The sequence below is a fragment of the Dreissena polymorpha genome, chromosome 4, assembly GCF_020536995.1.
Source record: "Dreissena polymorpha isolate Duluth1 chromosome 4, UMN_Dpol_1.0, whole genome shotgun sequence".
In the NCBI taxonomy this organism is placed as follows: domain Eukaryota; kingdom Metazoa; phylum Mollusca; class Bivalvia; order Myida; family Dreissenidae; genus Dreissena; species Dreissena polymorpha.
The window spans coordinates 80,332,014-80,392,961 of NC_068358.1; the positions used below are offsets into that span (position 1 = coordinate 80,332,014).

General features: G+C 33.1%; 4 protein-coding genes across 9 annotated transcripts; all 4 read right to left on the bottom strand.

The window, feature by feature from the left end:
- Positions 1 to 15,670: 15,670 nt before the first annotated feature.
- LOC127876991 (uncharacterized) lies at positions 15,671 to 22,893 on the bottom strand. Of its 2 annotated transcripts, none has more exons than XM_052422561.1 (8): positions 22,822 to 22,893; positions 19,749 to 19,833; positions 19,484 to 19,539; positions 19,215 to 19,352; positions 18,879 to 18,998; positions 18,547 to 18,695; positions 17,063 to 17,201; positions 15,671 to 16,781 (listed from the first exon to the last, which is right to left on the bottom strand). In XM_052422561.1, exons 1-8 carry the CDS (start codon positions 22,873 to 22,875, stop codon positions 16,710 to 16,712), a joined length of 813 nt encoding a protein of 270 aa, XP_052278521.1. In that variant the 5' UTR covers positions 22,876 to 22,893; the 3' UTR covers positions 15,671 to 16,709. The 2 variants fall into 2 exon arrangements, with proteins under 2 accessions (XP_052278521.1, XP_052278522.1); XM_052422562.1 differs by having other exon boundaries at positions 19,484 to 19,552; positions 22,822 to 22,841.
- A 317-nt stretch (positions 22,894 to 23,210) lies between these two features.
- Positions 23,211 to 28,074, bottom strand: LOC127878538 (tyrosine-protein phosphatase 11-like). Its single transcript, XM_052425070.1, has 4 exons — positions 27,988 to 28,074; positions 27,611 to 27,698; positions 23,595 to 23,720; positions 23,211 to 23,363 (listed from the first exon to the last, which is right to left on the bottom strand). The coding sequence occupies exons 1-4, from the start codon at positions 28,071 to 28,073 to the stop codon at positions 23,211 to 23,213; spliced, it is 453 nt and encodes a 150-aa protein (XP_052281030.1). The 5' UTR covers position 28,074.
- A 1,568-nt stretch (positions 28,075 to 29,642) lies between these two features.
- Positions 29,643 to 35,458, bottom strand: LOC127878539 (multiple epidermal growth factor-like domains protein 10). The gene is made up of 6 exons (XM_052425071.1): positions 35,280 to 35,458; positions 34,816 to 35,016; positions 33,511 to 33,642; positions 31,733 to 31,882; positions 30,000 to 30,149; positions 29,643 to 29,794 (listed from the first exon to the last, which is right to left on the bottom strand). Exons 2-6 carry the CDS (start codon positions 34,988 to 34,990, stop codon positions 29,643 to 29,645), a joined length of 759 nt encoding a protein of 252 aa, XP_052281031.1. The 5' UTR covers positions 34,991 to 35,016; positions 35,280 to 35,458.
- A 3,639-nt stretch (positions 35,459 to 39,097) lies between these two features.
- Positions 39,098 to 58,616, bottom strand: LOC127876989 (receptor-type tyrosine-protein phosphatase epsilon-like). Of its 5 annotated transcripts, XM_052422554.1 has the most exons (26): positions 58,484 to 58,616; positions 57,896 to 58,045; positions 56,958 to 57,107; positions 56,307 to 56,456; positions 55,372 to 55,521; positions 54,781 to 54,930; positions 54,075 to 54,224; positions 53,784 to 53,921; positions 52,278 to 52,410; positions 51,965 to 52,098; positions 51,511 to 51,632; positions 51,138 to 51,225; positions 50,754 to 50,827; positions 50,584 to 50,620; positions 50,300 to 50,397; positions 49,287 to 49,412; positions 48,906 to 49,054; positions 48,161 to 48,296; positions 47,697 to 47,846; positions 43,059 to 43,143; positions 42,783 to 42,838; positions 42,514 to 42,651; positions 42,173 to 42,292; positions 41,854 to 42,002; positions 41,245 to 41,383; positions 39,098 to 40,966 (listed from the first exon to the last, which is right to left on the bottom strand). In XM_052422554.1, the coding sequence occupies exons 1-26, from the start codon at positions 58,542 to 58,544 to the stop codon at positions 40,895 to 40,897; spliced, it is 3,105 nt and encodes a 1,034-aa protein (XP_052278514.1). In that variant the 5' UTR covers positions 58,545 to 58,616; the 3' UTR covers positions 39,098 to 40,894. The 5 variants fall into 5 exon arrangements, with proteins under 5 accessions (XP_052278514.1, XP_052278516.1, XP_052278518.1 ...); XM_052422556.1 differs by lacking the exons at positions 56,958 to 57,107; positions 57,896 to 58,045; XM_052422558.1 differs by lacking the exons at positions 55,372 to 55,521; positions 56,307 to 56,456.
- Positions 58,617 to 60,948: the final 2,332 nt, after the last annotated feature.

The window sequence follows — 60,948 nt, forward strand, 5'->3', positions numbered from 1 at the left end:
TTTACAATGGTTCCCGCCCTTACGCGAGGCATTGGCTCCTGGCTAAGACGAAAAATACTTTTTGTAACTCCAACCGCGTGTAGATTTCATGCAGACTTTCAAACTGTGTAAATGTCAACTTGTTACATTGCAAGATGTATAGATACGCGATGACTAATATAGACTTGTTTACATGTTCATGGTGTAATAGGCAATTCGTTAAAGTTACTGTTTGCAAATTTGTATACTTAAGCATTCACCGTTGTAAAGAAGCGTTAGAGTTGTGACAAAAAATTATATGCGTATTGTAGGCGATTTACAAATAGAAGTAAATGTATATTTTACATTTTGAACATATAAATTTTATTCATTGAACAGTTTTAATTGGACAATGCACAAGATGAACATTTGAGATGTTTCCACCTTAAAACTTAACAATTAAAATTGAAACATTAAATATCAAACATTGTTTCTTTGAACGGGTATATTATTTGACATGTATGTATAATCTATTATTGCAACATGGAACATATCAGCTGAATACTCAACACGTTCAACATGTCTGGTGATAAATAATATTTGCGGTCTTTCCCTTCCATATCGTTCAATACACACATCGATAGCATCACAAAAAAAAACAAATCAAACAGGTTTTCACATACGCAATCTCAAAGTACATTCACCAGAACTCAAATCCACCGCATACAAGACACTTGACAGACCCCAGCTGGAGTACAGCTCCTGCGTGTGGTCCCCGCATACCGCGACTCTTATTGAACAGCTTGAGTCAGTTCAGCGTAGGGCTGCCCGTTGGGCTAAGGCTGTTCAGATACACAGACATGCTTACTTCCTTAAACTGGCGACGCATTGACCTCCGCCGTATTAACCAGCGCCTGGTTATGTTTAACAACATCTTGCATAACCAGGTAGCCATTCCTATACCTGACTAGCTTAAACCAATCACTAGACCATCAAGAACCCCCCATACAAAAGCATTCCAGAACATCCAAACCACAACTGATTACCATAAGTTTTCCTTCTTTCCCAGAACAATCATCCACTGGAATGCTCTACCTCCTGACATTGTCACCCACCCTGAACCTGAGTTCAGCATGGCTGTTAGCCGGGTTGAACATACCTCCCTATAAGTATACCAGATCTGTTTTTAACCTGTTTTTTTTTAAATAATAACACACTTTTATTCCCTCTTTTATGGCTTTTCATATAAGTCTTACTAATTTTCTTGTCGGTTGACGCGCGACAAGTCTATGTCCCCAGAAGTGGTTCAAACTTACTGGAAGATAAATAGATAGATAGATAGATAGATAGCTAGATAGATAGATAAATAGATAGATAGATAGATAGATAGATAGATAGATAGATAGATAGATAGATAGATAGATAGATAGATAGATAGATAGATAGATAGATAGATAGATAGATAGATAGATAGATAGATAGATAGATAGATAGATAGATAGATAGATAGATAGATAGATAGATAGATAGATAGATAGATAGATAGATAGATAGATAGATAGATAGATAGATAGATAGATAGATAGATAGATAGATAGATAGATAGATAGATAGATAGATAGATAGATAGATTAGATAGATTAGATGGATGGATGGATGGATGGATGGATGGATGGATGGATGGATGTATAGATAGATTGATAGATAGATAGATAGATAGATAGATAGATAGATAGATAGATAGATAGATAGATAGATAGATAGATAGATAGATAGATAGATAGATAGATAGATAGATAGATAGATAGATAGATAGATAGATAGATAGATAGACAGACAGACAGACAGACAGACAGACAGACAGACAGACAGACAGACAGACAGACAGACAGACAGACAGACAGACAGACAGACAGACAGACAGACAGACAGACAGACAGACAGATCGATCGATCGATCGATCGATCGATCGGTAGGTAGGTAGGTAGGTAGGTAGGTAGGTAGGTAGGTAGGTAGGTAGGTAGGTAGGTAGGTAGGTAGGTAGGTAGGTAGGTAGGTAGGTAGGTAGGTAGGTAGGTAGGAAGGCAGGCAGGCAGGCAGGCAGGCAGGCAGGCAGGCAGGCAGGCAGGCAGGCAGGCAGGCAGGCAGGCAGGCAGGCAGGCAGGCAGGCAGGCAGGCAGGCAGGCAGGCAGGCAGGCAGGCAGGCAGGCAGACAGACAGATAGATAGATAGACAAAATAAACAAGTGTGTTTTATAGATAATTCTTTGCATCCTCAAGCTTAAGACGACAATTCGATAACATTTACCATATCATTTTCCTTTAAAGTTTTAAGTGTTGATTCCGTACTTTTGAAATGGAATGGCTTGTTGATCAAGATTTTATATTGCACTATTTAAATAATAGAGATCAAATGTAAATGTTTTATATCATTTATCTTATATTTTCAGGAGGTAGCAAACGGACCGTCTCCACATATTTTTTGTCATACCAATGGGGAAAACAGCCTCAGGTAAAAGCTTTATACGAGCGACTCCTTTCACTTGGGTACACAGTATGAATTGATAAACTTTAACATTGGCCATAACTTTTTCACTATTGAAGATAGCAACTTGATATTTGGAATGCATGTGTATCTCCTGGAGCTGAACATTTTGAGTGGTGAAAGGTGAAGGTCAAGGTCATCCTTCAAGGTCAAATGTCAAATATTCCGTCCGTCCGGAAATTTAAACATTGGCCATAACTTTTTTAATATTGAAAATAGCAACTTGATATTTTGGCATGCGTGTGTATCTCATGGTGCTGCACATTTTGAGTGGTGAAAGGTGAAGGTCAAGGTCATTCTTCAAGGTCAAATGTCAAATATATGGCGTCTGTCCGTCCGTCCGAACACTTTAACATTGGCCATCACTTTTTCAATATTGAAGATAACAACTTGATATTTGGCATGCATGTGTATCTAATGGAGCTGCAAATTCTGAAATGTGAAAGGTCAATGTCATCCTTCAAGGTCGAAGGTCAAATATATGGCATCTGTCCGTCCGTCCGAAAACTTTAACATTCGCCATAACTGTTTTATGCCCCCAAAGGGTGGCATATAGTTTTTAAACGTTCCGTCAGTCCGTCCGTTTGTCCGTTTGTCAGTCAGTATGTCCGTTCGTCAGTCCATCCGCCAGTCCGTCCGAAATTTTAACATTGCCCATAACTTTTGCAATATTGTAGATAGCAACTTGATATTTGGCGTGTATCTCATGGAGCTGCACATTTGAGTGGTGAAAGGTCAAGGTCATCCTTCAAGGTCAAAGATCAAGGTCAAAGGTCAAATTTTGCAATATTTAAGATAGCAACTTGATATAAGGCATGCATTTGTATCTCATGGAGCTGCACATTTTGGGTGGTGAAATGTCAAGGTCATCCGTCAAGGTCAAATGTCAAATTTTGCAATATTGAAGATAGCAACTCGATATTTGGCATGCATGCGTATCTAATTGAGCGGCACATTTTGAGTGGTAAAAGGTCATGGTCATCCTTCAAGGTCAAGTCAAATGTCAAATTTTGCAATATTGAAGATAGCAACTTGATATTTGGCATGCATGTGTATCTCATGGAGCTGCACATTTTTAATGGTGAAAGGTCAAGGTCATCCTTCAAGGTCAAGGTCAAATTGTGCGATATTGAAGATAGCAACTCGATATTTGGCATGCATGCGCATCTCATGGAGCTGCAAATTTTGAGTGGTAAAAAAGGTCAAGGTCATCCTTCAATGTCAAGGTCAAAGGTCAAATTTTGCAATATTGAAGATAGCAACTCCATATTTGGCATGCATGCGTATCTCATGGAGCTGCACATTTTGAGTGGTGAAAGGTCAAGGTCATCCTTCAAGGTCAAAGGTCAAATATATGGCTTCAAGGCGGCGCAGACGGGGGGGGACAATATGTTTCACGAACACAGTTCTTGTTGTACATGCGTTAATATATTCAATTATGATTATATAATTTAAAAAATAAGTCGAACAGTGGGCATTCTGTTAAAGCAGGGTTGAATATTTGAGATTATATGTGTGATTCTAAACTATACTTGTTGTTTCAGTTTTGTTGAATAATTTTTCATAGGCCGTAAAAAGAAAGTCTCTGTAATTACGCTGCAAACAGAAATGATCCCATTACATTTACGGGAAATGAGCTATGAATTAATCAAACGATATTTGTTTATGTTTTTGTACTTTTTCAATAGGGACATCAAATACATATATCATGGAATTATAGAACAGAAGTCAAAGTTTAAAAAAGCTAGTTTGTTTATTATTTGTCCTTGTGGCACATAATCTAAAGTTCTACAACATATTTTCCGGATTTTAAATCCAAATTAAATAACAAGTGCTGTCAGATGACAGTGCGCTCGACTATTCGAGTGCTTGACAGTATTACGTAAGCCATCTTTGGGAAATTGTTCATATTCAATAATGTCAAGGTAATATAGTCATATTCTAAGTTGAAGAGGACCATAACTGAAACATATTGATCGCTTATGTTTTAAAGAAGTTGTACTTTATACTTTTATAGACGATTCTGAGTTCATGTATATTTTCCACAATCTATTGAACATTTGTAAAGACATAAAACAAACTAATTAGGTTTTATTTCAAGTTTGATAGCAATAGCTTGGGGTGGGATGGTTGGACGGTCCCTCAAAAATAAAATTAATAAATATTTGGGTGTTTTTTTTACCATGTTTCAAAAAAAATTGGAGGGGGTAGGGGTTACGGTGGGGGTGGAAAGGAGAGTATATTGTGGGGATGTGGTCATTTATTAGATGAGCTTTGAAAAATAAGAACAAAAGGAAAAAACCTATTTAATTGTTTTTGTTTGGGGGGGGGGGGGGGGGGGGGGGGGGGGTAGGGGGTCTTGGGTGGGGCGTGGGTGATGGTTTGGGTAGAGTCGATTGTGGTATGTCAGGTAAGTGTTGTTTTGTCAAAGTATGAATCAAAACTGATCATAAATAAAGAAGTAGAAGTTATGGCAATTTAAGCAAAATTTATTAATTTGACATTGAGACTCAAGGTCATTTAAAGGTCAAGGTCAAATTCAACATGCCAGGTACAGTACCCTCATGATAGTTAGAAAGTATTTAAAGTCTGAAAGCAATAACCTTGATACTTTAGATGTAAAGTCGATCTAAACACACAATTTAACAAAATATTCAAAGTTACTAAGACAAAAAAGGGCCATAAATCCGTTAAAATGCCAATCAGAATTATGCAACTTGCCCTGTACAGTACCCTTAAGATAGTTAGCGAGTTTTCCATGTCTGAAAGCAATATCTATGATACTTTATGAGTAAACACAAAACTTAACCAAATGTTCAATTATCTAAGTATAAAAGGGGCCACACTTCTGTCAAAATGCCAGTCCGAGTTACATAACTTTGTCTGCACAGTCCTCTTATGATAGATAGAAAGTGTTGCAAGTATGAAAGCAATAGCTTTGATACTTTAGGTATAAAGTGAACCTAAACACAAAACCTAACCAAATTTTCAATTTTCTAAGTATAAAAAGGGACCCTCATTCTTACAAAATGCTTGATACAGTTTTCTGCTCTTGTTAATAGATTGGGGTTATATTGGTAAAGAAGTAAGCAAAATATAAAAGCAATATTGCAAGGTACATAAAAATATTTGAGGTGGTACGCAAACTTTAACATAAATTTATCAATAATATGCATATTCTAAGTGGAAAAAGGGCCATAATTCTTACAAAACATGCTTGTTACAGTTGTCTGCTCTTGTTTATAGATTGGGGTCATGTTGGTAAAGAAGTATGCAAAATATGAAAAACAATATGTCAAGGGACATAGCAAATAATTGAGGTGGTACGCAAACTTTAAAATAGATTTATCAATAATATGCATATTCTTAGTGAAAAAAGGGCCATACGTTTTACAAAATGCTTGATACAATAGTTGTCTGCTCTTCTTTATAGATTGGGGTCATGTTGGTAAAGGAGTATCCAAAAATTAAAAGCAATATGTCAAGGGACATAGAAAATATTTGAGGTGTATCGCGAACTTTAGATTTCCAACGCTCACGCTAACGCTAACGCTCACGCCGACGCCAGGGTGAGTAGGATAGCTCCACTATATATATTTCACATATAATAGGTCTTTTCCAGAAATAAGTCTACCGCAAAGAAGAACTTTTGACATTATATACAATCTATATATTATTTTCTAAAGATATGTCTCTATAGTAAATGTTAGATTTATTTTTGTTTTAACGAGTTTATGAACCATTAATATTTAAATGCAACTAACTTTTATTAGCAATTGTATTCGCCGTAATTTATTCAATTAAAAGTCATAAACTGTGATGAAGTTCTTTAAAATAATTAACTGAAATTTACTTCAGTTAAAATACCGCTGTGCAAGTGATAATAACTTCATCGTACAAAAAATTAAAATTCCTATAATTGCTTATGATCATTAGTCCCACGCAATTTCTAAGAAATATTGAATGTCTTAGACATATTACTGCGCTCAAGAGAACACGTGTTCCCATTAGTTCAGATTAACATCCGACGATTCTTTGTCTTTAATTGGTTTACTCTATTAATGTTTTTGACTGAAAGAGAATCATAAATATGTTATATTTTGTTACAATTAGTTTTAGTGAAATACTTTTTGCACCTCTGCATATGTGTATGAAATAAGTCGTGCCGAAAACGTATGTCACAATCAGTATTACATATTATGTTTAGACAATAAGTTGATGCTGCTTTGTAAAATATTGTTTTGAACTACTTCTGTACATGGTAGATATATGTGATATTTACTATTTTTCAATTAATAGCAAATTCTAGTAAACCTTGACGTGATTCAAATTGAGTCGAAATTGACATAAATCTGTTGTCACAATAATTTTAACACTATGCAAATGTATAATAATTTGCTTCCATTTCAGTAACGTTCATCATTTCCGCCAATAATAGAAGCAAATTGATTGTCAGAAAATGTCTTTTCAAAACGAAGAATTTTACTTAAGATAAATGGTAAATTTATGTAAAAGCCTTGGGACCGTTTCAATAAACATCATAGTGCTAAAGTCCATATCATATGATTATAAATTTTCAGTACTCAATTAATTACATTGGCATCTCGAGCGCCGTATATATTTGAAGAGCATGGAGAGCTTGTTCGTTTACTTATTAAGGTTACAAAATTATCTCGTCAGTTAAAATTGCCGTACGACCGTTAATGAAACGGCCCCCAGATTGCTAACTAATGAGTATAGCATATTTATACTCAAAGTTATTTAATTATTTTATTGAAACGCGATACCACTATAATTGATTTTATTACAGTAAAATTATCATGGCATGGAAAAATCAGTGTAATTATTTGATATCGCGATAAATTCTACATTATGTTTAATGATTAAATATAGTTTCGTTAAACATCATCAATATAATCGCAGTTAACATTTTAGAAATGTGTTCTAATTGGTTTGTCATCTATGCTTAAGCTTCGGTTTTCGATTTATATTAAATATACTAGATTAAAGGTATACCGAGGTCTATGATTTGTTGTCGGGGAAATCAAAACACTAAGCAATCTCCAGACATTTCAATGCCGTATTCGTAGTACATGTATACTAAAAGTTCAAGGCGTACAGAAAAGCGTTGCAGAGGCAAAAAGGTGGTCAGCAGAGACCTGAGCCACTAGGTCGAAGAAACTCTGCTGGAGTAGCTTAGAAAACACATGCAAATCAAAATTGGTATGCATTAAAATCGGCGAACCTCGCCGTATAAAAACTTTCTTCAAGTCGTCGAAGAAATTTAAGTACAATGATTATTATTTTTAAAGTGTTCATAGATTGTAAGGTAAACGAAAACAAAACACACACACAGATAATAAATAAAAGTTATTGTAAATTATTTAAATCTAATTGGCCCCGTTAACATATGTAATTATAAAATTGTATTTAAGCATAACCTAGCATAACCTCTACATTAAAAACCATTAAGTTATTATCCCCAGCCATAGGCGGAGGGATATTGTTTTGGCGTTGTCCGTCCGTCCTTCCATCCGTCCGTCCGTTCGGCACTTTTGTGTCCGTAGCTATATCTTAAAATGCTTTTGCGGATGTCATTGAAACTTGGTATGAGTATATATACGGATAAGAGGATGATGCATGCTAAATGGCATTGTACAACATCTGTTAATAACGGAGTTATGGCCCTTTGTATCTTGAAAAAAAATGCTGTTTAATATACAGCAGCGTTACCAATTGCGTTCCGCGTTTAATCGGTAAAAAATTGCTAAAAATAAGCGTTTGTAACCGATTTATGCGCTTAATAGATTATCAGCGGTTATTATGCGTTTAAAAGGATTTCATTGGTTTTTAAGCGTTTTCATCCGTTGAATTGCGCAACCACTTTTTTAAGCGACTTTACGCGATTAATCGCTACGCATGCGCATTTGTCCAAACCGCTGAAAGCGCTGAATGGGCGGAGCTTAACAGAGGTGTGTCCTAAAATATTTATATATAGATCTTTGCTTATCCCTGTGTTATCCATTTTCAGTTTGAACATTATTATTATTTTTTACTTTTATTGTGTATCCAAAAAAATATATGTTATTTAAGAAATATCATCTCTTATTGAAAATCCTAACAATGCTGAAAAAAATATCCGTAGAATACTGTTTGTGGGATAAACGTAATTCAATAATAGAAGAGATGGTCGACTGAAACAAGATCACAATTTTATTGTCAAACATTATTCCCGTGTTTGATAACGAAGAAATGTGTCGTAATTAATTGTCGATGGAAACATTATTTTACAAATAAATTATTTTAAAAACACCTAAACAGTGAGCGTGCAGATTGAGAGAAAAATCAAAAGTGTCATGTTTTTTTTATTATTCATTTAGAGCCGTAATGTTTGTTTATGCGGTATGTAAGTACACTATAATAACATGAGAATTCATTTAAATGTTAGTCAGTGATAATTCGTGGTTATATTGTAATGATACTAACATAAACGCTGAAATGAAATGTTCAAGGCCATGTGATTTTTCAGGTGAAGGTATGAAACATAATTTAAAATTGAAAAAGAATCTGATTGTCCAACATTTGTACAACATTAAGAACTTTAAAAGTTTTCCTATGTTTTCCACATTATTAACAATTAAAAGAAATGACACTTAAAGAATTTGTTATAATCGTGAATTCTTGGTAAAGTCTTCATGTTTTACTAGTAATTTATTGTCATCGAGGAAACTTTATTACGCCAAATTAGCTCTTGTCTGAAAGAATGTATTCCAAGGCAGCAGTAAATTCTCATTAGCTACCATCATCATATCCAGGGACTTCATTGAAACTATAGCAATAACTTTTTTTTAATTATTCATCTATTAGGACCCCTGTGTCTCAAATTACTAAATTGTTATTTATTCACTGTGAGAAATTTTAAAAAAAGACAATTAAGCGACTTTTACTTCCTTTTTAGAAAATACTTACGACTTATTTTTTGTTTCTTTCCTCTCTGCAAAAACGAAAACCTGGACAGCAAATGAGACAATAATGATGATTTCCACAATTGCATCATGACTCATTCACATAGTGTAGAATGTCTTTCACTTTCCGCTGGACCTAATATTTCTTTAAACGAACAAATTGCAGCTTCTCTTTCACTGCCGAGTTCTTCTCCTAATTTAGTTTGTCGCGAACGAAGAGCTCTAAATTGTCTGCGATGGTAATTTTTTTATGGAAACGGTTCCAACGTCAATGGCAAAATAATTTGGCCCTAGAAATGTAGATTGTGCTAAAATACAACTGTCACATATAATGGAGCTTCGCTCAAGAAAAACTTTGACTTAAGTCATGTGCATAAAGTGTCTTCCAAGATTAGCCTGTGAAGTCAGCACGGGGTTATCAAAGAAGACACATTCTGCCTTAATTTGATTATCTCTAAGAAGAGACTTGATTTAAACAAAACAAGAGCACCGCATATCGGGTGCCAACGCTCGGCTATGGATGCAGTTTTGAATACATTAAAGCTTGTCAGAAGCCTATGATAAAGTTTTATATTAGAGGTCACAGTGATTTTGACCTTTGACCTAGTAACCGACCCAAAAATGGGTTTTGCGTGTAGAACTCATTAAGATGCAGCTACATATGAAGTTTCAAAGTTGTTAGTGGAAGCACTTTGAATATAGACCCAATGGCGGCCGTGTTTTTCCACTGATCACGACCATTTTCAAACTCATTCGACATATCTATAAAACAAATGTTTTGACCAAGTTTCATGATGATTGGCCAGAAAATGTGACTTTTAGAGTGCTCACAAGCTTTTTTACTATATAAATATAAGGAAAGTGACCCCCCTGGTGGTCATGTTACTTGATGACATCTCAGTTCTGACTATAGAAAAATTGTAAATTGAGCGCCTGATTTGCAATTACAAAAAATCCGAAAAAAAACAGTTTGAAAATTAACCAACAAATAATCAATGTATGCACTTCAAAGATAAATGTTTACATTGACACAGATTGGTTTATTTCTTTTATAATCTGACATTAACAACTTAATCTAGTTTGGTCCAGATTTTAGCGCCTTTATTGTACATCACATTCACGCTTCTGTAGGGCGATAAACAATAACCATTGGCCCGTGTCACCTTTGACAACGTTTTCTATTGAATTGGCTTTTAACTAACATGAACCTTGCTAATCGTATGCAGCCTATCAGCACGCAGGCCACTGAATACACGTTGTTCCCACGTGCATAACACATCTTTGTTGTTGTTAATCACCAAACAAGCTTCATAATCATCATCATCATAATCTTCTTCAGCTAGGAAAAAACAGCAACAATGTTTTTATTTGAAATTTTACTTTATATCTTATAAAGATATCATGGGCAACTCGTTTGACCAAGTTTCATGATCATTTGGGCAAGAAATGTGACTTTTAGAGTGTTAACAATTTTTTACTATAGCCATATAATGAAAAATGCCCTGCCTCCTGGTGGCCATGTTTTTCAACCAACTGGAACCATTTTCAAACTTGTTCACGATATTATTGAGATAAATGTTCTGACCAAGTTTCATGAAGATCGGACAATAAATGTGGCCTCTAGAGTGACAACAATTAGGTTTTACTAAAGCCATATAGGGAAAAATGCCCCGCCGCCTGGCAGCCAAGTAATTCAACTAACGGGAACCATTTTCGAACTTGTCCAAGATATCATTAAAATAAGTGTTCTGACCAAGTTTCATGAGGATCGAACAATAAATGTGACCTCTAGAGTGATAACAAGGTTTTAATAAAGCCATATAAAAGGAAAAATGCCTCGCCCCCGGCGGCCATGTTTTACAAGCAAATTGAACCATTTTTGAACTCGTCCAATATATCATAGGGATGAATCGTCTGACTTAGTTGCATGATGATCGGACAATAAATGTTTCTTCTATAGGGTGTTAACAAGGTTTTACTATAGCCATATAAGGAAAAATGCCCACGGTGGCCATGTTTTTCAACCAATAGGAACCATTTTTAAACTTGCCCAAGATTGTATTGGCACAAATCTCCTGACCAAATGTCACGAAGTTCGGGCAATTAATGTGGCCTCCAGCGTGTTAACAAGGTAAATAATGACGCCATACGCCGCACGACGGACAAAAGGCGATCACAAAAGCTCACCATGAGCACATTATGCTTAGGTGAGCTAAAAAAAGACGCTGCCCCTGGCGGCCATGTTTTTCAAGCAACTGAAACTATTTTCGAACTTGTCCAAGATATTGTTGGGACAAATCGTCTGACCAAGTGATCGCACAATACCAGTGGCCTCTAAAGAGAGTTCACAAGGAGTACTATAGCCATATAAGAAAAAAGCCCTTACCCCTCGCAGCCATGTTGTTCAACAGACCAGAACCATTTTCAACTAATCCAAGATATCATTAGAACAAATGTTCTGACCAAGTTTCATGAAGAATGGGACATAAATGCGACTTTAAGAGTGTTAACAAGTTTTTAATCAAGAGGGTCTGAAAGGTCCAAAGTCGCTAACCTGAGATACAAAGGAACTGCCCTGCTCAGTGCAGCCCCAAGATATCATTAGAACAAATGTTCTCACCAAGTTTCATGCAGAGTGAACTATAAATGTAACTTTTAGAATGCTAACAAAATTTAACTAACTATTTCATCGTGAGTAAATCAATTATTCCCTAATATACATATTTTCAAAAAAAAAACAAAATCAAACAACACCACAACAAAAAGGTATAAGGGATGTTATTGGTTTCAACGGTGTTCCGTAATTTTCCATATCACCACTCTAATTAGTAATTAGAAGGGGTGAGTGATTGCATATGCATGCATTATGTGACATGCCACGTTGTTTTAAAGAAATAGGACGCGAGCTATGGATTAAGGGGAGAAAACTCAAAACTATTGTTTGAAAGTCTGCTCTAGATTTATTCGGATGGACCAACGGCTCCAAATAGTGCTTGGTTATCGGCCGTCTGTGACCAAACGGCTGGACAGATTTCTTTGAAGTAATTTTTTTTGAACGGTTGTCCGTCCAATTGCCCATAAGAGGTCCTAGGGATGATTTGGATTAAAGCTATTATTGACATTTTTGCGGCCCGCGAAGACAGGATAGGATAAATTTTAGTTAATGACTTTGTTATGATTCCAATATCAGAGGTGGGGATTTTTTTCATGGTTCTTTGTCAATTTTTCTCTCATTAAACATGACGGTATATATTAATTCAAATATATTTGGCTCCTGGGCCCATATACTATCCAGGGTACGTTACTTCCACCTGTGTGATACTATTGTTGATTTAATTCTAGTGATACTTTTGTTGATTTAATTTCTTCCCTTAAATTTATGCGCATGCATAGCATGTATTTTTAACAGTGCATCCTAGTTATAGTGTAACAAACATATTAAGAACTACATGTACTTATTTTTTTTTAATTATTGTGCATTCAGCCGTCGCTTGTTGTAAGCTCGAGGTTGTAATATGTTGTACTATAATCAATTAACTTTGATGTACAGGCACAATAACTCCTGTTTCTGTTAGAACCCTTGTTGCAATAATTCAACTCTCAGCTTTATAACCCAAGGGTTGTTGACCCTAACCCTACCCCTAATCCTCCCAGAGCCGCCATAGCAAATTTCATCGAAGACTCTGGGAGTAAGTTTATATGGACTAGTTAGAACCCTAGCTAGACTGTTACAAATTTCCAAATACTTGATGGTGATTTACAGTTTATGCTTAATATTTTAAATGATTGGTGTATTGTTAACTATATGGTTGTCAATCCATCTGAAAGTAACATCGTACATTTTAGACCAAACTCTGTAAACAGAACTTCATTTAGTTTCACAATGTGGTAATCATAATTTGCAAGTGACTGGTGGGTACACTTACCTTGGTCTATTGTTGGATTAATATTTGAATTTCAATGTAACCGCAAAGTCTGTCGCACAAAGTGCTGGAAGAGCTCTTGGCTTGATGATAGCAAAATGTAAAGCAATGGGTGGTGTTCCGTACAATGTGTTTACTAAGCTTTATGACAGCTCAGTTTGGCCGGTAATAGCTTATGGTTCATCAGTCGAGGGTACAGTCTAGCAGCCCCCGCATGATAAACAATGGAAGTCTGTGGCCAATCAGTGGCATCGGTTAAAATCTATGGATTGTCAAAGAATTAACAGTAAAATCTTTACTTTTTGTTGTGATAAAAGTAGTAGTCGATGTCAAAACTGGGCATATCTGTTTAAGAATCATATGCAAAGTATTAATATGCTACAAACATAAGAATTATGTAAAAGTATGTCACGTAAATCATTTTGTGATAAGGAATTACAATGCACCATGGGTTACTGTATCTTTGTTTGGCGTAATAGTATTTCAGAACATTAGCTATCCTGTTCGCACTGTTGGATATACTTTTCTATCTTATTACGACGTTTTTATTCACGAGTTAACCGATCACGTATTATGCGCTCGAAGTACGTACCATAGTTCCGAACCACTGCTGATCCACTGCTATTGATCAAGGTTTTCTTATTTCTAATTCTTGCTTAATAAACCAACTTTTCTTCATGGTCAGATGGGAAGAGGCCCGAGTCTTCAGATGTTTATCTAAAAAATATTAATACAGATTTTTTTAAACATCACAAATCTTCTCAAAATCCACAGGGGAAGGGGTTTTAATTCTTGGTGAGTAATATTATCAAGTTGTCGTCAACTAAAACTGTTTTAATTAATCCCTTGTGTTTTAACATTTCCACACCATAGAGGTCACATGATTAATATAGCATAATAAAAACAATCTTTTTCTTACAAAATGACAAGAGCCATAGGTTTGATATTTAACATATCACACTATCGTATTGTGGTTCTTTACTAAGTTTCTTTAATTCATAACCCTGTGGTAGAAATGTGTCTCTGATTAATTGTAAATGGTTTCCCTTATATGTATGCATGATTGAGAAAAAAAAACTTAAAATTATTCTCTGAAACTGCAAGGACAAAAGGTTTTGTGGTGTCATGTAATATTTCATAGTAGTCATTAACCAAGCGCCTTAAAATCATGTTCCATGGGTCAAAATTGGGTGGAAACTTGTTTCTGTTTGTTGTTGTTTTTGTATATACCGAAACTTTAAAAAATATTGCGCGTTTTCATAAATTGACAAAAGTAAAAACAAAATGTTTCAGATTCGCAAATTTTTGTTGAAGTTACGATATTTGTGAGGAAACAATAATACTGAACATTTACCATTCTCTTAAATACCCATTATGTGTATCTTTTGACGATTTAAAAACCTGAAAATTATAAATCTTTGTACCGCGAACCGATTGAATAATTTAGAGATTTCTGTTGTTGTCGTTATAAATGTGTGACACTACGAGGATTGCTGATATAAAGTATAAAACACTTCACTCATTGTATTAGGACGGATGGCCGAGTGGTCTAAGCGTTATACTTTTTCTCCAGGGGTCAGTGGTTCGAGCCAAGTTTAGGGTCACTTTTTTTTCTTTAATTTTATTCTTGTTTTCCTGGAGCTTTTTAGATCCAATGTTTACATTAATAATATAAACCATTAAATGAGAAACGTCAATATCTGCCAAAATATGTGGAAAGGTCCCTTTAAGAGTTTTGTAACTTGCTACTGATGTAATGAACACACGTGTATAGTATTTGATAGACGAGTAAAACGTATTCTAATATTTATCGCGTTATAACGTTTATTTCTTTCTTATAATGACACACTTTCGATTTTGACTAAATACATATTATTTTCACACAGCCATATCTGCAATAGCATTACACCTTATGATAAACGACTATCGGACAAAAGTTTATATGTATTCGTGTTTTAAACAAAAACGATTTAAAATAGATTAACTCCTCTGAATTTGTTACACATTACAGATCTATACACTATTTGTTTTCTTATTTTTAATAGGATATTGCCACCATTTTGAGTTTCATATGTGTTTGTATCTGTTGGTGAATAAAATACATTTACCGATCAGGTGGTTTCATGTTTCTTGCCAATAATGATATTAAACGGGTACAGTTTTATCAAACTTGTCTGATATAACCTTATTTTAGGTAAATATGCACTTATAACCAAAGTATACTAATATCAGTATAATTATGATCCAAACAAAACAGATAAATGAACATAAATACAAACCACGAAGCATAAACAAAACGTTATACACTACACGCAAATAATACGCTGTAATAAACATTCACATAACAAAAATAAACATTTTCCAAAACAAAGTGATCTATTAAAACGAAGGTATACATTTAATCAAGCAACCATAACACTTCTTAATGCGAAAACAATAACATATTGGTTTGTTTATATCAAATCCGCATTCCAAATATTTACGCTTTTGCTATTGCTATGCTATGCTGCAGTGGTAAGGCGTAATATTTCTTCTTAAGGTTCCGAATCCGAATCACAGGAAAGACGATCCTTTTGTTCTTGCTTTATTTATATTATAAGGAATTTTAATAATTTGATGCAACAAAGCCGTTGAATTATATATAATGACATATTATAATTAAGCGTTGATATCAATGAATAAAAACGTAAGGCAAAGAAATAAACAAGACACAATTCTTACATCGTCAAAACTTACGATTACACGTTATTAAATATGTTATGTAAACATCATTCTACAATGACTATATTTAATTATATAAAAACAGAATATATAATACTGTTCATGTATGTACTTAATAAAGATATGGTAACTTTATAATCCTTTGTTGGTACATTTAATTGTAATTTAACTTGAAACGATGGCAGAAAGCTGCTAAATGTACTTAATGGCATCAATGCGAATCCAAAGTGCCGGTTTTATTATGCTGTTTTTAGTTCAGCTTACTTTATTTTATATTTTTGAGTATACATTACATTACAAACTGATGGCCAGCTCTAATAGTAATCAAAACAATAAACAATATAATTTTCATAACATGGACCTTCATGGGGAATTATCAACATTACATGTGTCAATATTTTATCCGGTTGCATTAAATAAAACATACATTTATTATTTCATTATGAACAGTTTTGTTTTGAAAATAATATTGAACAATGAACTCAAATCCATGTAAAAGCTTAACACTACATGCACGTTATAGTCATCATAAACAGAAAACCATATCTAAGCGTTTTTATCAAAAAGTATGCAAAAACGTCGTGTTGTTTCCGTTCTTTTAGAAATTTTGATGGATTCCAGGTTTTTGAACGTAGGCCAAAATTGTGTCGTAGCAGATCCTTAGTTGAGCCTAAAAGCAAACAGACACACATTATTTACACGAAATGTTTTACATTCAAAACAAATCTTCAGAAAAAATTTCCGATTATGTAAATTAAGAAACATGTTTTGTTTAAAATACCACATTTTATCTATTAGACTGAAACAAAGAGACATTATGTAAAACGTGTATTCAAGCAATCTTGAAATATATTAATAATTGTTATTAAAAATGACTTTATTAGATGCGTAATTGCCAACAACAGTATTTGTATAACTATCATATACATCAAATAATATTAAATATCATACGGCGCTATGGATAATATGTTTCTCTTGGTGCTTCATCGATACAACTGTTTCAACAAGGTTTATTTGTCCTTCGTGCTTCACAATGCGACATATCTCGCTCAACAATACCACAACTAGGCCGCTTCTGTGAAAGTTCGAACTGAAATGGCCACAACATTAACAAATTTATTAGGTCAAAAGATAAAATCCTGATGAAAATGTTCTTTGTGAAATTAAATATGCAAACATATGTTAATGTTTGTATTACGCTAAAGATGTGGTAGTAAATGGGCAAAACAATGGGTTTTCCAAAAATTTGAAATCCATTTCAAAACGAAAAACATTCTAGCGCTGGACACATATATGAATTTTCTTGCAAAATATATATTAAGCAGCGCTCTGTAAAAAGGGTGTTTAATGCATGTGCGTAAAGTGTCGTCCCAGATTAGCCTGTTCAGTCCTCTGCAAGTTTCATTTCACATATTTCACAGTATGGCTTGATAAGGTGCTCATTTTGCTTTTAAGGTAGCGCCCCTGTAATGGGCACCTTTTCAAATATAATATAATGTATTATTTTCTTAATCAGCATCATTTCACTGAACTACATGCAAATTTAAAGGTAGGCTTTCCATGCTTAAAAACAATTACTGATTTTTTCAATACCACCCCCACGCTCGGCTTTTGTCCAGTTTATTTGCACCCCTGGGGTATATGAAAGTTCCATAATTCATCCAGTTTTCCAAAATATGATCATGCAGTTGGAATGTACAGATGCAGTAAAGGTGTTTAAAGTTTTAACAAGATGAAATAAACAGACATTTATTTTGTATGACTTGTTATCTATGGAAGAGCGCCATGAACTGTATGTGGTTTCAGCCAAGTAGAATTGGGTGTTCAAAACAAAGTGTCATAAAATTCAAAACAGTATCATTTAAGTAATTTTTTTAACTTGGTTTTTATAGATGCACTATATACAGCAAAAATACCAAGAAATAGACAGATTTACCGTTTACTTTTTGAAATAAAAATAAAAATGCAACATGCATGATTCGTATTTTCAGCAGTAAATCACCCAATTTAGCCAAAAAGTTGTTTTAATTTTAAAAATAGAAGAATGTGCATAAAAATTGCAAGATATTTAACAATAAACAAAGCTTATATGCTATATTAAATTAAATTACGTTAGAAAAGAAATAAAAACGCGTCGCAAAAAGTATGCGTTGTCGGCAGGATTCGAACCTGCGCGGGAATATCCCAAACGATTTCGTGCCTATCGCCTTAACCACTAGGCCACGAGAACTTCACATTAGTACCTGCTTAAATTAGATATCAATAAGTAAACAGGTAAAAAGGCTCTTCAATCTTAGAAAAATCGCGGGAAATCATTACAGGTTCGCTTAAGCACATGAAATTAACAAGCAACCATTTTCTTTAAATGTTATTAAATATACTTTCTGTATGATTGTGATTAAAAAATTCAAAATACTACCACTAACGCATAATACCCATCTTTAATCAAAATCGGTGTGTCGGTCGAGAGCTGATTTTGCCATGTCAATATCGCCTCTATCAGATCAAGAATGGACTGTCTGTCCGGATCATCATTCCTGCCAGGCACGTGGAACTGTTTAAAACCCTTTAGACTGCTACCTTTCTGTAGTTTAATATACATGTAAATTAACTAATTTGTTGCATACATCAGTTTCATAACAATAATTTAAGCAATATTTATTACATTGACGTATTATAAATTATTTTATAATCGTTATAGCATTTCCACAATAAACCTCAATCAAAAACATACAAACAACAATTCAAAAAGTTAGAATACTGTTACTGTGTCTTCTTTATAGGAATATTTTCTCTCCTCAAATCCGCGATTGTTTCTTTTCTCGGTTAAGGTTACGTAATATCTTCCGACACGCCCACCTTCTTTCTGACCAAGGTAAGTGTCCGCCTAACAAAAGCAATACGACTTGATCAAAATGTTTAATAAAATACATTTTCCAATGTTTACAGCGTCGATGCTTTACATATAAGTTTGTCGTATACAGTTGTTTTGAAAAAAAAACATACACAGAGACAACAACAACAACTTACTTTCGTATGACTTAAAATTGAAATTATTTCCAATGGTTAAAGGTATGGGTAGTCTGGATTAAGTGTATGTTACCTTATGCGATCCGTCCGAAGGCTTTGAAAACTCGATCATTGTTTTACATCCCTGCCTCCCAACAAAAGACCAGATATTTTCTGAGGTGTCATCATGTAAGGAAGTCAATACTATAAACGCTCTGCTCTCTCCAAGTGCCTTAAATCAAATTTATGGTCCATTTAGCACTTTGTTGAAGTATGTTATGAGAATGCGTATTATTAATTCGTACCAAAATGCATTTTGCAATATAACATAACTTTTGTATGTAATACACAAAGCCAACATACTGATAAGACAATATTCTGCGGCTTAGTCTCCGTCGCCTTGATATTCATTGCTTCGTCTGTAACATAATACTAAACAATCGAAAATATGGCATCATATGCATCAATATAGATAACGACTCATGAAGCATAGTCGTAAAATTTAACGAGTTTTTATGATTATATAATTTTTGTCCATGTCATGATACAATTTTGGCAGGTTTATTACAATGCAGTTTCTATCGATATAAATAGTTTTTTCAACATTATCGCATAAAAAGCTTCTTACTTTGAGTTCCGATATGATCGTATCCTAGTCCAGTTGCAATTGCTGCGTTCTGTCCCCTAGCGTAATCTGCACTTTTGGTTATCAACTGAAATAAAACAGAAAATAAAATTATTCGCGATTTAATTGGTGGTACAATTGTTAGGAGTGTAATGTGAGTATTGTTAAGTATATAAACTGAACGTTAAACGGGTCAAGAAAATGAAAGCTTTACCTTGGTAGACTCTTGTACCACAATCCCGCCCAACCATTATTTTATTTTAGTTATTTATAATGTTTATTTTTGTCTAACACACGTAATACGAAAAGCAACACAATTATGCAATAATATATGAATAATATGCATATGCAAAACATCTTAAGTTTTCTGTATAATAGAAGTCATTGACATACATAGCATTTTGGTTAGTTAAGTGGAGAAAGTTTTTACCTTTACTAAATAGATGTAAGAAAGAACCTAATATTATATACGGACTTTAAAGCTAATGCCTAATGTTTTGCCACATGTTTTTTTATTAAAATATTCTTCAAATTCATCAGCATGTAAAGTTTCATGTTTATAGTATACTCTTAGGGTAAAACTATCTTTTGTTAATATAAATTACAAACGATATAATATCTTTGTTAGATATAACGTACCATAAAAGTTCAGTGGAAAAGATGCTTCGTGTGAACAGACCTTGAAAGGGACCGTCAACCGCGATTGACGAAAATAGAAAAGTTCTTAAATACAGTTTATATTAATTAACCCATCACGACTGGCATATTATATTACTTGAAAAAGTTGTTAAGTTTTCTAATTTTCAGTATATTCGGAAGTAACTTTTGCATGCGTAGTGAATTGTACAAATATGTTTTGTATATAATATGATCAATCTACTTGCGTTATTTATAGTGTGAATATCGTTATGTCACATATTTTCGCGATGTACTTTCGATTTCACATCGCGAAATTGTATTACCGAATGTACTGAAAATATGAACTTTTGTCAAGTAATGTAATATACCAGTCGTGATTTTTTAATCAATATAAACTAATAATTGTTAAAAAATACGGTATTTTAGAACTTTTCTTTTTTCGTCAATCACGGTTGACGGTCCCTTTAAAGTTTACATACGTAGTGTAAATGAAAAGAAGCCTTCATTTTAGTATGTATAAATTGCAATTACATAATAAATCAATGTATGTGTTTGACAGAAGCGCAAATGTGTGCTTCCCCTTAGCGCAAAGGTAATTTTGGGGTTCAGATTTAGATTTATTTCTAATAAGAAGTGGTTTTGTGATTATTAATGTTAAGATTGGAATGACATTTAAAGGGACCTTTTCACAGATTTTGGCATGTATTGAAGTTTGTCATTAAATGCTATCTCATGATAAATGTAAACACTGCATCAAAAAGGTTCCAGAAAAAACAAGAAAAAATTAAAGTAAGGAAAACAAAGTAACCCCCAACTGGGTTCGAACCACTAACCCCTGGAGTAAAAGTAAATCACTCAGACCACTCGGCCATCCGTGCTCATACAATGAGTGGTGCATTTTATACTTTCTATAGCAATCCTCGTAGTATCACAAAATATAACGACAATACCATAACTCTCCAAATTATTCAATCGTTTCGCGTTTCAACGCTTTATAATTTTCAAGTTTTTTAATCGTAAAAAGATGCACATAATTTTATATATTTTAGAGCATTGAAAATGTTCAGCATTACTGTTTCCTCACAAATGGCATAACTACAACGAAAATTTACGAATCTGAAACATTTTTTTTAACCTCAACCAGTTGTTATAGACATAAACATATGTATATGTTTTCACCCTTTTCCATAATTGTTAACGCAATCGCTAAATTATAATAAAATGACCAAAACTGTTCGTTTTAAAAAAATTTCATGTGTTTTGTTGTTTGTTTTTTAATCATAGTTACAATTTCTGGGCGTTTCTTGTGCGCTTATCCCTATTTCCGTTGAATAGAAACACATGTTTTACTTTCTAATTCGTAAAACTATATCTCCTGTTTGTCATTACATTTTTTGTTTTTAAGGCTGCACATTCCAAAGATTTATTTTCTAAAGCTTTATAGGGCCCTATCCTAATCATTTCTAACATATTGTCAGTATATTTTTCCAAGTGTCCTGTAGTTAATTCGTTTTTATATTTGAATGTTTATAACGTTAGTTGAAAAGCATGTGATAGGTCACTTCACTTACTGTAAAATATAACATGACTTTTTAAATGTCTATAAAAATATGAAAATTACCTATGTTAGTTACAGAGTATTGTATATTTGTATATAGAAAAAGAACATTTAACATTGAAATATAATATAAAATAAATTCACAATAATAATAATTAAAAGTAAAAAAAAGAAAGCGAAAAATACGGTGTTTTGTTCACTATATGAAATACATGAAATCTAAAACAGTGTGTAGTTAAAGTTAATGGCAAATGATGTTGATTTATTTCTATTTCCTACGACTTCTATGCGAGGAAACACAGTTCAGTTAATGATATAAAAATATCGATATGCATGTTTACTGCGCGCAATTGTGAAAAACTTGTAATGACATAGTTTTATAACCATGTGTTCTTTTAAATCTAGTTTAATTACAAAGTTTGTTCTGATCTAAAAAGAATGATTCAGCTAGATTATTAACGCTCAATTCATCGTTTATGCTGTTCTTTAACTTTACTTGTGTCAACAAATATGTAACTTAAAGAACAACATAAACGATGAAATTCAGCGTTAATAAAACAGCTTAATCATTGTTTTAGATCGAAACAGAACCATACTTTGTTTGTACAACAAAATATTTTCGGACATTATCACACAATTCATAATGACGCCCAATTATGGGAACCAATGTCGATTAGCAGTTTCATATTTAAATTTTACATGCAAAAAGTAAACCGTATTGCTTTGGTATGTGTTTATTCTTACTTGATGCTGCAAAAGGGTGTTCATGCACGTCACAATCGTGAGTTAATGTCGCTTTACGACCGCACTGTGCAATATCTATGCGTATAACACATTCCGCCCAGAAATTGTAACGTGATAGTTAAATAAAAAACATACTTCGAACTGCTGCTCGATTCGTGTCTTCGACGACTCAGTGTCTTTTCCAATCATAAAGTTGTAGACACTTTCAAACTGAGAAAAACATATTTTTGTTCAGATTCTCTTAATGTTGTGGTTTTGATTTGAATGGCTTTAATATTGCTATTTTATTATTATCAGAAATATTATTTTGGAAATTGATGGAAGAACATAAACATTCTTAAAAGATATTGAGTTAAGAAATTTAAACTGCCTCAAAGTAATTACATTTAAATGAACTATTGAACACATTTTTGCACAAATTGAAATGTTGTTGACCTTAATCGTGATTGTCGATTTCAAGGTAACCAACGCATAGCATGCGATAAAAATGAATACTTAATAAACATTTCATTAATAAAAACAATTTACCTGCAATGTACAAGAATGGGGGATGTGCTGGTATCGTCGCACTTGGCAACAACTCTCCAAAAATCCACTAGACACCAGGTTGTATCTGGAACATTTTTATCAGGCCAGGACTTGAAATGGAATTGATTTAGGCGCCTGGTCTCACCATCCTGGTAATACAATGATGCGCATACAGTACATATTGACATACACATTTAAATGTAACATATGTAACAAAACAGTGTTTCTAATAGGCTTTGTGTCTGTTTATAAAACGCGCGCATTATAATTATTATTTCGTCTTATTATTCAGCTTGCATTCATGGTTCGTTAAACAGACTTTTAGTTCTTTGCTTCGTTTGTTGAACGACGTTTGGATTGAACAGTGTGCTTTAACGTACCTTGGTGATTGCAAGTGATCTGATATTGTAGTCGAATGTTTCCTTGATGCCCACATACTTAATAAGAACACCACCGTGTTTGAACACACCCTTTATATCTTCTGGCCAATACTGAAGACACTTCAGCTACAGAAAAAATGATGCAAACAGTATTTTGTTTGGTGCTTTGAAGAATTTCTCACTGTTGATGCTTTAACTTATTTAAAGTTAAAATACACACTATACGAAAATATAATATGTTAAATAATAAACAAGGATAATTCTTTGTTAAACATCTTTTTAAAACCTGCCATTAGGGAAATACATATGATTAAAGGCGTATAATACAAATCATATTTAAAACTGGTTTCAGTGGCCGTTCTGTGTGGTAAATGTTGCATTTATACACTTGTTAAAACAAACAACTGTTTCTTAATGTTAAGAAGATCATTTGTTCCAAACTTAACAAAACCAATATTTCTAAACGGTATGTGTAAAGACATATTTTGTTAATAAAAAACTTAACAGAAACTTTTCATAGTAAACTAACACTATTTTTTTTAATCATTTTGCTAATCGACTGTTGGAACATTCACAAATGAGCCCGGTAAATGGTGAAGCTATTTCAATTCTGTTTTGATTTAAATTCATATTCTAATAGATTTGTATTCAATTGTTTGCTTGTTTTTCATTCATTAATTTTAAACTGATATTTCACATATATACGTTTATACAAACACTAAAAGCATTCGTACAAAGAATAGTACATCCAAATTTTTATGAACATATTAAAATATGATACTGTACAGATAGACGCATGTGTCGTTTCAGCATTTCTTATGTTATTATAACGCTGAATTGTATAAAAACTAAGTAAGAGACCGGTCAGGGTTCCCATGTCTGCTTAAGAGACCACGAAACCGTGCGTGATTTTATAGCGGGCGTGGGGGCTCCTGACCAGACTGAGCGAAAATATGCTGGTCGATGATGGCATAACATGGTTCAAATGATAAAATGTTTCGACGTTTGAGAAAACAACATAAATCACAATCACATACCGTTCCAAATTCAAATAGATTTGTAAGCATGACTATTTTCTCAATCCTTTGTTGCCAAATCATACGCCAAAAATCTGAAATGATTTTCTGAGTTGGGCCTAGAAGAGTAAATTATTTACATAGTTTAGGTTATAATTCTGCAAAACGGGTATATTGCAAAACGGATTGTAACATAGGATTCATTACACTATAATTATAGATACATAGCTTTCAAATCGTTAGTGTTTCAATTTTATACAATGCATTTAATGCTTGCAGTATTTTTTGCTAATTTTTCAATGAACCGAATTACAAAATAAATAATTACCTTGACATGCGATAAATTTCTGCAATTTATCAAATCCCTGAAATAAACACATTTATGTATAAATCATTGCATTTTATATTAATATTTATGTTTATTGTTTATCATGAATGTGTTTTTTTAGAATATTTTGCAACTGTGTCATTAAAACTATAATAGACACTGTTCGTATTTACATGTATATAGTTGGCATTGATGTAGTCGGAATCATCTGGACACTCGTTTGTCAGGACAACTCTCGAATCGTCATCTGGAATGAACGGCTATCAGTTACAGAACTGCATATTGCTTTTCAATCAACTTTTTATATAAGTAAGTGTAACTCAATTTTATCTAAAACAGGACAAAACGAATGTTACAAATAAGCTGCAACTTAGATAATATAAGTTTTATTGTATTGTATTGGTTTCCATCGTTCTGTCCGTCCGATCGAACACTATCCCTTCCTTCACTATTAGCACTAGAACCTTGAAACTTACACACATGGTAGCTATGAGCATAAGTGCGACGGTGATGGCGGCGGAATTTTGATCTGACCCCTGGGTCAAAAGTTATTGGTAAATAAATGGGTAAAATGGGTAAAAAAAACTCATTTTTATTACAACATGCGACGCACATGATAATAACTTTTGGCTCAGGGGTCAGATCAAAATTCCAAATAGTGCACCGTCGCAAATATGCTCAAAGCTACCATTTGTGTAAGTTTCAAGGTTAGTAGAAAGTGGCCGACCACGCCCACCCAGAATTTTGTTTGTACATACCTTCTTCATCTATTCACCAATTGACTTCAAATTAATACTGAATATCTCTTATGACAACACGGTCTATCTTGACCATCCATGTCCACATTACCAACCCCAGGGCCATTGATAAAGGTAAAGGCAGCTTGCTTTCCGTCCTCTTTCAAATTTATCGAGAGGTCCATGGATACCCAAATTTTTTCGATCCCAATGTTTTTCATACCCAATTTGTTTCGTTCCCAATTTTTTTTCGTACCCAAATTTGTTTTCGTACCAAAAATTTGTTTTCGTACCCAAATTGTTCATCAAACCCAAAGGTTTTTTCGTACCCAAATTTTTTTTCGTACCCAATTTTTTTTTCGTTCCCAAATTTTTTATCGAACCCAAAGTTGTTTTCGTACCCAAATGTGTTCGTACCCAATTTTTTATCGTACTCAAATTTTTTTGTGTACCCACATTTTTTTTCGTACTCAAATTTGTCGTACCCAAATTTGTGTTCGTTCCCATTTTTTCCGTACTCAATTTTTTTTCGTACCCTAATTTTTTCGTACCAAATTTTTTTTTATCAACCCAGATTTTATTTTGTACCTAAATTATTCCGTGCCAAAATGTTTGTTCCGACCCAAAAAATTTTTTGCATCCAAATTTTTTTTCGTACCAAAAAATGTTTCGTATCCAATTTTTTTTTGTACCCAAATTGTTTTTCTTACCTCAAATTTTTTTTTTCATTCAGAAATTTGTGTTGAACCCATTTTTCCCGTCCCTAATTTTGTTTTCGTACCCAAATTTTTTCATACCCAAATTGTTTTTCGTACCCAATTTTTTCGTACCCAATTTTTTTGCGTACACAAATTGTTTCGAACCCAAATTTTTTTCGTACACAAATTTTGTTTCAACATAACTTCTTAATTTATTTACCATCTGACTTCAAATTAATACTGAACATCTCTTATGACAACACGGTCTATCTCGACCATCCATGTCCACATTACCCAACCCCGGGGCCCCACCAACATAGGCCTTGCTCACCCAAAATTGCCTTTTAATATAACATCTATGCGGCGTGTGTATATGCGTCGGCCTTTGCCGCGCCATTTCTAGTTTGTAATGTCATCCCACCACGATATTTAATATAAATGCGAAGATCGTTTTATATACGTTATTTGTCGCTTTGGTTTTGCCTAATGTGACTTTGTAAGAATCAATAAGTCTATAAAATTACTTTCAATACATATTTATTTTATGCTTTCCGGTGGTTTATAGAGAATTATCAGTGAATTAAAACTGATAATTTCACTGTAAAAACAGTGAAAATTATCAGTGAAAATTATCGATAATTTTCACTGTTTTACCGGCACTATTTTTTTACCCCATTGTGACCTCCACACAGTCTTCCACCAAGAGCGAGAACTCTTCGATGAATATTTATATCAACATACGGTGTACCTTCCCTTGAACATACATATACACTGTTACTGTTATTTACGCTATAAATAGACTCCGCATATTTATACGACAACATGACAAAAACAAATTGTGTCATCATATGATTATTTATTTTTTAAATGATGTTATCGGTGTTTTTCTTGATATGTGTTGCATTGTAAATACAAAAAAGTTATTGTTTAACGTTTGTTTTCTTGTTAACTATTTGCAACGCTTATTGTTAAAGCGGTGATGATATTTTTGGGCGCCCAAAGGGAAATTGGTTCGAACGGATTGGCAAACGTATAAAAATATTAATTTGTGAGCATAAAATAAAAAGAAAATTTTTTGGATTGGGTGGAATATCGATTTTTATTCACTCGTGATTATAAAAAAAATATATTTTCACTTGTGGCGCATATAATTTTCTATGATCACTCGTGAATTAAAATCGATATTCCACCCAATTCAACAAATATCCTCTATATATTTAATGTTGCCGGCACGTACATGCATACATGTCCTTGTAACGGTTTTTGTCTTTATTAGACTCAGCAGATGCGACGTCGTGCTTCCGAACCAAACCAGCAGGTAATTTCTAAATGAAAATACATTATACAATAATCATGCAAAAACATAAAATAGTATTATAATGCTACAATTTTTATTGTATGTGACGTTCTCAAACATATATGCATGAATAATAATACATTTTATAAAGCATGAAATAAAATACGGACTAGGCAAAACTAAACCTATTTTATATCATGCATATTTTAATAAAATATGCTTTCACCTCCATTTTGACATTATGCTCACACCATTATTTAGGCAACATATTTCAATAAAAGTTTTGTTTCTTTGGTTCCTTAAAAGAAAACTTTTACCTGAAACTCATCAATCTGGCTTTTGTCACGAATGTACGTCCATAGTTCGTGCAGTTGAATACCAGTAGCAAAGGCATTGAAACCATTGTAATCAGATTCAATATCTGAGAAAGGAAGATGCATTAAGCTTAGTTGCTATTTATTTACACGCGAATAACCGACAATGTGTTCGATCCTTGTAGCTGTATCGTTGCTTATTTTACACGATACTGATTTAATCAGAGCATTAATTAATCAAATACGTATCTGTAAATATTAGCACTAAGTAGACAACAAAATCAGGACAGTACACATTCGAATAAATTAAATAAATTATGCCTCGTAATAGTTGTTAACAAGATAAAATTACACATGTACTCAATACATGTTAGTTGTAACATGATACAATTATATTTGATTTAAGAATAAATACAAACCTTTAGCATTGGCGTATATATTATCACGTAAGTCAGTTTCCAGATTCGGCTGTTGATCTGACTTAACAGTAGATTGTGGTGGTGTCGTTGAGCGCAAAGCGATATCATTGAAAAACTCACGATTATTTCCATTGCTTAAACATTATATATATTTCCACAACATAAATGTTGAAGATAAAATAAGTTGTAAACATATAACAACCTACCCACTTCATACACAAAGGTGCGAAGTATTTATGTATAATACGTCTTTGATAGCCTAAGTGTACATATCGTCTTACTTGTTCATACGTCTCCGTTTATAGCAAACGACAGCAACAATGATCACAATTGTGACGGTAACAGCAGTTGCAACTCCACCTCCAATCGCACCAGCAGGAGATGAGGATGGTTTCGATGAAGCTTCAATATACTCTGTAAATGATAGTGAACATTAATACAGCAAGCAATGAAGCTCCACATTGTTTAAGAATACCATATACAAACATAAAACGGTTTTAACTAGGACCAACGCATTGGAACGGTCCATACAACAATTTTGCAGTTTCGCAATTGTTGGTGTACAGAGCACAAGATCCATTGACATTGTGGCATCGTTCGCAGTGGCAGTAATTGGAACAATTGGGACAAAAGCGTCTTCGTTCACAAGCTATCATGCAAAAATGTATGAAGCAAATATGTACTATAATGTGTCATCAACCGAACTTCACATGGATTTCAACAGCTAAACACTAAAGTCACACCGATATCATCCATTTATTTGCTTTATAAAAAAACAAAGTGTCAATACCAAGGTTTGGTATCAAACAATGCCATCATTATACAAACAATTAAGATCCAAAAAAGGGAAACTATCATTTTGTGTGTATGGTTTTGCTGCTATCCTCTATATATGCTGATTGTTGTTCTGTAAGTAAAGATGTCACAAAATAAAAAAGAAGTGTGTTTCATTGAGCGTATTGGTGCAATAAAAGTAAATGATCAATTAACGCACGTTCCGTCGTTGGTTTAGTGTGCCCCATACCGAAACAAATCAAGAAAAACATTGTATTTATGTTGTTTTTTTAACAACTTGACGTTAACATATAGATGTGGAAATTTGTTTTAGTAAAAATATTATATTATAATACATAATTAGCAAATAACATTTCTAAAAACAATATTTAATCTAAGAATTTTTTATACCATTGATATATGTATTTATGAGCTACAAACATATAACTTGCAAGATGATATATTTTAATACAACATACGTTGACAGATATCTTTGTCAATCTTGAACCCAGTGTCGCATAGCTGCTCAAAAATGGCACAAGAACCGTTGATATGGTGGCATTTATCACAGTTGCAGTCCATTGAACAGTTTTTACCAAATGTCCTGTTTTTGCAAGCTGGAAGCGTTATAACACATGCCTTGATTGATATTCGTTGATATTATTAAAATGTGTACTGTATCTGTATCGAATAGGATAAACGTGAGTGTTAGATGGGTCGGAAATTCCATACACTAGGCATTCGAGAAAAAAATACTCAGCGCAAATATATGTTGTTGTTTTTTCATGATTATAAATGTTGACTTGTTGTTACTTAACTTACTTGTATTGCAGGTTTTGTCAAGGTTGAAATCATATCCATCTCCACAACCGTTAGGACATGTCCCATTTATGTGATGACATGTCTGCTTATTGTGACAATATTCGCTGCAGATTGATGAGCAATCTCGACCGTACCTTCTGTGACCACAGGCTGAAAAGGCAATTCCTTTCTTACAAGACATAATATGTAGTATTTTAAACCTATTTATTTTAGGGCTAATGCATATAAAGAACTTACTACTTACCGTACCTTCTGTGACAACAGGCTATAAAGGGAATTCCTTTCTCACAAGGCATATGTAGTAGTTTAACCTATTTATTTTAGCACGAATGCATATCGAACCAATGAGCCTCCGGTCGCTAGACGGACACAATTTCCGCTAGGCCAAGTCGACCTAGCATATGTATTATTGCATTTATACTTTATATTCGTGAAAAAAAAAGATTACGATCAATGATCACTAATGTGAAGGTAACACACTGGCATAACTTATAAGTAATTAGTTCCTTATGAAATGCTATTTGTATAGGTACACTTAACATACACCGAAAATACATATGCATATAAAAATCTTATTTTATATTTATATTAGCTTACAAACAATTATATTTTATTGTCCTATCGTCCGCATTAACGGGAATGAGGCAGACTAGTTCAATATGTTATAGCAATTAACTTCATCTCGTTTTCTTCATCACTTACGAGTATTACACGTTTTGTCAGTGAAAAAGTCATATCCATCTCCACAACCATCAACACACGTCCCATTTATATGATGGCATTGACGATTGTTGCGACAAAATGCGCTGCATGTTAATGAACAATTAACACCATATGATCCGCTGCACACGCTGTGAAATATAAAGGTTAATTATACAACAAAGAAAACACATCGTGCATTATCTCTCGATTAACATTTATCAAAGCAAGAAAGTCACTAGCATACACTCCATCTGTACACTCTTTAATTGTAACAATAATATTAAAAGAACATACACCACTGCATCTAAGTCTAACTATAAGGTGAAAACATAAGATCATATGAATTTGCATGGAATTGCAAATGACGTGTTAGTTAAATTGTTGTTTTTCACGTTTGTATTCGGACACTTACTAAACACTCTTGATCTAGAGGCTCTGCATGTAGGCTTAAAATTGAAACGGGTAGATGGAAAAATCAATAGCTATTCCTTATATAAAAAAAAATGTCCTTTATGCAATATTTTAGAAGACGAATACCACTTTGTTATGGATTGTACATTTTATACTGACGTAAGAACATTTTATTTAAAATTATATTATTAATTAAGACCAAATATGTTAAAGTTGATATATTTATTGACCTATCAAAATAGTAATATTGTTAAAAATTTAGCTATGTTTATTTATAAATCATGGGGAATAAGAAATACTTATATTACATATTTCGTTAAGGGTAGTATTTTTGGTATATATTTATACACCGCCTCTTGATGTATATTGTCTTCTCTAAAATACCCAATATTTGTTTTCACAATGTACCGATTTATGTTTTATGTTTATAATTTGAATGACCTGTGACTCTGTTGTATGTAAATTGTAACTACGTTAAACTAAACTAAATCGAAGATGCTATTGGTAAACAATACCTGGTTTATAACAGACGCATTTACATACGTATTCATTTGAAATTTTTAATTATCCGTTCTGAAATATATTTTTTAGATGCGACATATTTTTGTGTCGTCACTTACGAGTATTACACGTTTTGTCAGTGGAAAAGTCATATCCATCTGCACAACCCTCGATGCAAGTCCCATTAATATGATGGCATGGGCGATTGTTGCGACAAAATGCGCTGCAGGTTAATGAACAGTTAGTACCATATGATCCATCTGCACAAGCTGTAAAATATAAAGGTTAATTCTACAGCAAAGAAAGTACATCGTGCATTATGTAGCGATTCAAATGTATCAACGCAAGAATTAGTAGATGTATAATTACTGCTATACGCATAATACAGCTAATTTATGTTGTATTTTATTCTACACAACAGTGTAAAAAGAACGACATTAATGATTAATATCAATAGTAATATGTAGTATCTACATGTATATAATGCAACGTGTTTAACTAGATAAAATATATTTGAATATCTTACAAAGTTATATCGAAACAAATAACTGTGGCTACTGATGTTTAAACAGGATCTAAATAACAATTACAATTACACGCTTACCGTGATAAATTTATAATATGACACATCGGATTTTCTCATTTGTATTATTTCCTTTAAACATAAACAGAGAAAATTATCGATAATTTTCACTGATAATTTTCATTGTTTGAAACAGTGAAATTATCAGTTTTAATTCACTGATATTTCTCTATAAACCACCGGAAAGCATAAAATAAAAGACATTTATGCTTATTTGTATTGATATGCTCATTCAAGTCAAGTCTCTGCAAGGCGGTTGGTAATACATGTGAGCCGCGCTCTTGGAAAGCTTAATGCATGTGCGTAAAGTAACGTCTCGGATTAGCCTATGTAATCCGCACAGGCTTATCAGGGACCTGGTCAGAACGAAGAGTTCATGAGAACTACGATTTGCATCCGAACCAAATTTTTGCGTTCGCTCGTAATATTTGGATATCGTGGAGGAAAATTGAAATATTTGTATCTATATGTAAAGCACCCAAAATATATGTGCATTTATTTTCTGTTAAAGTAACAATCACGCTAAAAAATATCGAATATTTCAATAAAATAAAGCTTACCCATAAACAAATCAATGTTCCTTTTAGCAAAATGCAAAATTTCAACGTTAGATGTTGTCTGGTAGAATTGATTTAACGAGATACAAAATGCTCGTTTTTATTTTTTTGTGGCCACAAATAATTCCATTTATATCTCCCGTGAAATATCCGAACATTTACGGGCGAACACGAGATTGGATACGGTAAGCGTCGGAAGCATGACGTAGCTCTCATGAATAATCATTCTGTGAAATCAAAATGAATTCTGGGTAACTGGAACTTAGCGAATGCGAAAATGACTTGTATAAATTATGCAAATGAACGCAACCCGAATGAATCCGATCCTGACTCGAAAGCGAAAGTAGATTACATCGTGGAACGATATTTAGATATTTAGATGCTTAAAACTTGCCGAATGCTTGTAATATAACGTTTTTACATCAATGTTACTTGTTTTTAGGGTCTTCCTATTGTAATTAACCATCGTATGGTACTACGTGTTGTCGAATGTTTTTATATAGCATAATACAGTTGCCGTATGTATTGGTGAGCGTGATAGTGACTTTAATCAAGCCGTCATTTTTTGTAAGCATTTCACCTGGCAGTGCTATAATCACATTCATTATTATGACATTGTTTATCTTTTTGTAATGCTATGAATGATTTTATCGCTACTTTGGCTTAAATATTTATACATCTCGAACAACCATGCTCTTAGTGTAGGACGTGTACATGTATTTCCATTAACGAAATTACAAACCAACATAGTACTTACTTTCATTGCAGGCAGACCCTCTCCAGCCTCTCTTACACCCTGTTCCACATGCACCAGTTATAGCGTCACAAGGTCCGTCCACACAATGACATGTTTTGTTACAATCAGGACCATAGGTTCCATTTACGCAATCTATAAAATGTAATATCAGACTATTTTAACAAAAGTACGTTTATTTAAACAAATGCATGCATAAATTATTTATTAAGATCTGTGCAAGCAATAATGTATATATATTATATCCATATGGTAAATGTGTACGAAGGCGTATGCTGAATTTTACAATACTTGTTTAAGGGTATACAATACGCAGTTGTACGCTCTATTTGTGTTATATTTATACTATTATACCGAAAACAATACATGTACAGTAACTTATGTTTCCATTTTAATCAGCCGAAATTCAAATATGTTCACATAAAACTTGAGCTGTAGCTCATAGAGATTATATTTATCCTTATTTTTTGGATGAGGACATTTCTGGGACCTTACATAATGACATTTGATACACAAAATATCTCTTAGTACTGTATCCAGTTGTAAAATTACACAATTCGTCGCATTGTTGAGCTTGCAAAGCTTTATTTATCAGAAATAAGTAAGGTTTAATAAATTGAAATGTATCTTGCGACACAGGTATGATTAATATATTTTGAATACAAAATGAATTATGGGTATTTAGAACAAATAACGCGATAAGCGTGTGGTATGTTAAGAATATAACAAAATCAGAGGCGACCCGTTTGGACTTGATTGTGACTTTCGTTGTTAACGATCCACTGTTGGTTTTATATACTGTCATAATTGAAATTATTTCATTATCACTACAGTGGATGATAACACGTCATGTCAACCCGAGAATGGTAATATCAACCGAGGGAATGCTGATGTTGACATAACAATTTTGAGGACTTTACGGTTACTTTCTTTCGTATGCATTAACGGTATTCAATTATTTATATTAATCTTCACTTCTTGTTAATGTATTACTATAACGGAAGCTTACAGAACATTTAACGTCAATGCAAATAAGCATTTCAAACAGAAAATCCACAGCCATGCTATTGAGAGGGATATAGGGAATAATTTCCATGTAAATGTTCTATATTTTATCACTTAGCGCTTAATAAATCAAACATGTATCCACTTATTGTGTGTATTCGTTCCAATAGAATAGAAATACAGCCGTGAGGTATAATAAAAAAGCTAAGTATATGGGAATTTTTCATCAGCTAGTCACGTATTGTAAAATAATTGCATTCCCATTCAATCAAATGTCATACATAAAAAGTTCTGTATGTTTACCTTGTTGTCTGTAAACTTCTATTTCACATATTGTCATATAAACTCCTCCACGTTGACCAATCACGATTATTGCTTGCATAGCTTGTGGCGGACTTAACACACAGGTTCGTACGGTTTTATTTACTTCAGAGAACTTCCGTTCAACCATTTGACTGACGTCATTACCAATATACATTATAATGTTTTCAAACTGATCGTATGCTGAAATGTAAACACATTTTCTCAATATATGATCACGATCACGATTAACTGCGCTGTGAAGGTTAAAATGCATGCATGTACAAACTTTAATTGTATAATATGAATCCGTTTAATTTTATTTTTATTATCAATTAACACCTATTAAATAAAAATATATGTATGAGTACCATCACATAAACAAAACAGAGAGGTCAATAATACACAATTATATCCGTGTAAGTATACTTCTCTTATAAATCTTTGAATCTGTATTAATATACTACCTGTGTCTGTTCTCCCTTTAAGTACGATGCGCTTCACAAGATAGCTTTGTTGTAGATCTAATAGGAGCGAACATGGCCTTACAATAGCGGTACAACATCTATGTGGACAATTCCAGCCTCCGATGAGACCATCAACAGCTCGGTCAACACTCCAAGTATTATCATATAACGATGCATTAGTCGACAATGATGATCCCGATATTAAAATCTTGATATCACCTTAAAAAACAACATGCTTATTTTTTATAATTTGTGCAAGATATTGATTTTATGCATTGCGGAATCCCGTAAGCTGTCATTTTTTCGCAATTTATTTTCTATATTCCATTGGTTTAGCGAAGTGCCTCCGTGCAATAATTTGGCTCAAACATTTAAGAATACATTAATCTTAAAATCTAACGTTCCGCTTATGTTTTGTCGTTCCAAAAAAAAATAATCTTCACATAAAACGACAAAGTGGATTGTTTCTCAGAAATGCATGTACACAATTTAATAGTCCGGAAATGTTGTCTTTATATCTCACTACAAACACTCCAAAGTTTCATAACCCAATTACACATTTAACCAACGTAGAAATAGTTATGAGATGTTAAGATAAAACATTTTGCGCCCTTGTTTTAGGTAAACAGAATGTTAATCTCATTAATGATTTTTAAAGTGCAGACAATTAGCATCGGTATATAATGAAAGCAATACTTTGAAATAAAGAAAGGTTATTAAGGATATTCTAATTAATTAAAACATTATCAATCAATTTTTGTGAAATAGATAAAAACATGTGCACATATAATAATAACGTTTTGAATGGTTAGAAACATATAAATGATTTTGTATAAATGATAATGTATGTATGTACGTTTAAACATGCAAAATAATATATTTTTAATAAACAGCATAATTTCGACATATAAATAAACTTATTAATTTCTACATCATAGTCATAATTTTTATCAATAAGTATGCGCCCACTTAATAGTTAGACCACGACGTATATACCGCTTAATAGTCTTTAGAATGTGTCTCTTATGTTCAATATAGGTCCCTTTAGGCCACTTAATTATCAGGATAATCATTTTTGATTTCTGTTGTATTTCATTTTTAGAAGTCCCACATATCTTTTATACAAAAATTTGCATACGGTACAACAAAATCCATTTATACAATGATACGATATGTTAAGTAGTTGTTGATATATCTTTCTTAAAACCGTTTCAGGTCAATAACTCAACTGTAATGAGCTGAAACGATCACATAAAATCCTTACACTTTACAATGTTCACTTAAAGTACGAACATCTATTATTAACGCAAGAATGCTAAAAATGTTCATCTTCTTTTTCTTCTTTTTTTGTGTTATTTTTAATTTGTTCTCCGGCAACTTTGTTAGCTTAGTAAATGATTTGTAAATATGTGTAAAACTGTGTTCCCCTCAAAATTGACACTGTACTGCTTTTATTATGTGATGTTGACGATGTACATTGTACAAGAAGAAACAAACTGTCAGTCTGACTTAAATGAGTGTACCTTTGCTCGCTTTATACTTCGTGAGGAACTGTACCTGTTGGATGTATCTGATATCAAAAGTGTTACTGAATAAAAAAAGAGACTTAATAAGGAAATATTTATATACGTGCATATGGTATAAAGGGACTTGTTGACATTTCCGTTTTATATGAGTAACTTAAGGTATTCATAACATACAGATAATATGTGGAAAAATAACATTATTATTAAAGCAAGAGAAAAGGTTTAGTGCCCAAGAACTTAAAAGTGATGACATTATCACTTCAGACAGTGTCATATGAAATAAGACAGTAAACGCTTTTTAAATAAATAACGTGCTAGCTTGATAATTTATGAAAAGCATTACAAACGCTTGTTTATTGTTTCCGATTACGATTTTTAAAAGAAGCGCATTAAAAAACAATCAAGACTGTCTGCTTGTCTAAATGAAATGCATACTTTTTTCTGCTAAAAAAATGTATATGGCCTGCCTTACATGTGTAAAACTAAGTTGATTTTTTTGTTTAAGAACAATTTATGCGATAATGACACTTTCCTACCGAATTGAAACACGAGTAAAATGCTCTAAAGCGTCCACCTTAGAAATTCAAGCGATGGTAATCTTTTTTTATATTATTATTTATATATTATTATCTTTTTGATAACCCAACTGCTCAGCAGCCAGGTTTCAAACGGCCGGAACCTTTTCGAACTCACGAATTATATATTTGAAAACCATTTTCTGAACAAGTATGCATGAAGATTTGTGTTAAAAAAAATTATTCCTAAAGTGTTTACAAAGGTTTTACTTTAGCCTTTGAGGGAAAACTACACCATCCCCAGCTATCAATTGCGTACGCGCGTCTTAGCTATCGCGAGCGCATGTAATAGAGATCGGTAAATCACATGAATTACTGTAAATTAACTTAAATTAAAATAAGAGAAAATCGTTACAAAGAACGCAAACATCCAACCCCGCGATTTATCGCGAAAAGTGTAAAGTTAATATTTGCCCACTATTTCGACAGATTTGATTATTTTAAAATAGACAATAATTTTAAGTACTTACCGTTGATCCCGCATAATATCATATATACTCCGCTTATAAAAAACAGGTATTCCCTTAATACTGCCATTTCTCCTTGTAAGTGGAACAATCTAAGGAATGTGACAAGGAAGTTAAGACCAATATAACCCTCGAAGCGCAAATATCAATGTTCGTAACAATTCATCGGAACGGAAGCCAAACACAATAACGCAGCGAATTTTACTTCTTCATTATGAATAGACAGTGTAATTGTGCCGAGGTTGACGCTTACAAATTGAGCGGGATGTTATTAGGTAATATCTTCTTTGTTCGTAACGTATTGGTTTCTCCTGGTATGTTGCCCGATATCGCCGCACGTCGAATTGAAATAGAAAATATATTTTATAGTTTGTAAATAAATGATAAACTTAAAAAACGCTTTATTATATGTCATAACATCAAGTTATTTATATGATTAACGTTTAATTTACTTGGTGTCATTGTCGCATCATGATCATCATCATCATCGTCGTCGCCGTCGTCGTCGTCTTCTTCATCATCGTCGTCGCCGTCGTCGTCGTCGTCTTCATCATCATCATCATCATCATCATCATCATCATCATCATCATCATCATCATCATCATCATCATCATCATCATCATCATCATCATCATCATCATCATCATCAGCAGCAGCAGCAGCAGCAGCAGCAGCAGCATCATCATCATCATCATCATCATCATCATCATCATCAGCAGCAGCAGCATCATCATCATCATCATCATCATCATCATCATCATCATCATCATCATCATCATCATCATCATCATCATCATCATCATCATCATCATAATAATAATAATAATAATAATCATCATCATCCTCCTCCTCCTCCTCATCATCATATTTCGGCTGTTTCTAAACTTTGATTCGCCATATTAAAAGATTTCTCGATGCGTGAGATGATATGTACTATATGTATGCTACAACATTAGATATATAGGATCTGGCACGAGTTGTCATATCATACCATATTTTATTAAACGAATTCAGGAATTTTGTTAGTAAGCGAGCCTTTGGCGAGATCCTGTTTATCACATGCTTTTAAATGAGCAAATTAAATAAATATTTACGCAAACATAATGATAAATTCCGAATGTTGTTTGAATTTCATGACGTCATTTGACGTTGCAACGCCATTTCAGCAAAATAACAAAATGCGATTGGTCAATAAACCATAACTAAGCCAATGAAAACGCTTAAGAATGTTGTATTACACATGTGTAATTAAAAATATATTATATAACATGGGAAACAGGGTATGGCATATGATACAAAGTTATGTTATGTAAAGTGCAAAATATATTAAAATGATTTTTAGTCATTTATCTATTGTCTCTTTATTTAACACTATAAACACTATAACGATTTTAACACTATAAACAGGACATCCGTCTGTGCAAACAAACTCAACAAATAAAAACACTATCAAATCAACAATGGACATAAGCACCTTATTACATCAATAAATAAAATTACACTAACACAAGATAAGAATAGTACAATATAGAGTTACTCTATCATTCAAACGTTCAGCAATTTCGCAATCAACATTCGATTTTGACTAAATACATGTAATTTGCACACAGCCATTTCTGCAATAGCATACATATTATTATTTACGTTTGTTGGACAATAGTTTATGATAGTTCTTGATTTAAATGAAAACGGTTAAAAATAGATTAACTGCACAATATTATTAAAACATTACACAACTATAAACTATATGTTTTTATTTCAAATAGGATATTGCCACCATTTTGAGTTTCATATGTGTTGGTATATGTTGGTGAATAAAATACATTTACCAATCAGGTGGTTTCGTGTTTCTTTCCAATACTGCTATTGAACGGGTACAGTTTATCAAACTTGTCAAACCTTTTAGATACATATGCACTTATAACCAAAGTATACTTATCTATGTTTATGATCCAAACAAAAAAAGATGAATGAACATTAATAAAAACCACAAGGCATAAACAAAACGTCATACGCTACACGCAAATAATACGCTGTAATAAACATTCACATGACAACAATAAACATTTTCCAAAACAAAGTGATATATTCAAAAACGACAGTGTGCATTTAATCAAGCAATATAACACTTCTAAATACGAACAAAAGGTTTGTTTATATTGAATCCACATTCCAAATAATGACGCTTATGCCTCATAGATAAAAAATGTATTTCTAGCACATTGTTAAAACTTTGCTGATTTGAGAGCTGCAGTGGTAAAGCGTAAGATTTTCTCCTAAAGGTTCCCGATCCAAATCACTTGAAAGACGAACCAATTTTCCTTGCTTTATTATTATTATTTTGAATGTTAATAATTTGATGAAACAAACCCCTTAAATTATATATAATAACACAATATAATAAAGCGTCGACATCAATGAATAAAAAAATACGGCGAAGAAATAAACGAGACACACTTCTTACAGCTTCATAACTTACGTTGACACTTTATAAAATAGTTTATTTAAACGTCATTTTCCGATGAATATACATGCACATGATATATAATACTGTTCATGTATGTACTTAATGAAGATACGGTAACTGTAGAAAACTTTGTTGGTACATTTATTTGTTACCAGCTATCAAAACAGCAAACTTTAAACTATTGAAGAACACTGCTTAATTTACTTAATGTCATCAATGCATATCAAAAGTGCGGTTTTATTATGTTGTATTTAGTTCAAATTACTTTATTTATTTATTTTGAGTATGCATTACCTTACAAACTGATGTCCAGCTCTAAAAGTAATCAAAACAATAAAAAAAGCATAATGTTCGTAACATGGAGCTCTATGGGGAATTATCAACATTATTTGTGTCAATATTTCATCCGGTTGCATTAAATAAAACATACATTTATTTTGTCATTGTTTAAGAACATACAAAATCAATAAATTCACATCCATGTTGTAACTTAACACTACATGGACGTCACAGTCATCATAAACAGAAAGCCATATCTTTATCAAAGAGTATGCATACACGTCGTGTTTATTCCGTGCTTTTAGAAATTTTGATAGATTCCTGGTTTCTGAACGTAGTCCAAAATTGCGTCGTAGCAGATCCTCAGTTGAGCCTAAAAGCATTCAAAAACACATTACTTACACGAAATGTTTTAGATTTTAAACAAATCTTCAGCAAATTCTTCCGATTATGTAAATTAACAAACATGCTTTGTTTAAAATACCACATATTATCTATTAGACTGAAACAAAGAGACATAATGTAAAACGTGAAGTCAACCGATCTTGAAATACATTTATAATTTTTTTTAAAATGACTATTAGATTCGTAATTGCCAACAACAGTATTTGTATAAATACCATATACATCAAATACTGGTAAATATCATACAGCGCTATGGATAATATGCTTCTCTTGGTGCTTCATTGATACAACTGTTTCAACAAGGTTTATTTGTCCGTCGTGCGTCACAATGCGACATATCTCGCTCAACAATACCACAACTAGGCCGCTTCTGTGAAAGTTCGAACTGAAATGGTCACAACATTTAATAAATTATTTGGTTTAAAGATACAATTCTGATGACAATGTTGTAAATGAAATTAAATATGCAAACATATGCTAATGTCTGTATTACGCTAAAGAGTTGGTAGTGAACATGCCTATCAATGGGTTTTCCCAAAATTCTAAATCCGTTTCAAAACAAAAAATATTCTAACGCTGGGCACATATATGAATTTTCTTGCAAAATATATTTGAGCCACGCTATGTGAAAAGATGGTTTAATGCATGCGCGTAAGTGTCGTCCCAGATTAGCCTGTTCAGTCCGCTTCAGGTTTCATGTCACATATTTCACAGTATGGCTTGATAAGGTAATTCATTTTGCTTTTAAGTACACGAAATTGACAAGCAACCATGTTCTTCAAATATTATTAAACATATTTTCGGTGTAATTGTGATTTAAAACAAAATCTAAATACTACTACTAACGCATATTACCCATCTTTAATCAATATCGGTGTGTCGGTCGAGAGCTGACCTTGCCATGTCAATATCGCCTCAATTAGATCAAGCATGGACTGTCTTTCCGGGTCTTTATTCATACCAGGCATGTAGAACTGTTTAAAAGTCTTTAGACTGCTACCTTTCTGTAGTTAAATATACATTTAAATTAACTAATTTGTTCCGTACATCAGTTTCATATCAATCATTTAAGCTATACTTTTAACACTGAGGTATTATAATCCCTATAGTATTTCCAAAATAACCCTAAATCAAAAACATACAATTAACAATTTAAAAATTAGAATATTGTTACTGTGTCTTCTTTATAGGAATATGTTCTCTCCTCAAAGCCGCGATCGTTTCTTTCCTCGGTTAAGTTGACGTAATATCTTCCGAAACGCCCGCCCTCTTTCTGACCATGGTAAGTATCCGCCTAACATAAGAAATAAGTGTTGTTCAAATATGTTTAATAAAATACATTTTCCCATGTTTTAGGCGTCGATGCTTTACGTATAAGTTTGAATTATACAGTTGGATTGAGAGAAAAAACATACGCAGAAACACCAACAAACGAAACTTACTTTCTTATGACTTCAACTTGAAATTATTTCAGATGGTTTAAGGTATGGATAGTCTGGATTAAGTGTATGTTACCTTATGCGATCCTTCTGAACGATTTGAAAACTCGATCATTGTTTTACACCCCTGCTTCTCAACAAGAGACCAGACATTTTCTGCAGTGTTATCATGTAAGGAAGTCAATGCTATAAACGCTCTGCTCTCTCCAAGTGCCTTTAATCAAAGAAATGGTTCATGTAACATGTTGTTGAAGTATGTTATGAGAAAGCGTATTATTCATTCGTATCAAAATGCATTGTGCAATATCACATAACTTTTGAAAGTTATACACAAAGCCAACATACTGATAAGACAATGCACTGCGGCTTAGTCTCTGTCGCCTTGATAATCATGGCTTCGTCTGTAACATTATATTAAACAATTGAAAATATGGCATCATATGCATCAATATAGATAAGGACTTATGATGCAGAGTCGTAAAATTGAACACGTTTTTATGATTATATAACTTTTGTCAATGTCAAGATAACATTTCGGCAGGTTTCAGCAATTATGGTTTTTAGAGATATATGTAATATATATAAATAGTTTTTTCGCATAATTTCTTTAAATCTTCTTACTTTGAGTTCCAATATGGTCGTTTACTAGTCCAGTTGCAATTACTGCGCTTTGTCCCCTCGCGTAATTTGCACTTTTGGTTATCAACTGAAATAAACTTGCTCCTGTGAAAGTTGTTAGTATTAAGCAAAGAACTGAGCCCTGGGTCACAAATAAAATTTTACAATTTATTAAAGATAGAGATAAATCTTTTTATACTTATAAAAAAGTAAAATTAGCTGAGTATTGTGATCATTTTAAATGTCTTAAAAATAAGGCTCAGCATCTTATATTTTGTGCAAAAAGGGACTTTTTAAAAAATTCTATCATTGAAAATGAAAATGATTCCAAACACTTGTGGAATTCACTTAAAGAACTAGGTATGCCATCCAAAAAAAAAATGTACCTCTGGAAATATTGATTTGAACATTAATGGTGACATTATTTTTGACAAGATGGAAGTGGCTTACCATTTTAATAGTTTTTTTTACAACAGTAGCATCTAAACTTGTGAGTAAATTGCCAAAACCTTTAGGAACATTCGGCAAAGATTTCGTGTCTGCTTTTTATTTTAAAAAAGGGGTTTTTCGAAACAGTTGCTCTTTCTCTTCTGTTACAGAAAACAATGTACTTAAGTACCTAAATAAACTTAATGCCAGTAAAGCAACAGATGGTATTTCATCACGTTTTGTAAGAGATGGAGCTTCTTTTATTTGTTGTCCACTTACTCATGTCATTTATTTATCTGTAATACAAGGTGTTGTACCTGATGACTTTAAAGCTGCACGAGTTGTTCCATTGTATAAAAACGGGAATAAAAATGATGTTGGCAACTACAGACCTGTATCAATTTTGTGTATAGTTTCAAAAATACTTGAGAGAATAGTTTATGACCAAGTAGAAAACTATCTGAATAAGCAGAAGTTATTGTATGAGTTTCAGTCAGGTTTTAGGAGATCTTTCTCAACCGACACACTTAGATAAGGGTAATTATATTGGCATGGTTCTACTCGATTTGCAAAAAGCGTTCGATACTGTTGACCATATTGTACTTTTTGATAAACTGAAAATGATAGGGTTTTCCACTGATGTTATTAGATGGTTCAAATCATACTTATCTAGTCGTAAACAATGTACTGATGTTTCTGGTATACAATCATCATTGGAAAATGTAACTTGTGGTGTGCCCCAAGGCTCAATACTTGGGCCTCTGCTATTTTTATCCACCGCCATTGGCGGAAGGTTTTGGTTTATGCGTTGTGCGTCCGTCCGTCTTTCCGCCCGTCCGTCTTTCCGTCCGTCCGTCCGGAGCCATATCTTGGAAGTGCTTTGGCGGATTTCATTGAAACTTGGTATGAGTATATATATATGGATAAGAGGATGATGCACGCCAAATGTCATTGTACACGATCTGTTAATAACAGAGTTATGGCCCTTTGTATCTTGAAAAAAATGCTTTTTTGAGTGTCAAATATAACACTTTTGTCCAGAAGCATATTGGCGGGGCATATCAATTCAACGAATTGTTGCTTGTTAATATATGTGAATGACGTGGCAGGAGTTGTCAACAATAAGCCTTTATTATATGCCGATGATTCTGCTATACTGGTGTCTGGCAAGTCCAAACTTGATATTGAGTGTTTATTAGCACAGGATCTAGAAAGAGTTAGTAACTGGTTAGTTGACAATAAATTGTCTTTACACCTGAGTAAAACAGAATCAATTTTATTTGGCTCGAAACCTAAGTTAAAGAAGGAGCCTAACCTTAATATTTCTTTCGTGCAATGGTACAGTCATACAGCACACCGACTCAGTCAAATATTTGGGTGCTACTTTAGATCAATGTTTAAGTTTTGAAAGTATGGTTACATCATTCATTAAGAAGGCAAATGCAGGACTTAAGATCCTATACAGAAAGGAAATGTTTTTATCATTAAATACTACAAAAATGTAAATTATGTCATTGATGACTCCAGGTCACGCAGAACAAGATCATTAGGTTTATTTTCAAACTAGATCAAGGAAGTCACATCAATTAAGAATACTTTCTTCAGTTGGGCTGGTTACCTGTTGAAAAAAGAGTAGAACAGATTATTCTTAACCATGTATTTAAAATATACTCAGGTTCTGCCCCTACTTACTTGAATGAAAATTTTATACTAGCCAGTACTGTTCATAGCCATAATACTAGATTTAGCAAAGGGTCATGTTTCAGTATCCCGAAAGTAAAAGTGTTTGGCAAAAAGTCCTTCTCATATAAGGGATGTTCTTTGTGGAACAGCTTACCATTTGATATAAAAGATTCCACCAACTTACAGACATTTAAGGTTGCAGTAAAAAGCATATTTTAAATAGCTTGTAGTTTTATTAATAAAGCATGTAATCTCCCTGTGGTGTTTATTATTATAAAAATCATGTGTATTTTTAATCAAATGTTAATTTGCTAAGTTTACCATCTTTATGAACAAAGTTGTTGTGCCTTGCTAGGACATGTCATCATTTACCAGGACCACAATGGAAATGAGGGGAATTCCCATTCCCTTTTTTGTGCTATCCTGGGTATGTGAGTACATGCCCTGGTACACTAAGATAGTAATTAATATTTGATCCACCAATTTTATATGTTAATACATTATATAAACGGAAGCAATAATTATGTAGTTCTTACCAAAAACGATTGCTATCAAATTGCTTTTAAGCTCTAGTCTTTAGGTGATCTGTGATATTTTGCATTTGTATTTCATGATGTGTTGAAATTTTTAATTATGTTGTGTACCATGCTACATGTATTTTATATACTGAAATAAATCTATCTAATAAACAGAAAATAAAATTATTCGCGATTTAATTGGTGGTAAAATTGTTGGATGTGTTATGTGATTAACGTTAAGTATATAAACTGAACGTGGAAAGTGTAAAGCAATCGAATGCTTTACCTTGGTAGACTCTTGTACCCGCCCAACCATCATTTTATTTTAATTATTTCTAATGTTTATTTTTTTGTCTAACACATTGAATTGCGTAAAGGAATGAAAACTACGAAAAGCAACACAATTATGCAATCAGAAATGAACAAGATGCATTTGCAACACATGTTAATGTTATCTATATAATAGAAGTCATTGACATACATAGTATTTTGGTTAGTAAAGTGGAGAATTGTTTTACCTTTACTATATAGATGTGAGAAAGGTTTTAACATTGTATACGGAATATCAAGCTTATGCTTAATGTTATGCTTCATGCATGTTTTGAATTAAACCATTCTACGAATTCATCGGCATGTTAAGTTTTATGTGTTTAATTATAGTATACTCTTAAGGTAAAATATCTTTAGTTACATGTATAATATAAATGAATAACAAACGATATTATATCTTCGTTAGATATAACGTACCATTAAAGTACAAGATAAAAGAGATGCTTAGTGTGAACAGACCTTTGAAGTTTACATACGTAGTGTAAATGAAAAGAAGCCTTCATTATTTGTATAAATAAATTGCAATTACAGAATAAATCAATGTATGTGTTTGACAGAAGCGCTTGAGTGGTTATTTTCCTTTGATTGTAAAATCAATTGTCAAGTTCCGATTCAGATTTATTTGTTTTAAGAAACAGTGGTTATGTGATTATAAATATTAAGATTGGCATGACATTTAAAATTAACCAGTTGTTAAAGGTTTAGCAAATTCACGTGTTATCACCTTTTCAATTATTGTTAACGCAATCGCTAAATTATAATAAAATGACCAACAATTTGCATAATTTTTGTTTATGTGTTTTGTTGTTGTTTTTAGACAAAGTTACAATTTCTAGACGTTTATTGTTTGCTTATACCTGTTTCCGTTGAACAGAAACACATGTTTTACTGTTTAATCCGTAAAGACTATTTCTCCCTTTTTTGCATTACTATTTTTGTTTTTAAGGCTTTACATTCCAAAGAATTATTTTCTAAAGGTTTAAATCACTAGGGAAAGAAATAGAAAATTTGAAATATAATTAAAAATACATTATAATAAATAATTGTGAAAGACAAAGCGAAAACAAATCGTTGATTTGTTTATTATATGTAACACATGCAATCTTAAACAGTGTGTAGTAAAATTATATTGAAAATGATATTGATTTATTTCTATTTCCAACGACTTATATTCTATGCGAAGAAACAAAGATCAGTTAATGATATAAAAATAATATCGCTATGCATGTTTACTGCGCCCAATGGTGAGAAGGTATTAATACCTTTAAATGGCATAGTTTTATAATAATCTGTCTTTATAAAATCTAGTTTAATTACAAAGTATGGTTCTGTTCTGATCTAACAGAAAGATTCGGCTAAATTATTAACGCTCGCTGCATCGTTTATGTTGCTGACACAAACAACAGAATATTTTTGGAAATTATCACACAATTCCAATGACGCCTAATTATCGTATCAATTTCGATTGACAATTTCATATTAAAATTTTACATGCAAAAAGTAAACCGTATTGCTACGGTATGTGTATGTTCTTACGTAATGCAGCAATGGGTGTTTATTTCACGTGGGTAGTTTAATGACGTCACAGTCGTGAGTTTATGTCACTTTACGACCGCATTGTGCAATATCAATGCGTAAAACACAATCCGTCCAAAATGACAGTTAAATATAAAAAACATACTTCGAACTGCTGTTCGATTCGTGTCTTCGACGTCTCAATGTCTTTTCCAATCATAAAGTTGTAGACACTTTCAAACTGCCTTGTAACCCAGTGATGCGTACCAATCAGTAGGGCTTCTGCCAAAGCTTCATGCAGGTATTTGTACTGTTCCTGGTAAAATATATTACGGGAAAGGTATCGGAAGTATGTACAAAATTATTGCGCATGTAATACTTATACATTTAGTGTTTTTATTCACATAACGTTTAATACCAGGTGGTGGTAACAAGAATTACTCCTCCGACGATTTATCTGGAGCTTGTGTTTAACGTTTTCATTTGTTCATTTGAAACATTATCGTTCATATTCCCATAATAAATAATAGATTAAAGTTGTATATACTGAAAATAAAAAAAAAACATTAAAATAACATCTATTATTCAAGCAACAAGTATACATTTTGTGGATTGCCAAGTGTATTACACCTTTGTTTGGACCATGTTCACTCTTTGTTGCCGTAAAGCTTCAACCACATGGAGAGGTCTGACGCAGTTTTCAATCTGTGCTTGTGCAATCAAGTTGTCCAGAGCGATAAACGTTCCGCTGCGGCCAACACCCGCACTAAAATATCATTTAAAATATGTAACCAATGTTACCGTGACATATTTAGAGCTAAACACGAAACGGTAAATAAACGGCGTCTTCTAAAAGATTTCTTGACGATTAAATAAAAATAACTCTAAATAATAATGAACACGAGCAAAATGTTATGGTTCGGGTTTTGTTCAAGTCATTAATGTAAACATTGCTTAATTGTATAATGATGGTTATTAGCGGAGATACAGTGCAAGATACGACCGTTTGAGCTTAAAATTTTGTTTTTTTCGATCATTGTGTGCTTACAGGTCCAATCAGAAAATGATATAAACAGTTTTGTTCAGATTCACTGAATGTTGTGGTTTGGAATTTTATGGCTTTAATATTTCTTTTGTATTGTTATCAAAATATTAATAAAGAGAAGGAAGAACACAACCAACTAAACAGATATTGAGTTCAGAATACTTAAACTGCCTCAGAGTTATTACCTTTTAAATGAAATATTGAACACTTGTTTGCATAAATTGAAATGTTGTTTCCATTATTTGTAATTGTCGATTTCAAGGGAGCCAATGCATTGCATGCGATAAAAGTGAATAAATTATAAACATCTTTTTAATAAAAACAACTAACCTGCAATGTACAAGAATGGGGGATGTGTTGGTGTCGTCGAACTTAGCAACAGCTCTCCAAAAATCCACAAGACACCAGGTTGTATCTGGAACATCTTTATCTGGCCAGGACATAAAATGGAATTGGTTGAGGCGCCTGGTCTCACCATCCTGGTAAGACAATGATGCGCATACATTACACAATGACATTCACATTTTAATTTAACATATTTCACAAAATATTGTTTCAAATAGGCTTTGTGTCTGTTTATAAAACGTGCGCACTATAATTATTCATTCGTTTTATTATTCAGCTTGTGTTCGTGGTCCGTCAAACAGACTTTCTAGTTCTTTGCTTCGTTTGTAGAACGACGTTTGAATTGAAAAGTGTGCATTAACGTACCATTGTGATTTCAAGTGATCTGATTTTGTAGTCGAATGTTTCCTTGATGCCGGCATACTTGATAAGAACGCCACCGTGTTTGCACTCACCGTTTATATCTTCTGGCCAATACTGAAGACACTTAAGCTACAAAAAAAATAATGTAAAAAAGTTTAGTGTTTGTTGCTTTAAAGAAATGTTCACCTGTTGAGTCTTTAACTTATTTAAGTTTGTGTGACTCACACACGAAGAAAATATCATCAGTTCAATTATAAACCATCATTATTATTTTAAGACCTTCGTTTGGCAATATACTAATTATAAGGCGTATAATACAAATTATATTTTTAACTGGTTTCAGTTGCCGTTTTGAGAGGTAAGTTATTCATTTAATGCACTACTTAATAAATTAAATGTTTCTCAATGTTTAAAATATTTTTTATTTTCATAGATTATATTTTTTCATAGTAAACTGGCATTAAAATGTTTTAATAATTTTGCTAATCGACCGTTTTTTGTTTGTATGGAACATTATAAAATGAACGCGGTACATGTCGAAGCCATTTGAATTCAGTTTGGACATGAATTCATATTTTAATAGATTTTTTTTCATTGATATATTTCAAACTCTGATTTCGCATATACCTTCATACACATATACAAACACCACAAGAATTCGTACACAAAATGGCAAACCAAAAAAGTGTTTGCAATATTTAAATATGATACGGAACTGATGGAGATAGATGGTATATGTTTCGCTTCAGCAGTTGCTATGAAATGAAAACGCTGAAAGTGCATACAGACTATTTTTTAGAAACGACGCAAGAACGTAAATTGTCCGAGCTGTCTGGTCAGGGCTACCTGGTCCACTTAAGAGACCACGAAACCGTTCATGCTTTTATGGCGGGGTAGGGAGCTCCTGGCCAGACTACGCTGACATGCGCTGGTCGATTATGACATATACGTCATATGTGCAATGATAACAGAAATTTTTCGACGTTTGAGAAAACAACATTAATAACAAAACATACCGTTCCAAGTTCAATGAGATTCGTAAGCATGACAATTTTCTCAACCTTCTGTTGCCAAATCATACGCCAAAAATCAGAAATCATTTTCTGAGTAGGGCCTAGAAGAGTAAATTATTAACATAGTTTATGTTATTATTCTACAAAACGGGGTTATTGCAAAAAGGATTGTAACATAGCATTCATTACGCCAATCATTTATATAGATAGTTTAATGCAATTCATTTCATGCTTGCAATTATTATCGCTAATTTTTTAATATACCGAATTATAAAATACATGATTACCTTGACTTGCGATGAATTTCTTCAATTTATCGAAACCCTGAAATAAGCACATTTATTAATTTATTTTATTTAATATTTATATTTATGTTTAGTTTAAATATTGATATGTTTTGATCGAAATATTTTCCAACTGTGTCATTAAACATATAAGAGACATTGTACGTAGTTACATGTATATAGCTGGCATTGATGTAGTCGGAATCATCTGGACACGCGTTTGTCAGGACAACTCGCGAATCGTCATCTGGAATCAAAAATTATCAGATTCATAACTGCATAACGGCATATTGCATTTTTATTCAATATTCTTTTAAATAAGTGTAACTGCATTTCAACTGAAACAGGACAAAACAAAGTTTGCGAAAGCTGCAATTTAGATGCGATAATTTTAATTTATAATTTCAACCCACCATGATATTTTAAAAAAAGTGCGAAGATCATTTTATATACGTTATTTCCCTTTTTTGTTGTTTGCGTAATGTGAAGTTTTAAGAATCAAGTACGTCTATAAAATTAATTATAATATACATATATTGTATGTTGCCAGCACGTACATGCATACAAATCCTTGTAACGGGTTTTGCCTTTATTACACGCAGCAGATGCGACGTCGTGCTTTCGAATCAAACCAGCAGGTAATTTCTTAGTGAGAATACAATATAAAATTATAATGCAAAAACGTATATTATAATGTTACAACTTCCATTTTATGCGGTGCTCTGAAATATACATAATAATGATAAAAGCTTTTCTAATAATGCATGAAATAAAAAAAAGGACTTAGTAAAACTCCACGTATGTTTTATCAGCTTTTATTAACAAATTACGCATTCACGTCCATTTTTAAATTATGGGTACAACATTGTTTTCGTACACTATTTTACAAAAGGTATTGTGAGTTAAGTTTCTTTAAAAGAAAACTATTACCTTAAACTCGTCGTCGAAATAAGTAGAATCAATCCGGTCTTTATCACGTATGTACGTCCATAGTTCATGCAGTTGAATACCAGTAGCAAAGGCATTGAAGCCATAGTAATCCGATTGAATATCTGCGAAAGGAAGATGCATGAACCTTATTCGATAAGCGATTTACGTGCACACAAACGTATTCCTACCAACATTATGTTCGATCCTTGTGGCTGTATCTTCGCTTGTTTTACACGATGATAATGATTTAATCTGAGCATTAATTTTAATTACATACGCCATAACTGAAACAATTAGCATTAAGAAGACAACCCAATCAGAACAGTACACATCCGAATCACTTGCATAAATTATGCCTCGTAATAGTTGTTTACTAGATCAAATTACAAATGTACTCAATACATGTTAGTTGTGACATGACACAATTATATTTGATTGAAGAATAAATACAAACCTTTTGCATTTGCGTATATATTGCCACGTAAGTCAGTTTTCAAATTAAGCTGTTGATCTGACTTAACAGTAGATTGTGGTTCTGTCGGCGAGAACATTGCAATATCATTGACAAACTCTCGATTGTCTCCGTTGCTTAAATAAGGATCAACAAATTATAATAAAACACACAAGAACATATACATTTCCAGAAAATTAATGTAAAATATAAAATAAGTTGTAAACATATAAGAAACTTTTAATTACATACGCAAATGTACGAAGTATTTATGTATAATAAGTTCTTGAGTGCCTAAGGGTACCTATCGTCTTACTTGTTCATACGTCTCCGTTTATAGAAAACGACAGCAATAATGATCACAATTGTGAAGGCTACAGCAGCCGCAACTCCACCTCCAATTGCTCCAGTAGAAGATGAGGATGGTTTCGATGAAGCTTCAATATTCTCTGTTTATGATAAGGAACATTTATAAAGCAAACAATGAAATTCCACATTTTTCTTAAGACTATCATATACAAACATTTTCACTAGGACCAGCGCCGTGGAACGGTCCGTTCACAGATTTAAGGTTTAAATCGGTTGGATGGCTGGCCGAACATCACATTAATCCTAACTTTAATCGCAAACGTCTAAACCAATCTTAATAAAAGCTTCATTTGTAGTCAGAATTGAAAACATAATGAAAAAACGACACGCGTGAATCGAATAATACACGTGCTATTTTTTTTATTCTGGTATCGAAAATAGCGGAGATTTATTTTAACGATTTAGGGAAGTTTTAATGGACTTGTTGTCAGTTCGGCAAAAAAGAGAAAAAATCAAAAAAATTGTAAAAGATTTGAAAAAAAAACCTCATACTTCAGAAAAATGCGATGTTTATCTTTTTCCTTTTAATATAATTATTGAAATTATTTAAATATTTCCCTTGTTTCAGCAAATTTATTTCATGTTGTTTTTTTTTTCAAATAAAAACATATGTGAACATAACCCTATAAATTTATCAGTATACAACATAATATGGTCAATCAATTAAATATATATAATAAACTATCATGTAAGCGATGTATTTACAGAATTAAGCAACTAAGTATGAGGAACGACCGACCTTGAAAATCATTACATATATCGAAGTTGCTATTTCCTGTGTTTCATTTAGCGTATTGGTGCAATAAAAGTAACTGAGCAATTCACGCTCGTTCCGTCGTTGGTTTAGTGTTTCCCATGATGAAAAATCCGAGAAAAACTTTGTATTTAGGATTTTGTTTTTTAACAACTGGACTTTAACATCAAAATGTAGAGATTGCATTTATTAAATATTATATTATAATACATGATGAGCGAATAACATAGATAAAACAAGCGATGTGTTTGTACAACACTATGCCCCCACATATATGACCTCTGACCTTGAAGGAAGACCTTGACTTTTCACCACTCAAAATGTGCAGCTCCATGAGATACACATGCATGCCAAATATCAAGTTGTTTGCTTCAATATTGCAAAAGTGTACATTAAATGAGCGATTTTGACCCATATATTTGACCTTTGACCTTGATGGATGACCTTGACCTTTCACCACTCAAAATGTGCAGCTCCATGAGATACACATGTATGCCAAATATGAAGTTGCTATCTTCAATATTGCAAAAGTTATGGCAAATGTTAAAGTTTGACCAAACCAACAGACGTACAGACCAACAGACAGGGCAAACCCTATAGTGGGGGACTGCAAAATTAATCTAAGAATTTAATTATGCCACTTATATATGTAGTTATAATAAACAAGCTTTCAAAGTAATATATTTTAATACAACATACGTTGACAGATATCTTTGTCCATCTTGAATCCAGTGTCGCATTGCTGTTTAAACATGGCACATGAACCGTTGACATGATGGCATTCATCACAGTTGCAGTTCATTGAACAGTTTTTACCAAATGTCCTGTTTTTGCAAACTGGAAGCGGAATGACACATGCTTCAATTAATTGTACATGGTATAATAAGAAGTGTCATATCGTTGCTTGATTGACTTTATTGTAAACAAATACTCGAGGCAAATATATAGTTTTGTTCAAGATTATAACGTTTGACTTGTTACGAAACTTACTAGTATTGCAGGTTTCGTTTTGCTTAAAGTCATATCCATCTTCACAACCCTTAGGACACGTCCCATTTATGTGATGACATGACTGATTATTGTGACAATAATCGCTGCAGATGGATGAGCAATCTCGACCATACCTTCTGTGACCACAGGCTGTAGAGGAAATTCCTGAGAAATTTCTTGCAAGGCATATGAAGTAGTTTAAACCTATATAGTTTAGCTCGGTTGCATTTAAACTACTTACTTCTTATTTGAAACGCTCTCGAGTCCGTTTCATGGGACTAGAACCAGTACTTGGTGTCTATGGGGGAGATCGAAAGAACGCTCCAACAGTAAGGATAGAACCAGTGACCTCCCGGTCGCTAGGCGGATACCATATCAACTAATCCAATACGAACTAGCATATGTAATACTGTATATTCGCGACAAATGATAACGATCAACCATCACTAGCGTGAAGGTTACGCACTCGCATAACTTATAAGTCATTAGTTCTTTATGAAATGCATTTTGTAAAGATGCTACAAAATTAAACGCACACTAAACATACACCGCAAATACACATGTATATAAACATCTGATTTAACTGTATATAGGAGCGTACACACAATAATATTTTATTATCATATCGTCCGCATTAATAGTCATGGGGCAGACTATTTTAATATTTTATAGCAATTAACTTAATCTCCTTTTTTTCAACACTTACGAGTATTACACGTTTTGTCAGTAACAAATGCATATCCATCTGCACAGCCATCAATGCAAGTCCCATTTATATGATGACATCGACGACTATTAAGACAAAATGCGCTGCAGTGTAATGAACAGTTAGTACCATATGATCCCTCTGCACACGCTGTAAAATATAAAGGCTCATTATACAACAAGGAAGCACATCGTAAATTATGTCGCGATAAACATTTATGAAAGCAAGAAAGTCACTACCATACACTCCATCTGTACACTCTGTAAGTGTTACAATATTATTAAAAGAACATATACCACTGCATCTGTGTCTAACAATAAGGTGAAGACATGAGACAATATGAATTTGCATGTAATTGCAAATGACGTGTTAGCAAAATTGTGTTGTTTTTTTCACGTTTGTATTCGGACACTTACTAAATCGGATCGGAGATGCTGTTGGTAAACAATACCAGCTTTAAAACAGACGTATTTACATACGTATACATTTGAAACAAACTGTTTCAGAAACGCGAACAATCTAAACATCTAAATCTGCATTCCGTCACAATGTATACCGTCACAATAGACGGGGTACTCTTTTATTACTTACTAGTATTACACGTGTTGTCGGTGACAAAGTTATATCCATCTTCACAACCATTAAGGCACGTCCCATTTACATGATGGCATGATCGACTGTTTCGACAAAATGCGCTGCACGTCGATGAGCAGATGTGCCCATACAATCCCGTTGCACAGGCTGTAAATGAAACATAATTAGTAAAATGCAAGCAGAACTCCATACTTGTGTTAACTCTAAAAGTCAAAGTGTAGGTATGTTTTCTTAATGCGCAATCTTTTTTTTGTTTTGTCTCTTTTCTATGAAATTCTTAAAACACGTCCCATTTATGTGATGACATGACTGATTATTGTGACAACAATCGCTGTAGATGGATGAGCAATCTCGACCATATCTTCTGTGACCACAGGCTGTAAAGGAAATTCCTGAGAAATTTCTTTCAAGGCATATGTAGTAGTTTAAACCTATATAGTTTAGCTCGGTTGCATTTAAACTACTTACTCCTTATTTTAAACGTCCTCGAGTCCGTTTCATGGGACAAGAACCAGTACTTGGTGTCTATGGGGGAGATCGAAAAAACGCTCCCATAGTAAGGATAGAACCAGTGACCTCCCGGTCGCTAGGCGGACACCATATCCACTAATCCAATACGACCTAGCATATGTAGTACTGTATATTCGCGACAAATGATAACGATCAACCATCACTAGCGTGACGGTTACGCACTCGCATAATTTATAAGTCATTAGTTCTTTATGAAATGCATTTTGTAAATATGCTACAAAATTAAACGCACACGAAACATACACCGCAAATACATATGTATATAAACATCTGATTTGAAGTTATATAGGAGCGTACACACAATAATATTTTATTTTCATATCGTCCGCATTAACAGTCATGAGGCAGACTATTTTAATATTTTATAGCAACTAACTTAATCTCCTTTTTTCATCACTTACGAGTATTACACGTTTTGTCAGTAACAAATTCATATCCATCTGCACAGCCATCAATGCAAGTCCCATTTATATGATGACATCGACGACTGTTGAGACAAAATGCGCTGCAGTGTAATGAACAGTTAGTACCATATGATCCCTCTGCACACGCTGTAAAATATAAAGGCTCATTATACAACAAGGAAGCACATCGTAAATTATGTCGCGATTAACATTTATGAAAGCAAGAAAGTCACTACCATACACTCCATCTGTACACTCTGTAAGTGTTACAATAATATTAAAAGAACATATACCATTGCATCTAATTCTAACAATAAGGTTAAGACATGAGAACAATATTATTAAAAGAACATATACCACTGCATCTAAGTCTAACAATAAGGTGAAGACATGAGACAATATGAATTTGCATGTAATTGTAAATGACGTGTTAGCAAAATTGTTGTTTTTCACGTTTGTATTCGGACACTTACTAAATCGGATCGGAGATGCTGTTGGTATACAATACCAGCTTTAAAACAGACGTATTTACATACGTATACATTTGAAACAAACTGTTTCAGAAACGCAAACAATCTAAACATCTAAATTTGCATTCCGTCACAATGTATACCGTCACAATAGACGGGGAACTCTTTTATTACTTACTAGTATTACACTTGTTGTCGGTGACAAAGTTATATCCATCTTCACAACCATTAAGGCACGTCCCATTTACATGATGGCATGATCGATTGTTTCGACAAAATGCGCTGCACGTCGATGAGCAGATGTGCCCATACAATCCCGTTGCACAGGCTGTAAATGAAAAATAATTAGTAAACTGCAAGCAGAACTCCTTACTTGTGTAAACTCTAAAAGTCAAAGTGTAGGTATGTTTTCTTAATGCGCAATCTTTTTTTTTGTTTTGTCTCTTTTCTAAGAAATTCTTAAAACACGTCCCATTTATGTGATGACATGACTGATTTTTGTGACAATAATCGCTGCAGATGGATGAGCAATCTCGACCATACCTTCTGTGACCACAGGCTGTAAAGGAAATTCCTGAGAAATTTCTTTCAAGGCATATGTAGAAGTTTAAACCTATATAGTTTAGCTCGGTTGCATTTAAACTACTTACTTCTTATTTGAAACGCTCTCGAGTCCGTTTCATGGGACTAGAACCAGTACTTGGTGTCTATGGGGGAGATCGAAAAAAACGCTTTCACAGTAAGGATAGAACCATTGACCTCCCGGTCGCTAGGCGGACACCATATCAACTAATCCAATACGAACTAGCATATGTAGTACTGTATATTCGCGACAAATGATAACGATCAACCATCACTAGCTTGAAGGTTACGCACTCGCATAACTTATAAGTCATTAGTTCTTTTTGAAATGCATTTTGTAAAGATGCTACAAAATTAAACGCACACGAAACATACACCGCAAATACACATGTATATAAACATCTGATTTAACTTTATATTGGAGCGTACACACAATAATATTTTATTTTCATATCGTCCGCATTTACAGTCATGAGGCAGACTATTTTAATATTTTATAGCAATTAACTTAATCTCCTTGTTTTCAACACTTACGAGTATTACACGTTTTGTCAGTAACAAATTCATATCCATCTGCACAGCCATCAATGCAAGTCCCATTTAAATGATGACATCGACGACTGTTGAGACAAAATGCGCTGCAGGGTAATGAACAGTTAGTACCATATGATCCCTCTGCACACGCTGTAAAATATAAAGGCTCATTATACAACAAGGAAGCACATCGTAAATTATGTCGCGATTAACATTTATGAAAGCAAGAAAGTCACTACCATACATTCCATCTGTACACTCTGTAAGTGTTACAATATTATTAAAAGAACATATACCACTGCATCTAAATCTAACAATAAGGTGAAGACATGAGACAATATGAATTTGCATGTTATTGCAAATGACGTGTTAGCAAAATTGTATTTTTTTCACGTTTGTATTCGGACACTTTCAAAATCGGATCGGAGATGCTGTTGGTAAACAATACCAGCTTTAAAACAGACGTATTTACATACGTATACATTTGAAACAAACTGTTTCAGAAACGCGAACAATCTAAACATCTAAATCTGCATTCCGTCACAATGTATACCGTCACAATAGACGGGGTACTCTTTTATTACTTACTAGTATTACACTTGTTGTCGGTGACAAAGTTATATCCATCTTCACAACCATAAAGGCACATCCCATAAACATTATGGCATGATCGATTGTTTCGACAAAAAGCGCTGCACGTCGATGAGCATTTGTGACCATACAATCCGATTGCACATGCTGTAAATGTCAAAGAATTATTAATGTGCAAGTAGAACTGCATACTTGAGTCAACTCTAAAATAATCAAATTGTATGTATATTTTTGGAATGCGTGATCTATTTTTTATGTTGTCTTTTTTCTATAAAGTTCTTACAACATACGAATTTGTGACGGTTCAATGAAACACAAATATCTTGTTAAACAAAACGGAAGAAGTACTATAAATAAATAAGTTATTCGATATACGCCATGTCATTTGCCCGTTAGTTGTACTGGCAAACATTTAATACCTACACGTAACCGAAAGGATTAGACAGCACCATACAGCAGTAGTGTCATGCGCAAGAATTTTATCAGATACAATAATCAGTAGCAAACAGAAACGTTAAATTGGATAAAAAAATCAAGATGGCTTCAGTTCGACACTGACAGACTGAAGTATCAAGCACCTTTGCTGCTTAATAAGCACATCAATTATCTGGTTCTCCATTGTTATCATGGAAGCATTTACATTTAACGAAGAGACAACCTCTGTATTTCATGACATATAATTAACCGGTCTTTAAAAACATTTTTTGATGCAATGTATTTTTGTGTCATCACTTACGGGTATTACACGTTTTGTCAGTTGAAAAGTCAAATCCATCTGCACACCCATCAATGCAAGTCCCATTTATATGATGACATCGACGATTGTTGCTACAAAATGCGCTGCAAGTTAATGAACAGTTGGTACCATATGATCCCTCTGCACACGCTGTAAAAGATGAAGGTAAATTCAAAGTACACAATGCATTATGTAGCGATCAAAATGTATCAAAGCAAGAATAAGTAGATGTTCAATTACCGCTTTACGCATAATACAGCTAATTTATGTTGCATTTTATTCTATACGACAGTGTAAATAGAACGACATTAACGTTTAATATTAAAAATAAAATGAAGCATCTACATGTACATAAAAATAAGCGACATGTTTAACTAGATCAAATATTTTTTAATACTTTACAAAGTTGTATCGAAACAAAAACCTGTGGCAACTGATGTTGAAACAGGATCTAAATAACGAATACAATTACACGCTTACCGAGATAACACTTAAAATTTATAATATATCCAATAGGCTTTCCTCATTTTTTAGTATTTCCTTAAAATAAATTCCGACGTATCATAGCTTCATCATCCATGATTTAGAAGTTTATCCGAGCATTTATTTATTTATTTATTTTTCCAATGACTCTTCATAAGTTATCTGTCCGGGATTATTTTGTTAATATGTCCAGAATTGCTTATAAGTTTATCTCCTATGTATTTAAGTAGGTTTTGATTTACATTTGCACTCACTTTCAGGTCATATAGTTATAAAAGTGCACTGGAATTCATTTTATTGACGACATTGGTCTTTCAAGGTACATGTATATCATTAAAAATATGTCTTATTTAATTATTATATTTATACAAATGTAAGAATTAAAAGACCTTTAAACTTATTTGTATTGATATATTTACATTTTGTTTATGTTAATCGCGCAGTCATTGTTTGTAAGCATTTCACCTGGCTTTGTGATTTTAATCACATTCACTGGTATGACATTGTTTCTCCTTTTTTGTAATGTTGTGAATTATCTTATCGCTACTTGGGCTTAAATATGTATACATCTCGAATCACCAACCTGTTAGTGTAGGACATGTACATGTACTTCCTTTAACGAAATTGCAAACCGACATAGTATTTACTTTCATTGCAGGCAGCCCCTTTCCAGCCACTCTTACAACCTGCTCCACATGTACCAGTTATAACGTCGCAAGGTCCTTCCAGACAATGACATGTTTTGTTACAATCAGGACCATAGGTTCCCTTTACGCAATCTATAAATGTCAATTTCAGACTATTTTAACAAAACTATGTTCATTAAAACAAATGCATGCATACATTTATTTGTCAAACGAATTATTAGCATCTATGCAGGCAATAATGTATATTTATTATAGCCATCTGTTACCTTCACTACAGCCATTAGTTGCAAGAACTTTTTTGACAATATCACATAGATGTAACACAATATATATTGGGTTTTACAACGTATTGCAAAGCCCAGACTGGTAAATGTCAACGAAGGCGTCTGCTGAATTTTACATTACTTTATTAATACGCAGTTTTACGATCTATTTGTGTTGTATTTATACTATTATACCGAAAAGATACATGAACAGTAACGTATGTATCCATTTAAATCAGCCGTAATTCAAATATGTTGACATAACATATTAAGCTGCAGCTCAGAGAGATTATTTTCATCCTGTGTTCCTTTTTTGAAGGAGAACATTTGTGA

What these genes read in the sequence shown, in the direction of transcription:
- LOC127876991 (XM_052422561.1), bottom strand. Translation starts at nt 22,875, where the DNA reads ATGATTGGAAAAGACACTGAGTCGTCGAAGACACGAATCGAGCAGCAG. An exon ending in GAATCGAGCAGCAGTTCGAA is followed by an intron (nt 19,834 to 22,821) that starts GTATGTTTTTTA and finishes GTTTTATTTCAG; the next exon opens with TTGATAACCAAAAGTGCAGA. An exon ending in AACATATTATCCATAGCGCC is followed by an intron (nt 16,782 to 17,062) that starts GTATGATATTTA and finishes GTTTGCTTTTAG; the next exon opens with GCTCAACTAAGGATCTGCTA.
- LOC127878538 (XM_052425070.1), bottom strand. Translation starts at nt 28,073, where the DNA reads ATGGTTTCAATGCCTTTGCTACTGGTATTCAACTGCACGAACTATGGA. An exon ending in GCCAGATTGATGAGTTTCAG is followed by an intron (nt 27,699 to 27,987) that starts GTAAAAGTTTTC and finishes ATTTTCATTTAG; the next exon opens with AAATTACCTGCTGGTTTGGT. An exon ending in GATCACTTGCAATCACCAAG is followed by an intron (nt 23,364 to 23,594) that starts GTACGTTAAAGC and finishes TTGTATTACCAG; the next exon opens with GATGGTGAGACCAGGCGCCT.
- LOC127878539 (XM_052425071.1), bottom strand. Translation starts at nt 34,990, where the DNA reads ATGTATATTGGTAATGACGTCAGTCAAATGGTTGAACGGAAGTTCTCT. An exon ending in AGAAGTTTACAGACAACAAG is followed by an intron (nt 33,643 to 34,815) that starts GTAAACATACAG and finishes TACATTTTATAG; the next exon opens with ATTGCGTAAATGGAACCTAT. An exon ending in TGACAAAACGTGTAATACTC is followed by an intron (nt 30,150 to 31,732) that starts GTAAGTGACGAC and finishes TTGCCTTTTCAG; the next exon opens with CCTGTGGTCACAGAAGGTAC.
- LOC127876989 (XM_052422554.1), bottom strand. Translation starts at nt 58,544, where the DNA reads ATGTGCCTTTATGGTTGTGAAGATGGATATAACTTTGTCACCGACAAC. An exon ending in TGACAAAACGTGTAATACTC is followed by an intron (nt 54,225 to 54,780) that starts GTAAGTGTTGAA and finishes TTTCCTCTACAG; the next exon opens with CCTGTGGTCACAGAAGGTAT. An exon ending in GGACAAAGATATCTGTCAAC is followed by an intron (nt 52,411 to 53,783) that starts GTATGTTGTATT and finishes TATCATAAACAG; the next exon opens with AGAATATTGAAGCTTCATCG.